The sequence below is a fragment of the Camellia sinensis genome, chromosome 4 (assembly GCF_055761805.1).
Source record: "Camellia sinensis isolate YWXY chromosome 4, ASM5576180v1, whole genome shotgun sequence".
Classification (NCBI taxonomy): domain Eukaryota; kingdom Viridiplantae; phylum Streptophyta; class Magnoliopsida; order Ericales; family Theaceae; genus Camellia; species Camellia sinensis.
The window spans coordinates 53,013,004-53,085,092 of NC_138964.1; the positions used below are offsets into that span (position 1 = coordinate 53,013,004).

The following is a 72,089-nucleotide window of genomic DNA, read 5'->3' on the forward strand; positions in this document are numbered from 1 at the left end:
CTAACCAACAATATTCTCAATTCATTAATTTTGAGTTATTTAATTATCATTAATTCAATTACAATTTTAATGAAATTACTATTTTATGATTTCTAAAATTTCTTTTATGTGATTGCAATTACCAATATAATAATAATAACTCTGGACGAACATGAATATTTATATATCAAAAACATGTAATATAACAATCATGAATATCTCATATAATGGTCAATAAAAATTACACCTAATATGAATTAACCATTTTAATATTTAATATTCAATGTCATAAAATTATATCATGATATCAATTTTAAATTATGAAAATATATAAATATTTAACAATAAGTGCATATAATCAGATGAGGTAAAATCATAATTCTTTAATAGACCGAATGATTCAACAAATTATAAAATTGCTTTTGATCTATGCACTTTATCATAACGGCAAGCAATACACGCAATTTAATATCATATTATGATGATTATAAAAATTATTATCACTAAAATTGATAATAAATCAAAACATGCATATGAACAACATATAGAATTACATAAAAGCCTGCACCTAACAAATCACAAAACAAAGTGAGTGGACTGTGCTCTTATTTAGGTTAGGACCTAACAGATCATCATGTTGTCTTGTGAGTGAGGGAATCCATAATGTGCATACTCAGTGGAGTGCACATCACATGCCGACAGAGTTCAAACCTTATAAACAAAAGTATGTTTTTATGAATAATCATAATTATAATTATAATATAATAACAATATTCATAAATATATTATTATTCCAAGGTGTATTGATTCACAAACTGAAGCTCTGATACCACATGTAAGTGTTAATAATACATGTAATCATAATAATAATGCGGAATTAAACTTTACAGGATCTTGAATTCAATACAACTCAAGAATAAAACGAATATACCTTTGTCAGTCATTGAATTAGAGAAGTTGAGAAAATACCCATTTAGAGTTGAACCTTTAATTTTGGCTCACCTTCTTCTCTCTGTCTCTCTTAATTAGGATGACTATAAAACTTAAAGTGATGGAAAAATATTCATGATATGAAAGGGGAGTCACCCATCCTTATATAGAGGAGAGAAGAGGGCCAGATAAACTTTATCAGAAGAATTCCTAATCCATCAAGGTTTCCTTCTTATCTTAGAAGAGTGATTATATTAAAATTCTATTTACTGAACTTGATCTCAAATATTGGCTTTATCTATTTGTGGAGTCCAAATAAATTAAAACATGTAGAAAATATGTAGGCTATTGAGCCATACTAGAAAATAAATCCAACACGATTCCCATGGAGTCCAAGGATTGAGAGAGAGAGAGAGAAAATTTTACTTGAATTATGTTGAAAAGTAAAAACTAAAAATAACAAATGAAAATATTAAAAATACATGAATAAAATGTGTAGGACTTAACAACGTAAGTCGAATAAAAAATGTGTAACTCAATTTAATTCGATTGGTAAGCTTTGGGTTTATGGGTGAGATGTGTTTTAGTTTTTTAAATAGAACCGACCCGACTCGTACTAGTCCGTAAATTGGTCAAAATTCAAAAAATCCAGTTAATATATGAGATTTTGACAAGTAATCACGGATTAGATAAACCCAATCTATCCTATTGATGACCCTTACACAAGTAACATAACTAAGGTTCATGCTTCTTCGATGACAAGTTACTCAAAAATCTAAACGAAGAGGTCATTACTACAAGGAAAAGGTAGGTTGACCACTCTCGTAGCCTATGAACTCTATTGAATGCCAATCTCATCTCTTCTGTACAAGTAACTGACTAAACCATTGAATTAAGTGCCTTCCAACCTTCTAATCACTGGTCAAGTAATACTAACGATATGTGAGTTTTTGCAGGAGATACAAGGTTTGTGAAAGCTCTTTTACAATCTTAAATCTTTTTTGTCTTTAGAAATATTTTTATAAAATTATGTCAAAAATTTTATTTTTCATGTCCATCTTGTGTAGAAAAATCTAAAATTTAATTTTAAAAAAAATATAAAAAAATGTCATTAAAGATAAGAAAATAAAAATAAAAATAAAAAGACAAAAAGACAAAAAAGCATTTGATTTTTATTTTTATCCTTTTTGAACTATTTTTCAAAATAAAAAAAAAAAATTTGTTTGTCTAGTTGAATATCTTCTACTATTAGAAAAGTGTGAAGAGCATGTCAAGTTTTTTACTTTTTTTTAAACTCAATTTTACCCTATCAAATTTACTATATTTTTTAAAAGTCATGAACAGTTCTATATAAACCAACTATTTCTCTATTTTTGGAGTTGAACACTAAAAAATGATATATCTGCTTCTAAGAGTCATATATAAATATAAACAATTAAATAAATAAAAAAGTCGTTTCCCTATTTTTAACATTGATGATGATTGAAGAATAAAAAACAAATACTTTTTCTTATTTCCTGTGTCTGCTTCTATACTAATATTTACAATTGTCCATCATAGATCAAATAATTGTGAATAATTTTAGTTAAATCTTAAAGTTGTATGCATTCGCTTGAATCTAAACAGAGGAAAGCTCATGGGTTTTTAAAATAGAGATTTGTGATGCATCTCAAAAATTTTCAGGTTATCTTTATACACTTTCTTTTTGTTTAAATTACATTTTATGAATTGTAATATTTTACATTATACTTTAATAACTAAGGTATGATGTCAAAATTTCAAATAAGAACCACTTTTGTTGATTTTATTTTTTAAATATGTTTTTTAGTTTTGATTTTCTCAGTTTTAATGATTAAAGATAATGAAATTTGTTCATATTTTATATTTAAATTATACATTTACATGAAAATTTAATATCTAATAATCTAAATAGAATTAAAAAGTAAAATATTGGTTAAAAAATTATAAATTCAAGCATGTACTATTTATTATTATTATATATTTGTTGTTGTTATTATTATTATTTAATATTAACAAAAAAAATTTCTTTCAAAAAGAATACACAACAAGTTATTTTCTAAGTGTATTTAGATTAAGTAAATCTAAATCTAAAAGTAAAATTAAAAAATAAAAAAGTATTAAATTAAGTGAATTTAAAAAGAAAATAAAAGGGTTATTAAAAAAAAATAGTATCAAAGTCAAAAAACATGAAAAGCAAAAAATTCAAAACAAAAGTTTGAAAAAATAAATCAAACCAAACGCTATAAACTTATCTTTTTAAAAATATTTCTTCACTAATCTATAATTTTACATAAATTATTCACAAATTCCTTTCAATTTTTATATGAATTTAATAATCTAATTAAAAAATAGTGCATACACACAAAAATATAACACTAAACATGACCAACTAATTAATTATGAATAATTAAATTCTCATTGTTACCTATATTATATTGTTACAAAAGATTTCATTTATTACTTTTGTGATATCTTATATATGTCAATGTCTACATATATAAATATATAAAAAAATATAAATATAAATTTAATATGTTATTATATTAATACATTGTCAATCTATAATGCTATATTACTATCGGATACTTTAATTTTCTAACATTTATCAGTTTAGTAATATAGTTATATTTGCTAGGAAAAATTATGGAATTGGGTAATATTCTCTTAGTAACTTATGTTCAATACATATATACATACATGTTATACAAATAAGTGTTCATAACAAACTCTTTCAATAACAAATTAAGACTTTACAAAACACTTTCATCACGACAATAATTATACTTTTTTTCCCCATAGAAAAAATCACATTATTGAGAGAAAATAGATTTTGAAATTCATAACAATATGATATTGCCTCAAATTCTTACTCATCAAAATATTTTTATTATAATCAGTTATAATGGTGAATAATAAAAAAACAAGAAGATAGTAAAATAAACACTATAGAAGATCTATTGCAATATATCCTTCAAGCAAAGTTAGATGAGTTGAAGTAAGAATTGTCTTATCTGTTGTGAAGTTCAAGAAAAATAATATACTTCATGCACACATTTTAGTCAAATTAAAAGGAAAAAAAATCAAATAATACGCAAATATTATCGCAACAACTTAATGATGTATATCAAATGAAAAGTTTCAATCAATTTTTGTCATATGTTGATTGCTTATAGATGATATAAAAAATTATGTAATTTGACAGTTTCATGAAAGTAACTATACAAACACTTATAAGTATGGATAAACATCGTGAAAACAATTTATATCGATCAAAATATTAAGTTACAATATCATTCAATTTTCTTAAAACAAACTATTACACATTTTCTACATAAATGAAAATATATTAATGACTAATGTTATATTTTTCATATTACATATTGATATTAATGTATTCTTACACCAATAATTTGCAAATAATATGTAATAGTGGGTTCAATGAATTTATTTTATAAGATGAACTATTAAACAAAATTGTGTAATTGTACAATTAATTTCATACCTTCAATTGTATTACAAGTATGGATTATGAAAATTTGAAGTGGAAAGCTTATAGAAAAATATTTGTGTAATACTATATATGTTGGAAATGGTTATAAAATTCTGGATAAAACCAGAATTTTTTCCTAAGTTCGGTCTATTTTTTAGGTGGGCCCCGAGTGTCGATTTACTCGGGTCAAAGTGGTAACGTGTTCTATGCCGCGTTGTGATTCACGTGGTATATTTGGTTGCTCAAAACCATTACCGAGTGAATGGGAAATTGAAACCAAAGTGTGCTCCATGGAAATGGAGTTTTGGTGGAAATTCCTTAAGGTTGTAAATTGGCTTGTCCCACATTGATTTGATGGGAAGTTTTGAAAGGGTTTATAAGGCTTAGGGTGAGATACTTGGGGTGTGCCCCAAGGGGTACCCAAGTGTTTTAGAGGGAGAGGTTATGGGCAAAATGGGCTAGACCCATTGGACCCAAAAATCACCACACACGCGCGCGCCGCCGCCGCCGGTCGGGCGGGCTGGGCTGGGCCTGGGCTTGGGCTTGGGCGCGGGTGCGTGGTGTGTGGTTGGGTTGGGCTTCTAATCCAAACAGGGCCCTTCCCGTTTCTATCTGTTTGAATAAACAGAAGCGGGTGCGTGGTGTGTGGTTGGGTTGGGCTTCTAATCCAAACAGGGCCCTTCCCGTTTCTATCTGTTTAAATTTGAATCTAACAGGTTTCATACCTGTTCAATTCAAAACCAAAAGCCACCTTCACATCTATAAATAGACTAGCCTCCCATTTGGATTAATTCGAATTTTCGTACTCCATCCTCTGCAGATTATATTCTTCATCTTGCTGCATTTTATTTCTGAAAGAAAGAGTGTAAACACTTAGTGTGTTCGTAAGGCAAACAATTTGTAGTGCTGCTATTGTTTGTGGTAAGATCATTTCATCCTGGGAGATAGACGTCCAAATTCTGAAAGCACCGTGGAGAGGACGAATCTGTCTTAAGGACACAGTGTCAAACACTGGACTTGATCAGAAAATAATTCGAAAAAATTAAATCAAGTAAGTTATTTAATTTATTTTCAGTGTTGTTTTTATTTATTAAATCAGATTTAAATTTTGTTTTTGTAACAAAATAAAATCTGTTATTTATTTATTTATTTATTATTTCGAGTTTGATTTTTGTAATCAAACAAATTCTCTCCTTTTTCTCTATTTCTTTAAATTCTAATTGTTGTTGTGTACACAATAGAATTAAATCTTTTAAATACAGTGAAGATTGTCCTACAATCTTAAGACAGACCCCTTTTTGGGTATCTTCATTGTATTTAATTTTCTGTGTTTTCAAATTAATATTCTGGTTGGAAAAACAAATAGTGATTTATGCTATTTGACAGATAGTAGTAATATACTGTCTCTTTTCTTTGACAACAACTAGTAGTACGATACTGGTGTCATTAACAATTCAGAATATTATTTGGTATTACAGAAAATTCTTGTGATATTTTATTTTTCTAGTTTTAGTAACAAGGAAAATAAAATTATTTTGTTGTTATAATTATTTTCTGGTTTTAGTAACTAGAAAATTAATTTGTGTTTTAATATTTTCTGATTTTTGTAATCAGAGATTATGGCTACTACAACTGAAACTGCATCTGGCAGTGGTACTCCTATTGTTACACCTACATCGGTCCCTATCCAGAACCATGTTCATGTACCAATCAATCATGGAGAAAAACCGGAAAAATTTAATGGTACCGAGTTTAAGAGATGGCAGCAGAAGATGCTGTTCTATCTTACAACTCTTAATTTGGCCCGGTTTCTCCATGAAGAGGCTCCAGCACTTAAAGAGGGTGACGTGATCGGCAAGTTGTTGCCGCTGTAGATGCTTGGAAACATTCAGATTTCCTGTGCAGAAACTACATCCTAAATGGCCTTGACAATATGTTGTATAATGTATACAGTCCTCTGAAAACAGCAAAAGAATTGTGGGATTCTTTGGAGAAGAAATACAAGACAGAAGATGCCGGCACGAAGAAATTTGTCGTCGGTAAATTTCTGGACTTTGTAATGGTAGACTCCCAAACGGTAATATCTCAAGTTCAAAGTTTTCAAATAATTTTGCATGATATTCATTCAGAATGTATGTCTCTTAGCGAGTCATTCCAAGTCGCTGCTTTAGTGGAAAAGTTACCACCGGCTTGGAAAGATTTCAAAAATTATTTAAAACATAAACGCAAAGAGATGACTATGGATGAATTGATTGTAAGATTAAGAATTGAAGAAGATAACCGAAAGGCTGAAAAGAGGAATGGGAAAAATCCCATTGAGTCCAAGGCTAATGTGGTTGAACAAGTTCATAAACCACATAACAAAAAGAGAAAGTTTACTGGAGATGGTCCTAAACAAGGCGATAGTAGCAAGAAGTTCAAAGGAAAATGCTATAACTGTGGCAAAACTGGACATCGAGCTTCTGACTGCCGCCGCCCTAAAAAGGGTCATGGAAGTACAAGCAAGAAGACCACCAATCAGGCCAATGTAACAGAATTGGATTACATCTCTGACGGAGTGAATGACATCAACCTTTCTGCTGTGGTGTCTGAGGCTAACTTGGTTGGAAATCCCAAAGAGTGGTGGGTTGACACTGGAGCAACTCGTCACATTTGTGCGGACAAGAAGATGTTCACTACCTACAATGAGGCTGCAAATGGTGAACAACTTTTCATGGGAAATTCTTCTACTTCTACTGTGGCTGGACAAGGGAAAGTAATCTTGAAGATGACATCAGGGAAAGAACTGACCCTCAACAACGTACTGCATGTACCTGACATCCGGAAGAATTTAGTTTCTGGGTCTTTGTTAAGTAAAAATGGTTTTAGGCTTGTATTTGAGTCTGATAAATTTGTATTAACAAAGAGTGGTATGTATGTTGGTAAGGGATACATGAGTGATGGTCTCTTTAAGTTGAATGTAATGACAGTTGTACCAAAAGTTGCTATGAATAAGAATAACACATCTTTTGTTTATATTCTTGAGTCAAATTTATGGCATGGTAGATTAGGACATGTGAATTTTGATGCTTTGTGTAGATTAATTGGTTTAGATTATATACCAAAGTTTGAAATTAATCATAATCATAAATGTGAAATTTGTGTAGAAGTGAAACTAACTAAGGCTCCATTTAAATCGGTTGAAAGAAAAACCGAACCTCTAGAATTAATTCATACTGATGTATGTGATTTAAAATTTATTCAAACTAGAGGAGGCAAAAAGTATTTCATAACATTTATCGATGATTGCACAAGATATTGTTATGTTTATTTACTTAGAAGTAAAGATGAAGCCTTAGAAATGTTTAAACTCTACAAAACAGAAGTTGAAAATCAACTTGGTAAAACCATTAAAATGGTTAGAAGTGATAGGGGTGGTGAATATGATGCACCATTAAATGATTTTTGTGCACAACATGGCATTATTCACCAAACTACAGCCCCTTATTCTCCACAGCAAAATGGAATTGCTGAAAGGAAGAATAGAACCCTAAAAGAAATGATGAATGTCATGTTACTAAGTTCAGGCTTACCACAGAACTTGTGGGGGGAAGCAATATTGTCTGCTAATTATGTTCTTAATAGAATACCCCACAAGAAAACCAAAAGCATTCCTTATGAATTGTGGAAAGGTCGACCACCTTCCTACAAATACTTAAAAGTGTGGGGGTGTTTGGCAAAAGTTGAAGTTCCTGTTCCTAAAAAGACTAAGATTGGACCAAAAACAATAGACTGTGTGTTTATTGGTTATGCTCAGAATAGTAGTGCATATCGGTTTCTGACTTATAAATCAGAAATACCTGATATAAATGTGAACACTATTATAGAGTCAAGGAATGCTGTGTTTTTTGAACATGTCTTTTCTTACAAGAAAGGACAGGAATTAAGTTCACAAAAAAGAACTTATGATTGTACACAAAGTCAAGAGACTAATGACAATCAAACACAAGAGACTAGTAATAGTCTCGACCAACAGGATTTAACTAATGATGAACCAAGACGAAGTAAAAGAGCGAGAACATCAAAATCCTTTGGTCCAGATTTTCTGACATACTTGTTAGAAAATGAACCTCAAAGCTTTAAGGCAGCAATGACAGGTCCTGAAGCACCTTTGTGGAAAGAGGCTGTTAATAATGAAATTGAATCCATTATGCAAAATCATACTTGGGAATTGGTGGATCTTCCACCAGGTTCTAAACCTCTTGGATATAAATGGATATTCAAGAGAAAAATGAAAGCAGATGGTTCAATTGACAAGTATAAAGCAAGACTTGTTGTTAAAGGTTACAGACAAAAGGAAGGTCTGGACTATTTTGACACATATTCTCCCGTGACAAGAATAACATCCATTCGCATGCTTATTTCTATAGCAGCGTTGTTTAATTTAGAAATACATCAAATGGATGTTAAGACAGCTTTCTTAAACGGTGATCTAAATGAAGAGATCTATATGGAACAACCCGAAGGGTTTGTAGTATCAGGGCAAGAAAAGAAAGTTTGTCGACTTGTAAAATCCCTTTATGGATTAAAACAAGCACCTAAGCAATGGCATGAAAAATTTGATCATGCAATGCTTACTAATGGGTTTAAGATAAACGAATGTGACAAATGCGTCTATGTTAAAAACATTGACCAAGGATATGTCATAGTTTGTCTTTATGTGGATGACATGCTTATCATTGGAAGTAGTCAAAACATGATCAAATCAACTAAGCAGATGCTTAACAAAAGATTTGATATGAAAGATATGGGGGTCGCAGATGTTATATTAGGAATGAAAATTACTAAAACATCTGACGGATATGCATTATCTCAATCTCATTATATTGAGAAAATTCTTGATAAATTTATCAAGGATGATTTAAATTTAGCTAGAACACCTGTAGACATCAGTCTTTATTTATCGAAAAATAAAGGTGATGCAGTGTCTCAGTTAAAATACTCCCAAATCATTGGAAGCCTAATGTACCTAATGAATTGTACTCGTCCTGATATAGCTTATGCTATTAGTAAATTGAGTAGGTACACTAGTAACCCTGGAGAAGACCATTGGAAAGCGATCATTCGAGTTCTTAGATATCTAAGATTTACTCGTGATCATGGTTTGAACTTTACTCGATATCCAGCAGTACTCGAAGGTTATTGTGATGCCAATTGAATATCGGATACTAAAGATTCAAAATCCACTAGTGGATATGTCTTTACTCTAGGAGGCGCTGCTGTTTCTTGGAAGTCCACGAAACAAACTTGCATCGCACGATCCACAATGGAATCCGAGTTCATTGCTTTAGACAAAGCAGGTGAAGAAGCAGAATGGCTTCGTCACTTCTTAGAAGACATTCCAATGTGGCCAAAACCTGTGCCAGCTATTTGCATTCATTGTGATAGTCAATCTGCAATAGGCAGGGCACAGAATCACATGTATAACGGTAAGTCACGACATATACGTCGTCGGCATAATACCGTAAGGCAATTGTTGTCAAACGGAATAATCTCAATAGATTATATAAAATCTAAAGAGAATATTGCGGATCCGTTAACAAAAGGTTTGACAAAAGAGCTAGTGTATAGTTCATCGAAGGGAATGGGATTAAAGCCTATTACATAAGAGTCGTCATAATGGTAACCCTACTTATATGATTGGAGATCCCAAGAACTAAGTTCAAAGGGACAACTAAGTTATGTATGGCTCACCAGAAATCACCAAGGGATTAAAAATTCCCTACCCATTCCTATGGTGAGAGTGATATCTGCAACATATGTTGTATGCAGGGGTATAAGGATAAGCTTTACTTTTAATGATTACTTATATCTTGATTAAGACATAAAATCAAGATGAGTATAAAGAGATACTCACAATAAGAATCACCTATATGAGTGTTGAACTGGGGCCGGTTCTATGAGAATGAAAAGGCTAAATTTTCTAGAAACACTTATGAAAACCAGGCGCGTTCAAGGCCAAAATGAACACAACAGTGAGAACCACGATGTGTTAGAAGATATTTTGTGTGAAATCTATTGTCTTGGCTTACACAAACGGCTGAACAATTCAAGGCATCGCGTCCATTGGTTAGCCAGTAAGTCCGATAGGTTATCACTAGGGAAGGTTCAAGGCCGAAAACTACCTATCCTGATGCAAGATATTTTCGACTTATACTCTTTCGTTAAAGTCTGCATATTGTTGCATTTCCGTTGTCATCAAATTCCATTCATGTGGGGGATTGTTGGAAATGGTTATAAAATTCTGGATAAAACCATAATTTTTTCCTAAGTTCGGTCTATTTTTTAGGTGGGCCCCAAGTGTCGATTTACTCGGGTCAAAGTGGTAACGCGTTCTATGCCGCGTTGTGATTCACGTGGTATATTTGGTTGCTCAAAACCATTACCGAGTGAATGGGAAATTGAAACCAAAGTGTGCTCCATGGAAATGGAGTTTTGGTGGAAATTCCTTAAGGTTGTAAATTGGCTTGTCCCACATTGATTTGGTGGGAAGTTTTGAAAGGGTTTATAAGGCTTAGGGTGAGATACTTGGGGTGTGCCCCAAGGGGTACCCAAGTGTTTTGGAGGGAGAGGTTATGGGCAAAATGGGCTAGACCCATTGGACCCAAAAATCACCACACACGCGCGCGCGCCGCCGCCGCCGTCCGTCCGGTCGGGCGGGTTCGGGCTTGGGCGCGGGTGCGTGGTTGGGTTGGGCTTCTAATCTTTTTGGGCCAAAAACATTTGAATTTAATTTTATTTTTTTATTAAAATAAAATCCAGAATTCAAAATTAAATTGGTTTGGATTTTTTGTTCATCCAAATAGGGCCCTTCCCGTGTTCAAACAGAATTAAACTATTTTGGATTTTTTGCTCATCCAAACAGAGCCCTTCCCGTTTTCAAACAGAATTAAACTGTTTTGGAATTATTGCTCATCCAAACAGAGCCCTTCCCGTTTCTATCTGTTTGAATAAACAGATTCAAATCTGTTTAAATTTGAATCTAACAGGTTTCATACCTGTTCAATTCAAAACCAAAAGCCACCTTCACATCTATAAATAAACTAGCCTCCCATTTGGATTAATTCGAATTTTCGTACTTCATCCTCTGCAGATTATATTCTTCATCTTGCTGCATTTTATTTCTGAAAGAAAGAGTGTAAACACTTAGTGTGTTCGTAAGGCAAACAATTTGTAGTGCTGCTATTGTTTGTGGTAAGATCATTTCATCCTGGGAGATAGACGTCCAAATTCTGAAAGCACCGTGGAGAGGACGAATCTGTCTTAAGGACACAGTGTCAAACACTAGACTTGATCAGAAAATAATTCGAAGAAATTAAATCAAGTAAGTTATTTAATTTATTTTCAGTGTTGTTTTTATTTATTAAATCAGATTTAAATTTTTTTTTTGTAACAAAATAAAATCTGTTATTTATTTATTTATTTATTATTTCGAGTTTGATTTTTGTAATCAAACAAATTCTCTCATTTTTCTCTATTTCTTTAAATTCTAATTGTTGTTGTGTACACAATAGAATTAAATCTTTTAAATACAGTGAAGATTGTCCTACAATATATTTAAAGGACTTGTTTATTGTTTAAGATAAGATTGTGATATTAACAATCTAGTTATAAATTAATATTTCTATTTATAAAATGTATCATTTATCATTTAAATTCTTTAGTCAAGTATGTATTTATTTATTGCTTAGTTGTATTTTATATACATATCAATTTATCTATACAAGTCTCCATACTTTGTATACATATCACATACTAATTTACGAGATATGCATAATTACAGTACTAACAGTTGATGAAAAATCACATATCACGTGCAACATAGGTGCCCAAAGTGTAAAGTTTTTCAATTTTAATTTTTTTTTTCAAATTTTGTACTTAATAAGAAATAAATAAAAAAATTGAGGGATAAATGATTTTAATTTTGGCTCAGGCATCTCTTATTTTAGGTATCAACAAAAAAAACCTGGAGTGTACTGTTGGGCTCCGTGGGCCCACCACGAAGTTCACATTGATGACTAAAACTGTTTAATATTGAGGTCTCATCCAATATTTTATCCTTGTAAAAAAATTACGTTGATTAGATATCGATATCCATTGACACAAATTTGATCTGATTAAGTGACTATCGATATCCGACTAACATTATTTTTTACAAGAATGAAGTATTCGATGAACTCTACATATTGAACGATTTGAATAATCAATATAGACTCCATGATGGGTCACAAAAGCCTAATAACATGCTCCAATTGAGAAACACAACTAGAACGGAGCTGATTCCTTAATTTTTATTTTATCCATTTTGAGAATGAAAAAATTGCCCCATAACAATGATAGCATTACTCATTTTAGATGATCAATCAAAAGAAGTGGACACAATAATAAGGGTCTTTTCCCAAATTAAGGCAAAATAGCAATTTATTTCTCAAATTAGGCCTAGTTTGGACGAAATTCCCAAATTAGGTTAAAACATGGTTGTGAATCACGCTTTTACCGTTTATTTGACCCTCCCGCTGGAAATTTCTAAAATCGTAAAAGCGTGGTTACGAACCACGCTTTTAATTAAGAAAGCATGGTTACAAATCACGCTTTTAAGTTATTTATTTATTTTTTCATAAAACGTGATTTCAAAACATGCTTTTGAGCAAAATGTGAAAACGTGTTTTCAAAATACGTTTTCAACAAAAAAAACCAATCCTAGCACTCATTCTTCTTTCTCACACGCGCACACACACACTCTCTCTCTCTCTCTGACACACTCACACGCTCACGTCCATATATAATTTTTAATATATATAAATTTTATTTTATAAAATTGAGATCAATATTAAATATATATAATAATAATTTATAATAGCAAATAATAATCAACTATATAATTTTTATCTTTCGAGTGGTTAGAAATAATTTTTTACAAATTAAATTGAAACAATCATACGTATGTATATAATCTGCCTAAAAGTTAAAATGATAATTATTTTTTACCCTTAAATGATAATTATTTTTTATTTTTTATTTTTTAACCAAATTAATTTTTAATTTTTTTTAAAAAAAAATTTAAAAATCAAACCATACATAGCCTAAAAATATTTTGATAAGTCATTTTTTACGTTTGTAATTTATTTCATTATTTGTTAATTTTACGACATTTTTATCATCTGAGGCGTGTTTGGTAACCATTTCGTTTTCAGTTTTCAATTTATATTTATAAAAATTAAAAAAACTATCATAAAAACTTGTTTGATAATTTTTTTGGTTTATAAATGGTTGTCTCAACTTGTAAATTTGAGGAAAAAACGTAAATTCAAAAAATGAATTTACGTTGATTTTTAAACAAAAATTTAAAAATTTTACTAACAATTTTTTTAAATTAATTTTATTTGAAAAAAATTAATTAAAAAAAGTTATTTTTTTTCAAAATTATTTAAAAATTATATAGTTGATTATTATTTGTTATTATAAATTATTATATATATATATATATATATTTAATATTGATCTCAATTTTATAATATAAAATATATATATATTAAAAATTATATATGGACGTGAGTGTGTGAGTGTGTTAGAGAGAGAGTGTGTGCGTCTGAGAAAGAAGAGTGAGTGTTGCGTTTGATTTTTTTTGTTGAAAACGTGTTTTGAAACCACGTTTTCATATTTTGCTCAAAAGCGTGTTTTGAAACCACGTTTTATGGAGAAAAAAAAAAAAAACTTAAAAGCGTAGTTTGTAATCACACTTTCTTAATTAAAAGCGTGATTTTAAAAATTTTCAACGGAAAGGTCAGATAAACGGTAAAAGCGTGGTTCACAATTACGTTTTAACCTAATTTGAGAATTCCGTCCAATTTTAACTTAATTTGAGAATTTTGTCCAAACTAGACCTAATTTAAGAGATAAATTAATAACTATTAGGTCACCCTCATACTACAATCTCTCTCAATATATTTAGTGTATGGTATATATTGGTGAATAACTAATCTGTTTGTGACGTACACTACAATCTCTCTCAATATATATATATATATAATGTATAGTATATATATTATATAGTATATATATTGGTGAATAACTAATCTGTTTGTGTATATATATAATGTATAGTATATATTGGCATGTTTGATTGGAAGGATTAAAGCATAGGATTGAGATTATTAATCCGTGGGCCCAATCATCCTATGTTTGTTTTGACATTTTAGTTTAGGATTATTAATCCAATGGATAATTAATCCAACAAATTTGTAGGATTATTAGTAATGGGGTAGGGGTGGGATAACTAATACCAATAATCGAAAATGGCCATATTGTATAGTATATATATTGGTGAATAACTAATCTGTTTGTGACGTACACGTCGTCGCTGACGTGGCTTTGAAAGTCGGTCATCTGAGCTACTTGTGAGAAACAAAAGAAGTGTTTTGAGCTTCCCTTCACCCAAAAAAAAAAAAAACCTTGGAAATGAAACGTCCAAAACAAATCTGAAACTCCTCATCATCCTCAACCAACACATAATAATCAACACAACAAACACCACCATCACCACCATCACAGTTTGTTTTTTTTAGAGAGAGAGAGAATCTAGAGAGAGAAGCTCCCCAATTTCACCACCTCCTATAACTTCTCCTTCAACCGAAAGCCAACTCTGAGCTCCAAAATACATACATATATATACATATGTCTTTCTTATTTCCAGGTGACAATACTTGTATATGCATACATTGATTTGTTGTGTGGCTTTGAAATGGAAGAAAAAAACCTGACTTTTAAATTCTCTGTTTTGGTGTTCTAGGGTTTCGTAAATTGAGGTGACTGTGTGTGGATCACTAGTTCTATTACATGGCATTGTTTCGCAAGTTGTTCTTTCGGAAGCCCCCCGATGGCCTTCTCGAGATCTCTGAAAGAGTTTACGGTACGTTCGTTTTTTTTTTTTTGGGTTCACTTTTGGTGTGAAATTGTCTAATACCGCAGATTATCTGTGAAATTTATTCATTACTGTCAAATTACTTGTATAATTCTGAATTATACTGTACAAATGATAATGGATTTTTGCCTAAGAATTTTAGTAACATTAATATAATTGGGTGCACTTGTGGTAGTGTTTGGTTCACTTAAATGAAATGAAATGGAATGGAATAGAATAATTATTCTATTAAAATGTTCCTTTATATTTTTGGTTAGACTAAAAAAATAATGACGAATGAATTACAAATGGAATCATCTATCACTATGTTAAGGGAATGATTGTTCCATAGGAAAGCCTAAGAAATTTCCATTCCATCTTATTCCAATGAACCAAATAGAGGATCGCAGATCCGCAGGTGAGTGGGGTTCAAATGGGCCGAATTTGATCTCGTCTCAAGCTTGAGTTGAGCTTGATAAATTCCGAAGCCTGACTCATTTCTATTGCTTTTGTGATTATTATTGTATTTGGATTCATTTAAATGAACTCAGTCTAGGTTTTAGCTCACAATAACAACAGCATTAGCAATTGAAAAATCTTAGTCCCATGATCTTGTCATTATTAATTTAAAAAGTCCAAAACAAGCATGATCAACTATTAAAGAGAAGATAAAGAACAAACACAATACAAATTTTTACGTGGAAAACCTACAGTTGGAATCTATCAATATGTGATAAAAACCATGGGCCCTTAGCCACAAGAATAATCCACTATGAAGAAGAGTAGTGCAAGATATTTCTTACAAAGACTAATCCAGGCACACTAGTTTGCTTGAGATCTTCAAGTAGCTCCACCTCTGTCCTTCATCTTGTGGATATCCACCTCCGTTATTGAATCCACAACAACGGTGTTGAGTCCACAGCAATAACCCACTCACAAAATATTTAGATGATTTTACAACTTGATGATAACTTGAAAGATCTAAAGATACAAATGTATCATCAAGTAAATATGAGAGAAGATACAAAATAACCTCACTATAGCATTCTCTCAGAAAAGTCACTCTTTTGAATTAGAATCGCTTGATGACAAAACAGAATAAGCTCGATATATATAGAGAATCCACCATCACGGGTGCAAATGTGTCTTTAGTGGGCTGCAGAGAAAAAGTTCTAGGAGCTCATTTTGGTCGTGGCCTGCTTGCTGCCTTCTCGCGGCTGCCATTCTTGTTCATCGCGGGCACGAGTCGCTGTTTGTGTGCACAGAGACAGATCCTGAGAAGATACTGGGCACATGTTTTGATTGCGGGCGGTATTGCGGCTTATTCGTGAGCACGATGTCTACACATCGCGGGCACAATGGTCACTGTCGCGGGTGCGATGGTGAATACTCCATGGTTATCAGAATTTCGATCCAGATCTTATGATCCTACGATCCATTTCGGCACAATCGATCCGGATCGTGTAAAAAATTCCTTATAGGTAGGATCTTTCGATCTTGGTATTGGGATCTTATAGGATGGTGGAATCTTGATCCGAATCCGATCCTATCCAATCCAATTTACAAGCCTTGTTTTATATTGTATGGCATATTTTATTATAAATTTTATGTTTGTTGTCTAAATACCAATTTATGTGGTCAAAATAAATAATAAAAATTAAGTAGTATTGAATCAAATACACTAAGAAAAACAAACTAGAAAACAAAAATTTAAATATTGCGGTAATTTAAGAAAACTAACTTGTCGGAAAAACAAACTTAGCTTTAACAGAGTCTGAGGAGGGTAAGATGATCGCAACTTTACTCCAATTTTTGGAGAGACTATTTTTGTGACTCGAATTCGCTCCACTGGGGATGCTAAGGACAAACCTTATCATTCAGTTAAACTGCTCTTTTGAGTTCTTAATCTATTTTCATATCCAACTTTGTTAAATATTTTTTCTTCACTTTTTATGCATTATTATAGTTTGTAAAGTGTTTTGTTATAGAATTCTTCTTGTTCACTTTCTGTTTTGATGAAATACAAAACTTTTACTATTGAGTTTTCTATTATATAATATTATATGTACATTTTACATGGAGTATTATATTTTTCACAATATCTTCACTTATTTTTAATAGAATATAGGCTCATTTTTTGTATACTTTTTAAGAAATATTTATTTAAATTAAATTATTACATAATTTGTCTTTTTCGGTTAGATCTTACAATCCTCGATCCGATTCTACAATCTGATCCCGTAAACACCTCCAACGATCCAACATAGGATTCCGATTTTAACAACCTTGGATGACTCAGCTGTTTCTACAGACTTTTGCCCTAAGCGCACAACAATACCGGCCCAATCCGTTAGGGAGAAACTCTAGAGTCCACAAATACCACATCAAGGCTCAACATACATTATTTAGAACTCATACCCACTTAAAAGCTTAAGCCTATAAGTGGAGAGCCCATCTAATGTATATTAAGATTCATTACTTTTACTCTTTATCTGATGTGGGACTCTACTTTCACACATGTTTCAACATTAGGCCTCTCTATGCTCCCCCTCGAGTCTCGATCTATCATGCAAGTTCATTGTAGATCATGACACACTCCCCCTCAATCTTGATCTATAACTCTCCAACATCGAGTCTAGCTTAGGCCACCTGCACATGCTCCATCGTGAGCTACCATACTCCATTAAGAGCCACCTTGTCGCGGTGTAGCCTTGCCATGTGCACCAGGAATTTTCTTTGCTCCATCAAGAGTTGTCACGGATTTTTCTTGTTCTATTGAGAGTCTCCATGCAAACCCAAGGCTAACAACATCAATGCTCTAGGAGAGCCCATCCATAGATTGTCTACCATCGACTCTGATACTAGTTGTTAGGGAATTAGGGAGCCCACAAGCGCACAACAATATCGGCCGAATTAATTAAGGAGAAACTCTAGAGTCCACAAATACCACATCAAGGCCCAACATACATTATTTGAAACTCATACTCACTTAAAAGCTTAAGCCTGTTAGTGGAGAGCCCATCTAATGTATATTAAGACTCATTTCTTTTACTCTTTATCCGATGTGGGACTCTACCTTCACACATGCTTCATCAATGATTTCTTTCATCTCTTCAACCCATGCCCTGCAACAATAATCACACGACAAACAGCCACTTTTAGCCACCTTTCATCCAATCTTGAACCAATACTTTTAGTCAATCTTTCCAAAGACAAACAGCCCCCCTTTTGCATAACTCTGAAAATTCAACTCTGAATTTGCAACACTGAATTTGCAATTTCTGAAAAACAACATCATTTCCACCTAAAAATAAATCTTGTCAAAAGGTTTCTAATAAGATACATCAAATCTCTTGAATCATTTAATCAAAATATGTTAAAATGTATGTATTATTGATTGATGTATTACAAGATTGATTTATTCTGTATATTACACCTCCTATATATAGAGGAGAAGATGGTAGTGGAGTGTGTGATAGTGGAGGTGGTAGGTGTGGAGAAAAATAGTGGAGGTAGTAGGTGAGTGGTATAGTGGAGGTGGTAGGTGTGGAGAAAGATAGTGGAGGTAGTAGGTGAGTGGTAAATTCTAACAGCCCCCCGCAAACTCAAGGAGGATAGAAACTAACCAACTTGAGTTTGGAGAGAGGAGCAAAACAAGAAAATACATAAAAATAAAATTAAAAAAAAAAAAAAAAATAGGAGACACTGTATGGTCGTGTCAGACCGTTGGTGAAGACACTGTATGGGGTGTCATAACGTTGTAGAGGACACTGTATGGTGGTGTCAGACCGATGTAGAAGACAGTTTATGGGGTCATGTCGGACCGTTGTAGAAGACAGTTTATGGGGCATGTCGGACCGTTGTAGAAGACAGTTTATGGGGTCATGTCGGACCGTTGTAGAAGACAGTTTATGGGGTCATGTCGGACCGTTGTAGAAGACAGTTTATGGGGTCATGTCGGACCGTTGTAGAAGACAATGTTGTGACAGTTTACGGAGTCTTGCTGGACCCTTGTAGAAATTAACCGGAATCAATGTCGGGACAGTTTACAGAGTCTTGTCGGACCCTCGTAGAAACTAACCGGAATCTATGTCGGGACAGTTTACAGAGTCTTGTCGGACCCATAAAGGAGCTAACCGGAATCAATGTCGGGACAGTTTACAGAGTCTTGTCGGACCCCTTAAAAAATCGCATCCTCAAAAGGTGCGCCCAATTTTTCAAAAAAGGCGTGCCATCAAAAGGCGTGCCCACTTTATCAAAAGATGTGCCATGAAAAGGCGTGTCAGGTTGTCGGCGTCAAAAGGCGCGCGATGCGCGTGGCTGCCTCTGTGTCATGGTCTTTATAAACCGAAGCGGAGGAGGCAGAAACTGAGACAGAAAAACTGAGAGAAAACGCTGAAAAATTCTTCGTTCTGCTTAGAAAGAGAGGTTTTGCTGAGAAGAAACTCTGTAACACTCTCTAGAACACTCTGTTGCCCAGAAAAAATGGCTTCGTCTTCTTCCCGCGGGCTGCTCACCCTCTTTCCCGACCTCAACGAGTCAACAGGAGAGAGAACTGGTGCGGTGGCCAGTGAACCTCAACCAAACACCGCTGGGTATACTCCGTTGAACTTTCCGATGCGGTCTGTGGAGCAAAGAATGGCAGTGCTCTCGGATGTGGAGGCCAATCAGTATACTTTGAAGGTATGTGTGGAAAGCATGACGGCGGTCACAAACCTGTCGAACCGGCTGCAGAGTAGGACAAATGAGGTGCAGCAGTTAACCTCCCAGCTGGCTCTGCTCCAACGCATGTATAAGGATGCGCGAGCAGAGATAAGCGTGCTAAGGGCAGAAAACAAGGAGCTGAAACGGAAGGCCACCGTGATGTTCCGATTTGGAGGGCCACCAGATGCGGGAGTGGAAGAGCAGAGAGGAGGCAACTGGCTTGGTGGTCGAGGAAGCACGGAGGCAGTACCGTCAAGGGCCGCCCAGGACGGAGGCAAAAAGAAGAGACCGGCGGCAGAGTAGAGAAGAAAAATCCCACCTGTGGATGTGGTTTTTTTTTTTTTTTTTATTTTTTTTTATTTTTTTTGTGTGTGTTTTTTTTTGTTTTTTTTTTTTGTTTGTTTTTTTTTGGTGGAAAATGTGGATCGGGGTTGATCCCGGCATGAAAAAAAAAAAAAAAAATGACAAGTTTCTGGAATGAAAACCGAGGTGGGTGTGAATGGATTTTTTTTTTTTTTTTTTTTTTTTTTTTTTTTTTTTTTTGAAAATAATAATAATAATAATAAATAAAATGAAGTGGTGGATCAGCAAGAGTTGTGAATCAGCAAGAGTTTGGTAGTGGGAAAAAGAATGATAGTCTGTGCAATAAAATAAACATAGATATATATATATATAGAGATATATTAAAATAAGAGAAAGTGGAGTGGGGTGATTAAAAAAAAAATAAATGTTGGCATCAGAAAATACATGTGGGTCTGTCAATCCCGTGAGTGTGTGTATTGGGTGACCTTTTACAGTAGGTGAGTCACATGGGAGAGAGAAAAGCAACACACATATGCATGTGCTCTCTCTGCTGATTGTCATGGAGCAAAATTCATGATTATGAATTACTTTTGCTAGTGGTAGGGCCCACCAGCACAATTCATGGACCATTCTTTTGATTATACAACATGGAGCATCTCTGGGAAAGAAAAAGAGAGAGAGAGAGTAAAAGAAAAGGAAGGTAAGGGAAGCATCAGTGTAGGAGAGAGAAAAAAACAACACACGCAGGTGCTCTCTCAGGATGGGTTCCCCAACAAATCTTTTATTAATCTGTTGAGCCACAAAGTATGGCCAACAAATCAGAGGCACTCCCTCGAACACACTCTCCAGTGGCGAGTTCTGGTCATTACGGTGGCCGACGCAAGAGAGGAGAAGGATGAGAGTGAACATAAGAGGTCGAGGGAATTGGTATTTTGGTAAGACGATTTCGGAAGCAAAAACGGCTACGACTCGGCAAAACTGCAGTGGGATGAGGTTCAAACAGCCATTCAGCAGGTTCAAAACATCATCAATCGGTGTTTGACAATCCATGATAGGCTAGAAGCATCGTTACGTGATCTCTCCAGAACAGGGGATGTACGAGCTTGTAAAGCAACTCGGAAAGCAGCTGACAGTTCATTGAAAGAGCTTTCCAAAGAATTGAAGCCCTTGGTTGCTTTCTTGCATTCCTCTCCGCAGGCTGCTCAGATATTGCCGAAGGTGAAGGAGCTGGTTGTCAAGGAGAGAGAAAATGGGTAGATTTGCAGGGTGTTGGGAAGGAGGTGGCTCTCAGTTGATGAGGGAAGCGAGGCAGTTGAATTGGTTGAGATCCGGCGGGCGGTCAAGGCAAGGTTGCCGCCCACCGGAAGACGAAGAACACCAAGATCTTTAACCTTGCTCTGATACCATGTTAAAATGTATGTATTATTGATTGATGTATTACAAGATTGATTTATTCTGTATATTACACCTCCTATATATAGAGGAGAAGATGGTAGTGGAGTGTGTGATAGTGGAGGTGGTAGGTGTGGAGAAAAATAGTGGAGGTAGTAGGTGAGTGGTATAGTGGAGGTGGTAGGTGTGGAGAAAGATAGTGGAGGTAGTAGGTGAGTGGTAAATTCTAACAAAATAAAAGAACAATTGTTTTGTCAAGAAAGGGATTGCCAAAATATAAACATTTATTAGGATAAAATCCTAACAGAAATGTTAATAAGAGTAATGAAGAGATAGTCATCCCATCCCACAAGTCATCCTGCGCATCATTCAAAACTACTGCCGACTTATGAAACTCACCTGATATATTTGGAAAACCCTATTAGAATCCTAAACAACTATTCTATTTAGTTCAAGACTGAAAAAGTTAATAATAGTTGCATTAAACTAGGGTTTTTGAAAGTCCTATGAATACACTCTAGGTTATACCCAGGGTTTTTTCAAATATTTCTTCAAGGGTAAAATGATGTTTGCAAACTAACATAGAGCATTTTACGCATAAAATAGGAGTATTAATAGTTATATTGTGAACTCAACCACTTAGGCATTTTGATGGGTGCATGTCCAATTAAGTATGCCCGAGACACATATTCCATACCTTTGCTCAAATATTGAGTGTCCGATATGGGTACTAAATAAATTTTAAAAAGTCCATGTAAAATAGTTTATTATTATAGGTTGATTGGACATCGACACATTATTAGGTGTATTATTGGGCACTAGATGATTCTACTTGTATGCTAATTAAATTCAGATTGATTTTTCTGCAAGGAAATATTGTGTTGAATTGCAGGCCTTGCATTTCTTTTAGTCAACAAGTACAAAAGATTTTTTTGATTTTGACTAACAGTTTCATCTTGTGTGTGCTCTAGTATTTGATAGTTGTTTCACAACTGATGCTTGGGGAGAAGAAGATTATAAAGTCTATGTTGGAGCCATTATTGGTCAACTTCGAGAAAACTATCCCGATGCTTCAATCCTGGTGTTCAATTTCCGCAAGAGCGGGACCGATAGCCTGATTGCTAATGTTTTATCTGAGTATGATATAACCATAATGGACTACCCTCGACACTATGAGGGTTGCCCATTGCTCACAATGGAGGTGATCCACCATTTTCTTAGGTCAAGTGAAAGTTGGCTTTCCCTTGGGCAGCAAAATATACTTCTAATGCACTGTGAACGAGGTGGTTGGCCAGTTTTGGTTCATGTTAGCTTCTCTCTTGATTTATAGGAAGCAGTATACAGGGGAGCAGAGGACCTTGGACATGATTTATAAGCAGGCCCCACGTGAGCTTTTGCATTTGCTGTCACCTTCGAATCCACTCCCTTCTCAAATAAGGTATTTGCAGTATGTATCAAGGAGAAATGTGGCCTCAGAATGGCCCCCTCTGGATAAGGCTCTCACCTTGGACTGTTATTATTAGACTTATTCCTAACTTTGATGGGGAGGGTGGTTGTCGCCCAATATTTCGAATATATGGACAGGACCCTTTCCTTGTTTCTGATCGAACTCCCAAAGTTCTGTTCTCGACTCCAAAAAGGAGCAAAACCGTCCGGCACTACAAGCAGGTATTTATCCCATAATTCTGAATTCTTTAATTCAAATTTTTTTAAAATTCTTGTTAAATCTGGGGGTGGAGGCATAGTTCTTGTTCACCCCCCTCATATGCATTCTTTGTTTGATATCTTTACACTCCTTACATAAGACCTTCATAGTTCTTCCTAAGTAGAAGAATCATCATTTGTTGTCCTCATATAAGTTTGTTTTTATATTGGAAAATTTTCAACCTATTCACTCTTGGAGTGGTGATGATACTGCATACTGTTTTACTTGGGCTGGTGGACAAGTGTCACACTTATATAAATTAATTGATGTTTCTTATTCATTAACCTTGGCTCTAGAAATATGAGAAAATTAATAAGTGATTAGGGTTTGAAGCTTTCTTTTGTTTAGCTATCTTGTTCCAAAGGTTTTATAGTTCAAGACTTTATACAAACCTCAAGTTATTTTTGTTGTCATCTTGCCTTCACTAATACTCTGCACCTCTAAAATGTTATGATATTTGTTTTTTGTTGCAGAGATCTGTTGTCCATTAATGCTTTGAACCTATTTACTATGTATAGGCCCTTAAAACGTGTTAGTAATTATGCTAGCAATGGAGAGGAAAGGAAAGGATTACATGGTTTGTACTGTTCAATATATACAAATTGTCTCAAAGGGTAGCTGTTCTATTGGAAATTGATTTGAAAAGTTCCATGCTGGGCCATTCTCTCTATATTTTGTAAAAGAAAATTCACTCTTTTTTTTCTTCTTTTAACATATCAAGGAAATATGATCCTTTTGCCAATCAATTGTCATTTTGGAGATCTTTTACTTTGGGCTTCAGCAATAAATGGGGATGGTTGAATTAAAATCGATCTCAGGTGTGGATATGAATCCATATCATGGTTATCAGAATTCCGATCCTGATCTTGTGATCCTATGATCTTACGATCCATTTGGGCACAATCGATTCGGATTGTGTAAAAAATTCCTTGTGGGTAGGATCTTTCGATCTTGGTATTAGATCTTATAAGATGATGGAATCCCCATTCAAATCCGATCTTATCCGATTCAATTTACAAGCCTTGTTTTATATTGTATGACATATTTTATTATACATTTTATGTTTGTTGTCTAAATACCAATTTATGTCGTTAAAATAAATAATAAAAATTAAGTAGTATTGAATCAAATACACCAAGAAAAACAAATTAGGAAACAAACATTTAAATATTGTAGTAATTTAAGAAAACTAAGTAGTCGGAAAAACAAATTTAGCTTTAGTGGAGTCTAAGGAGGGTAAGATGATTGCAACTTTATCCCAAATTTTGGAGAGACTATTTTTGTGACTCGAATCCGCTCCACCAGGGATGCTAACGACATGCCTTATCATTTAGTTAAACCGCTCTCTTGAGTTCTTAATCTATTTTCATATCCAATTTTGTTAAATATTTTTTCTTCACTTTGTATGCATTATTGTAGATTGTAAAGTATTTTGTTATAGAATTCTTCTTGTTCACTTTCTTTTTTGATGAAATACAAAACTTTTACCATTGAGTTTTCTGTTGTATAATATTATATGTATATTTTACATGGAATATTATATTTTTCACAATATCTTCACTTCTTTTTAATAGAATATAGGTTCATTTTGTGTATACTTTTTAGGAAATACTTATTTAAATTAAATTATTGCGTAATTTGTCTTTTTCGGTTGGATCTTACAATCCTTGATCCGATCCTACGATCTGATCCTGTAAACACCTCCAGCGATCCAACGTAGGATCCCGATTTTAACAATCTTGATCCAGATGGACACAAATTAGTATATCATGAACCTGATTTGTTGGTAAATTAACCTCAGGGAAGAAAAAGCAAAACAAAGAGGTATGTGTGGTCGACTCTGTTAAGTTGAAACTGAAACTTGGACTACAAACTGAGGTTGCTCAATTTATTAGTTTGAGTTTTCAGTTTTGTGGCACCACACTTTTGGAAAAATCTAATTCTCTGTTTTTGTTTTTCTTCAATTGTTTTGTTTGTTTTTTTTCTTATGTTCTGTTAGATAAAACACAATTAGTCAATTTCATTTTGGCAACTTCAATATCATGCTGATTGGAGCTCAATACTGTGTTGTTGCAGGCAGAATGTGAACTAGTTAAGATTGATATCAATTGTCATATTCAAGGTGATGTTGTGCTTGAGTGTATCAGTTTACATGATAACGTGGAACGGGAAGAGATGGTGTTCTGAGTAATGTTCAACACAGCTTTCATCAGGTCAAATATTCTAATTATTAGTCGTGATGAAATTGACATGTTATGGGGTGCTAAAGATCAATTTCCAAGAGATTTCAGGGCAGAGGTATGCTTATGTTGTGTTTGAATGACATAACCTTGTGGTAGTATTGTTCCCTCTTACAAGGACCATTTTATTCATTTTTTTTTTTCTTTTTTAAATTATCATTTGGATGAAGGTTCTTGTCTCAGACACGGATGCTGCCGATTCTAGAGTTCCCATAGATTTGTCTTGTTTTGAGGAGAAGGATGGCCTTCCAGTGGAGGCATTTGCTAAAGTTCAGGAGATCTTTAGCAGTGTTGACTGGTTAGTTCCGAAGACAGATGCTGCAGTAAATGTTCTCCACCAAATAGCTGCATCAAATGCTGTCCAAGAAAAGTTAGACACACTCAGAGCATTTGAAAGTGACACCAAGAGCTCCACAAACTGGGTCTTAGGTGATCAGTCTGTGCCCTTGCCTGAACCTTCTCCACATGAAGATGGGGCTAGACAGAAGGCTGAGCCTGAACCTGTGTCAATTTCACCCTCAACACCACCTCCATTGCGACCTTTTGCTAGGGAACCAGTTGCTTCTCCTCTATCTCCAACGCCACTGCCACTTCATCTTTCAACCTCTTAACCTATGCATGATTCACATGGCAAACAGTCTGAGACCTTTCCAGAAGCAGGGCATTCGTCTTTGGTTCCTCAACCTGCTGTTGAAACTCCACCTTCAGGAACCATTTCCAGTAATTTGTTATCTACTCATTCTCCATCTACAGCCCCTCCAATTGCTTCATCAACTCCACCTCTTCCAGCACTGCCTTTGAAGGAGGATGTAGCTACTGGAACTAAGCCACCTCCACCTCCAACTGCAAACCCTCCTCCAGCTATGCCTTTGAAGGATTCATCTATTGACATTGGGCAGCAACTAGCCCCATGTCCTGCCCCAACTCCACCTCCTCCAAGTCAGCCTTTGAAGGATAAAACTACTGCTAGAACTGGACCCTGTCCACCCCCACCTCCTTCCCCAAATCTGCCACCGCCGCCTCCTCCTTCGGCTATGTCTTTGAGAGGTAACCAATCTGTGAGAATTGGATCTCCTTCACCCCCAACTCCACCTCCTTCTCCAAACCCACCTTTAAAGGACAATTCAACTATCAGAACTGGACCACCTCCACCCCCACCTCCTCCTGCAACCCCACATTTGTAGGAAAATTCAACCATCAGAGCTGGACCTCCTCCGCCTCCTCTTCCTTCTAGGCAAGCTTCAGGACCTGCAATTTCTGCTTCAGTGCCCCCACCGCCACCTCCACCTGCCCCCAGTTCTTCATCCAAGCTTCTTCAAACTGCACCAGAGAGTGCTTCACGCGTCCCATCTGCACCACCCCCTCCTGTTCCTTCTGTTAAGAGAAGTATTGGAGATCAGAGTTTGTCCAAGTCTCCCTCTCCTGCACCTCCAACTCCTGCTCCACCTTTTAGTTCTCCATCTGGTACAAAGGGACAAGGTTTGTCATGTCCTGTAAGTTCAAGAAATAATCAAACAAAGAAGTTGAAGCCATTGCATTGGTTGAAGTTGACAAGAGCAGTGCAAGTCAGTCTGTGGGCTGAGGCACAAAAATCTGGTGAAGCTTCCAAGTGTGTATTGGCATTATTTATTGGTTTAGGGAGGAATATTAAATTTTCTTGCTTTCTAATCCCATTCAGTTTCATGCATTATAGATTGTCATCTGTGCACATTAGGGCACCAGAGATTGATATGTCAGAACTTGAGAGTCTTTTCTCAGCAGCTGTTCCAAATTCAGATCAAGGGGGAGCAGGCCGCAGATCAGGTTCTCGTTCTTCACTTGGGAAGAAGCCTGATAAAGTGCAACTGGTAATCTAGTTTTCACCTCAGGTGGTGTTGTATATGTTGCTAGTTATTTTTTATTTCGTCTTGTCAACTTTTTAAATCTTGACTTAATTTTGTGATATGGTACGTTCAGGCTTATACTTTTATCAATTGAGATGTTTATTATTAGGATAGGTTGTCGGAAGAAATTGTCCAATTCTAGCACCATGTATGTGGAGCAACACATGAGTTTTGTATCGCACTGTCTATTATGGGTGTCATATCTTTTTTTAACTTCATTTTGAACTGAATTTTGTCCTGAAGTCTCGATTCAACTAGTAATATATCAACACAAATTTGACAGTTCACGTAGTTGGTTCTTGTTTCTTTTTTCTTTTTATTTTTTTCTGAGATTAGCAAAATTGAATAAAACACCTACCTACTTGCATTCTACAGAAATTTTAGAAAGCCGGACTATTTCCCATCATTCATAACATAACAATCTTGATTTACATTCACTTCTCAAAAGCAAATTAAGAAATCCTTCTTTGCTTCTAAATAATGATAACTACGATTCTTCCACTATGCATGCATAATTTACCAATATATGTATATTTCTGTAATATGTGGAGTGGGTTTAGGGTTTAGGGTTTATGAAGATTAATCAGATAAAAAAGTGAGAACTCTTCACAAAAATTTGCTTGTAATTTACTGCTATTTGAATATTGCGTAATATTAAGTGTCTAATGAAGTCCATTAACTTTCTAAAAAAATAAAATAAAAAAATATGAAGTCCATTAACTAATTTTCAATGTAACAATCATAAGGGATGTGTTTGGATATAAATGGACAAAAGCAATATTTAGACATCATGGGATCATTGTAGTGATCGTTAATATCAAACTATGCAAAGTGTTAATGCCTCGTAGACAAGATATAATGGACCTACTTTTTAATCATTTTCTGTCTGCAATGGAAGTTTGAAATATTTGTTCATTTAGCACCTCCATATGGACTGATATTCTGTTTATTGAATGGCTTGCTGTTACTGCTGGGTGAAAGAGTCTCATGACCATTAAAACCTGTATTCAGTTTATTCTTTCTTCTTGCAGATTGAACACAGGCGGGCATATAATTGTGAAATTATGCTTTCAAAGGTCAAAGTACCATTGCCCCAGTTGCTGGTAATCTAATAATACTGTCTTCCATTTTCAAATTGTTACGCTGTACTTTCATTCACTTTAAATCTGTTTAGAATTCGACTCAATAAAATCCTTGCCCCAAGCTTGAGTTGGCTGTATAAATCCCATTCCAATATCAACACTCCATATGGGGACATATATTTTATTTAGTCATAGTCAATATGTCCCATATATTGGTCTCACCCTCTGCCCATATGTCATCCTTCATTCTAACAGTATCTTGTAGACATTTTCACTTTCATTGGTGCTTTATCTCGTATCCTATCCTTTCTATTACAACTCCATAAAAAAAATATCTCACTGTGTTTATCTTGCTATAGAAGCATTTCTACTTTGTACATTGTCAATGATTGAACCATGGAATTGAGAATGGATCATCTTTTGGGCATATACTGAACTTATCAACTGAATCTACAATTTTGTCAATTGAATTGAGAAGTAGACCCGTCATTTTATCTGTCTTTCTGTTTATCCAGAATAAAAATTAAACAGCATGCACTGGATGTTACATCCAGATGGAAACCTACGACAAGTAACATACACTAATCTCTCCTACTTATTTTACAATTAGAACCTTAATTTTGTCGACTTCCTGTCTAAAATCCAAGACACTATCTTCAACGGAGTTACGACACAGTTTTAATTGAAAATTTTATTTGACTTCGTTTTAATTGTATAATTCTGAATTATACTATACAAATGATGATGGATTTTTGCCTGAGAATTTCAGCAACATTAATTTAATTGGGTACACTTGTGGTAGTGTTTGGTCCATGTGAATGAAATGAAATGGAATGGAATGGAATGGAATAGAATAATTATTCTATTAAAATGTTCCTTCATATATTTGGTTAGACTAAAAAAATAATGACAAACGAATTACAAATGGAATCATGTGATTAGATCTCTCCTACTATTCAGTTGAAGAGAGATGTTTCACTAATTTTCCCATTATAAAATTAATTTGAATTTTTAAGTGAGGCAGTGTTTGGGAAGCCAACTTTAGGCTTTTTTGGACTAAAATTCACAAAAAGATAAAATAAACTAAAATAGTTAATAAGATAAAATGTTATATCAAATCTACAATCATTTTACTGTTTTTTTTTTTCCACAAATATTACATTTAATTACAAAAAAAAATCTAACTTTTTTTCTAAATATAAATATTTTAATCTATTAAAATAATCAAAAATTAAAATAACTAACTTCCCAAATGATGCATCAATTTGAGAGGAGAATCATCCAATCCAAACATAGAGGATTATGAATTGCTAAAGTGGACCCTATCATACAGCATTGATTTTTAAAAGCTTAGTTATGTCCGGACCAAAGCAAGACCAAGTACAGAGAGAGAGATGGAAACGGCAAAGGAAGAAGAGAGGGAAGGTGAGAGAACAAAAAACAGAGTCATCAATTGTTGTTTTGAAAATTCAACTGCTCCAAACTCTCCAATTCCTTACCAAATCCCTTAAGAATAAAAACCCTTCATCCTTCAATACCCAGATCTCATTTTCCTCTGATTTCTATCAAATTGCCTCAGCATCCGATCCATCTCTCATGCCTTTCCAGTGGTGTTTTTGGCTTTTTTTTTTTTGCAACAACACATCAAATTCTTCATCTGTTTGTATAAAAATATGCTCTTATCAGTCTTGTTGTGGCCCTTAATTCTTCTCTCTTTCTCTCTCACAATTTTATTCTGATTGTTTTAATTATCCCTTTCTTTCTTTAAAGTCTCCCGGTTCACACTGCTGGAAATTAGGATTTTAGCGGCGCTTAAAAAACTCCGCTATAGGTATTAAAAACGTCGCGAATTCTTTTTGTGACGTTTAGTACGTGACCGTCGCTATAACTTTATGACGTTTGGAAAACGTCACTGTATCATAATAAGTGGCGTTTTTAAAAACGCCACCAAATGTCCTACCCTAATGGCACTGTGACGTCACTATGATTTTAGCGACGTTTTTAAAATGCCGTCATAGGTTTTTTATTTTACAAATTCCATCGGTTATAGTAGCGTTTTAAAAACGCCGTCTTATCATTATTTATTTTTTTTGAAATTGTGCTAATTTTATGTGATTGAACTAAAGCAACACTAATATGAAATAATAACTCCCAATCAGAGGAAAAAAGGAAAAAAGAAGAGAAATAAAAATCCAAAGGATTTTAACACAAAAAATAAGAAGGGAACCAAAACACCCAACCCCCATCCATCCTTCACCATCATTCTGAATCGCTCTCCATGCTGCTTCCCATGGCCTTCAATCCTCTGGGTCTCTGCCAATTGTAAAACATAATAATAATAAAAACAAAGCCAATAAAAGATGTGCAGTGAATAAATAGGAGGATTGGCAATAGATAAATTTTAAGTTCAGTAAACATAATAAAGTAACAAAGTTTTGTAAAATGTGTATATAAAAGGAAAAACCTGGATATTGTTGATTATGCTGCTCTTTTGATGAGCTAGAACCAGATGCATTTGATGACCCAGGACTTACTTTTGAAATGGTTTTCTGAGAAGCAAAAGCAACATGTACAATATGAATATAAAGCTTGAAGTACAGGATAAAACATGTAAACAAAACTATCTATTTAGATAAAATAAATAAAAAAAGTAATCAATTTGTACTATTAATTTCATATCTCAAATGAACAGAGTACATACACTTATCAGCATGACATCAAAATATTGAAAAGCACAATATAATGGTTTAGGAATTTTGAATTCATCTCTCTCTCTCTCTCACCCAGTTTCAACACTTGAGGTTTCTATTTTGAACACCCTCCACAAATTCGATTCTCTCAAGTATTCCTTGAAGATTTTCTACACAATACTTGGCCAATTAAAAATCTGAATGGCATATAACAAAATTTTTGTGTGTGTGTGTGTGTGTGTGTGTGTGTGTGTGTGAGAGAGAGAGAGAGAGAGAGAGAGAGAGAGAGAAATTTTATACAAATTTTCAAAAGGAGAAAGAACTTACCCCCAATTGTACAATCCATGGGGTGACATTTATGTATGTTCTTGGATCCACCATGCAATCAATAAAACTCATCATAGTCATATTTTTGAAAAGAAAAATAATAATATAATAATAATGGAAAGAAGAAGCCAAAAAATAAAAATAAAAAAATTCTTTAAGGTGCATATATAAGCTATTGGGCCATAAAGGTTCATCAATGTTAGAAGAGATAAAAGAAATAGGGGTACCTCCAATGTGATCAATAAGAGAAACAGGGGTACCTATAAGGTTCATCTAAGATGCACCTGCCAACAAACCTTGAAATAGAACACTATTTCATTAATGTAACACTATTTCAACCTTGAAACAGGGGTACCTCCAATGTAACACTATTTCTTTTTCTACACATAATGTAACACTATTTCATTAACCACTGTAAGGAAACCTTAAATGATTCAAAGGCCTTGTGCAGATCATATTCAGAAAATGGAATGCTGTAGGGAATAAGAGTTACATCAAAATTATATATGAAAGGTGAAATCAACACAATCTACTACTTACCAGATAACAAAGATGCTCAAGTGGAAAACCTTTCTAAATCCAGTAGCAACAACAGAGAATCTGTAGACAGAAGAGGTAGAGCACTGTAGAGGCAACAACATCTAGTCATAGTTGGACGGATTATCCTCAAAGTAGTGGATGCCAAGTACTAGAACTCAGAGATCGAGCCTGTAAAACACAAGGATCAACGCAAACTAAGATAAAATAGTTCAGAATATGCATGCATACAAAACTAACTTACAGGGCATGCAAGATACTTAAAACAATGTGTATCTCTCAATACTTAACACTCTCACAAACCTAACATATAGATCTTACATCACTCAACCCACCATCCCTAATAACAAAGACCAGCCAACCTACATAGACAAACAGTTAGGCAAAAAAACCGTACGGCTACATCACTCAACCCTCCAAGCTTACCACACTCAATTCTATTTAGGATCTCACATCACTCAACTGTCTTCCCTACAGTACAACCAGCCCACCTGCAATAAACTAAACTACAATAAACGGTTAGTTATGAACTGGAAGCTTACCTCACTCAACCCACAATCTCACATCACTCACTCAAATGCTAGTAGTGTTATCCGCTGGCTGTGAAGCAGCAGCATGTTTCTGGGGAGGCCCATTATTTGATCCCTGCCCCTGGCTCTGCACAGGACGAGGATTGTTGGTAGTCTCTCCGCCCCCAAACAAGTATCCCAATGAACTCTGCCCCCTACCAGTGCTGACTCCACGACCCATTTTCTCTGATTTTAGTTCTATTTCTTTATCCAGAAGATCAAGGCACTGGACATTATTCAGATGCAATGGCAACAACAAAGTTTTGTAATATATTGTGGAGAGAGTCAAAATTCCATATAAGAAACTCTAATTCCTCAAAGAAAATGTCAAGAAATACAAGAAAGTAATGAATGCACATGGTGTGGATCCAGGGAAGCCAATTTTTATCCCATATGTGGGAGCCGGATAATTGGAATAATCAGAAGCGTGCGCTACAAGACTTACATTACACGGCTTTATCTTGACGATAAGGATGCCGGATATAATAGATGGGCCGAAGAGATACTGAACTATGGAGCCGAGTAAATGAGAGGATAGTGAGTGACAAGTGGGTCTGGCCATGAGGCTCAGGAAACAAGTATAAATAAAGGAACAACTGACTGAAAAAGGTATGTGAGAATTGTAGTGCTTAACTTAGAATAAAAACATTCCTGAGTGTGGTTACTGACTTGTCCGTCGGAGTGCTAATTCCAGCACCCCCGACCGGAGTGTTTATTCCTTTTTAGGTGACCAGAAGAGGATCACGAGCGTTCCCCAAGATCAGAAGAGTATTTCCGAACCACTTCTCCACAATTGGCGCCGTCTGTGGGAATACTCAAGCACATCCATGGCGAGTGTGACGGAAGATCCTCCAACAGTCACTGTCGACCCTATACCACAAGAGGAAACCACTCCAACAAACTTGCTTGGAACAGAGACTATCGCCGCAAGACGTGCCCTGAATTTCGCCTCACCCTCGACTTCGGAGCACGAGACAATGCAGGCGATCATGGAACAAGTAAAGCAAAATGAACAGAGGTTAGAAAACATGATCGCTGAGAACGAACGTCTTCGTGAAGATTTGGCCTTGGAAATGGAGAAGTCCAAGCAAGCTGTGCGCCTAAATCCAGAACGACCTCCGAAGGCAGATGGTCGACAACTTTGAGCTCGACAAGACACTGATAGCGACTCCGACTCATTATCCCCAGAGCCCAGGAAGAAGGGACGACACGAAACCACTAGTTCTTCCGAAGGAAGTCCCCGTGCAATGCACAAGCGAAGAAGGAACAGTTCGGATGAAGACCAACACGATCCCTTCATACGACGGATTGCAAAGGCTGCGCTACCCAAGAAGTTCAAAGCACCGTCGTTCACCTTGTATGACGGAAAATCAGACCCCACCGACCACATCCGCCACTACAAGCAGGCCATGACATTGCATGCAGACGACGAGGCCCTCATGTGCCGAATATTTCCCAGCAGTTTCGGATCATTGGCAGTCAGGTGGTATTATAAACTGGAGTCGGCTTTGATCAAAACCTTCCACTAACTACAGAAATCCTTCAGGGCCAGATTCATCACCAATGAAGTCCATCCAAAGCAAGCTGAATCTCTCTGGGCAATGCAAATCCTGCCAGGTGAAACACTAAGAACATATTCAGCGCAATATTGGGAATGCTTTAATCTTGTTGATGATGCTTGCAACGACTCCATGGCCATCACCGCCTTCAAAATGGGATTACACCCAGATAGTGCCCTCCACAGTTCCTTAACTAGAAGACCCCCCAAAACAGTTTGGGGATTGATGAAGAACGTCAAGGAATACTACAAAGTGGAAGATGACGCCTTGCGGGTTAAAGCCGAACATGTGGCCAACAAAATGGCCCCTCCCGATGCCGTTCAGCCAATAAGTTCCGCACCACCTCAGAGCCCTAAACCACAACAACGGGCTAAACGAGACAAGAGACGGGACTCTTGCCGATCCAATGATCGATGCTTGCACCAAGCAAATGAGCAACTGCAGGTCGATAGCCAGCGCACAAAGCGCGCCGACAAGAAATATACGGAGCTGTCAGAGCCAATCAGCTTGATTATGACCAAAATCCAACATCTTCTATTCTTCAAATGGCCGTCCAAGATGGTGGGACCTCCTGACACGAGAAGGCGGGACAGGCTTTGTGAATATCACAATGATCGTGGTCATGATACAGACAGTTGCTATGACTTGAAAGACCACCTCGAGGAATTGGTGCAAGATGGTCGGCTCTAGCAACACGTCCGGAAGAGTACAATCAAAACTGTTGCCCTTCGGTAGGAGTCACCTCCCTTCGGCGTTATACATATGATATACAACCATCCAACACCATGTACCATACACTCAATTCATTCAGCCCCCCAGAAGCAACGCGCACAAGCGAAACAGCCCCACGAAGCTCTGAGTATCATCTTCGACGAATCTGATCTTATCGACATAACGCTCCTCCATATCGATCCATTGGTCATTGAACTACACGTGAACCGATTTACCATTGAACGTGTCCTCATAGACCAGGGAAGCACTTCGGAGGTCATGTGCTACGAGACCTTTCGCAAACTCGACTTCAACGAATCAGACCTGTCTCCAGATCCTCATCCATTATTTGGCTTCAACACAAATTCGGAGTACCCGTTGGGAAAAATTGCGTTACCCGTCCGGGCGGGCTCCCAAATAGTGGATGTGGAATTCGTGGTCGTCATGCTCCCGTCGCCATATAACCTCATCATGGGGCGAACTTGGCTGCATACTATTCGGGCCATGCCAAGCACCTATCATCAGCTGTTACGCTTCCCGACCGAACACAGCGTTGAGCAAATCCGTGGTTCCTGGCAATCCGCACAAGCATGCTATCTCTTTTCTGGAACGACACCAACACAGACGCAAGTCAACTCCACTGAAGTGTCGAATCGAGACAGTCTTGTTGATGTCGGACGGATCCCTAACGACAAGCCACGGAAGCTTTAGGCGATACCAACAGTAGCTTCCCAAGACGTATGCTCAACGCATCCAGCTGCGCCAGTACACGCCAGGAAAGTTGCTCTTGAAGGCATTTCGAGATGATAGGGGTCCGGTTGAAAGAAAATTAGGCCGCGGCCTTGCTCCCAACACACTTGCTCAAATTCTATCATTAAACCCGACCTGTAGGGAATGATATTAGTTCTGAATGGCTCACCATGTACACTTTTCACTTTTGTAATACAAAGATTCCTATTTACTCACTGTGAAATCTAGCTCAAAAGTATTCCAATAAAGCCTCCGGATTCGGAGCGCCCTTCGTGGATATCATGATTGGCTGATTAAAGTCTCCAGATTCGGAACCCCATTAGCGGATGACGTCTTTGGGCGGACAAAGCCTCCGGATTCGGAGCGCCCTTCGTGGATATCATGATTGGCTGATTAAAGTCTCCAGATTCGGAACCCCATTTGTGGATGACGTCTTTGGGCGGACAAAGCCTCCGGATTCGGAGCGCCCTTCGTGGATGTCACGATTGGCCGATAAAGCCTACAGATTCGGAGCGCCCTTCGTGGATATCACGATTGGCCGATTAAAGTCTCCAAATTAGGAGCCCCATCGGCGTATGACGTCTTTGGGCTGACAAAGCCTCCGGATTCGGAGCGCCTTTCGTGGATGTCACGATTGGCCCGATAAAGCCTCTGGATTTGGAGCGCCCTTCGTGGATATCACGATTGGTCGATTAAAGTCTCCGGATTCAGAGCCCCATCGGCAGATGACGTCTTTGGGCCGACAAAGCCTCCGGATTCAGAGCGCCCTTCGTGGATGTCACGATTGGCCGATAAAGCCTCCGGATTCGGAGCGCCCTTCGTGGATATCACGATTGGCCGATTAAAGTCTCCGAATTCGGAGCCCTATCGGCGTATGACGTCTGTGGGCCGACAAAGCCTCCGGATTTGGAGCGCCCTTCGTGGATGTCACGATTGGCCTGATAAAGCCTCCGGATTCGGAGCGCCCTTCGTGGATATCACGATTGGCCGATTAAAGTCTCCGGATTCAGAGCCCCATCGGCAGATGACGTCTTTGGGCCGACAAAGCCTCCGGATTCAGAGCGCCCTTCGTGGATGTCACGATTGGCCGATAAAGCCTCCGGATTCGGAGCGCCCTTCGTGGATATCACGATTGGCCGATTAAAGTCTCTGAATTCGAAGCCCTATCGGCGTATGACGTCTGTGGGCCGACAAAGCCTCCGGATTTGGAGCGCCCTTCGTGGATGTCACGATTGGCCCAATAAAGCCTCCGGATTTGGAGTGCCCTTCGTGGATATCACGATTGGCCGATTAAAGTCGGCGGATTCGGAGCCCCATCGGCGGATGACGTCTTTGGGCCGACAAAACCTCCGGATTTGGAGCGCCCTTTGTGGATGTCACGATTGGCCCAATAAAGTCTCCGGATTCGGAGTGCCCTTCGTGGATATCACGATTGGTCGATTAAAGTCTCTGGATTCGGAGCCCCATCGGCGCATGACGTCTTTGGGCCGACAAAGCCTCCGGATTCGGAGCGCCCTTCGTGGATGTCACGATTGGCCCAAAAAGCCTCCGGATTCGGAGTACCCTTCGTGGATATCATGATTGGCCGATAAAGCCTCCGGATTCGGAGCCCCATTGGCGCATGACATCTTTAGGCCGATAAAGCCTCCAAATTCGGTTGACCAGTGTCACCGAGCGGCGCTCGAGGGCTGAGTACTATTCCGAATTCGGAGCGCCCTCTTGAGTGAAAACATTTACACATCGAAATAGGGATATGTAGGTTGAACCAGTACAACCGCATGAACAAGACAAAACATTCTAGCATTCAAAATAAGGTGCTTAATTAAGCATGCAAAAATTCAGAATGAGATAAACTTCTAGAATGAAACATTTTATTCGATTAAACAATAATTACAAAAAAACACAACCTGCGTTCGAAGCATTACAATATCTATTCTCATACGGCGTCGCATTGGGACAAGCACCAGCACCGAATCAACGCCCACTGATCAGAGAGCACCCACAACTTGAAATGTTTTGATCTGGCCGCGCTAGAATCCACGATTCACACCAACGAAGCAATCACCCTTGAGGCTGGGACCTTTGACACCATAGACAACGTCAAGGCCAAGATCCAAGACAAGGAAGGAATTCCCCACGAAATCAATAATACCCAACGGTCGTGGCACTACGTCAGTCTCATTTCTCAGTCGCGATTGTGGAGAACTTCGCCATTGCTGTTTCTCCCTTCGGGGTGATCTACTTTGACGACTTAGAGGCCGACGTTTTTCTTGTCTTTTGAACGTCCTACCTCCCGTGCAAGTGGGTTTTCAGCTACGATGCATTGCAACGTCAAGCTCAGCCAAAGTCAGAGCTTCTTCTCTGCTACTGAAGAAAAACGACATTCACACTTATCTAACCCCACGCAACAAACTCGTTTTAAATTGAGTCTAAGCACTGAAAGCGAAGTCACTAAAACGAAAAGTCTGAGGCGATTTATTTCTAAACACCTCACGCTGGCCCCGAGGCGATTTCATTAACACTAAACTCCAAAAGACGGACGCTGAGCGATATTGGCCAGTCACTCCATGCGCCGATTGTCTTCAGATTCGGAGGACCTGGCGCATGACGCCTTTGTGCCGGTTGAGCCTCCGAATTCGGAGCCTTATCGGCACGATTAACCGCGATTTATTAATCTAATCGGCTGAGCATCTTGGCCCCATGCCGATTGAGATGTGCCACAGCCACTTCATGTACTCATTTTTGGCTGGTTAAAACGGTCTAATTATCTAAACGGCCATTATGGGAGAATGCCTTGAAGTCCATGCACTGGTTGGGGCAAGGGCACATTTTATTCAATTAGGCAATAATTACATAGTTATGAATGCGATCTGCGTTCGAACGTTACATTGAGTGTTTTTTACACAACGTCGCCCTCATCTTCACTCTGCTTGACTTCAAAGACGGCAAACGGAAGATGGTTACGTTGGTACAGTGGCAATGCCGAGTCGACGCCCATTGCTCGGAGAGCTTCTTCGGCCTGAAGCGCCTTGATCCAACTGTGCTTAAATCCACGATTTTCGCATCGGCAAACCTCCTCAGCGAGTTTTTCCTTGGTCTTCTATATCCTGACTTTCCGGCCATCGTGGAAGCCTTTTTCATAGGCCTTCTCCTTCGCGGATTCCATTGCGAACATGCTCGTCGTATCTCGATCGGCGAGCGCGGTACTAATAAGCCGCTGGGTGACCCTTTCTTCCACGATTGGGTTGGCCTGTCCGACGGGTTGTCTGTGAACGGCCTTGACCTTCCTTAGCTCATGCTTAGCCTCTTCCGCGCGAGCCTCCCAGCTTCGGATGCGTTCATCCCTCTGCTCTATTTCTCAGCGGGCATCATAGAGACGCATGCCGATTTCGTAGGCGGTGTAGAGCCCCTTCACCACACCATAAATGCCTTCACGAAACACGTCGAAGTCTTGTCGACCTACCATCGACTGCTGGACCTCGGGAGGAAAAATCTGTCAAGCAAATTCGCCTGCCACACTTGAGTGTCGAACGATCGAGTCCGCCTCTGTCATGGGTCTATTCACCACAAAGACTGCAAAGCTCAATGGGCGTGGGTTCGCACCAGGCTCCCTTCCAGAACGAGGTTGCAGGGATTTGCCCTGTGGCTCCTTGTCCCTCTTAGGTGACCTACTTTGACGACGAGGAGATCCGCCTCTCTCGATCCCTCAAAATCCTGCCTCCCGCCCGCGAAGGTTCGTAACTTCGATTCATATCTCCTCCCAGTTTAGCTAGTGTCCCCGCTTCCCCTTTGCTGTTAAAGAAGAGTCTATTCGACATTCACACTTGTTTGTTCTTCATCAAAGACCTGTACTGAGTTGCTCACTGAGCACATAGACAGGACTTTCATTCATTTATTCCCTACGAGGGCAGCGCCACCAAGGCAATCTCATTAATATCGAAACCTTAACAACCCGGTGCCGACCGCGTCGTGCTCCCATCACACTATTATTCGGCAGTTTTACCTTCCGCACGGTCAAATTCGTGAACCAGCTGGGGCAAGGGCAGATTTATCAATCTATCCGGCTTGAGTGCCCCAGCCGCTTCGCAAATCGATTAATCAATACTGTTTGATTCGGCACTTAATGTTCGCGAACCAGCTGGGGCAAGGGCAGATTCATCAATCTATCTGGCTTGAAATCCGGCTGGAGTGCCGCAGCCGCTTCATGAATCGATTTACTAGTCCTATTCGGCACCAAGAATTCGTTTACTTGTTCAGATGAATTAAAGTTTAACTAATATAATTGCCAAGATTACACTGTTATCCAACCATTGGTTAGAAGGCACAACAGACAGTAATAATTTTATCCAAAGTAGTGGAAGGCAAAACTCTTCATTAAATATCAAAAACTTCGTACAATTAACAGTGAAATGGGAAGGAAATTTTCATCAATAAATTAAGCACAGATAGTATCTAATTTATACATGAAAATTACCTTGAACTAACAAGGGTCCACTAAACAAAAACATACATCGAAACTAAAGATACCTAATAAAACTAGAATGTCTCCTAGATCAATCCTCGGGGTCAGACTCAAGTGGCTCAACATCCACTTACTCGTATGGAATTGGCAATGCCAATGTAACTCCAGCGGCAACAAGGGCTTTGAGCCATCGATGTTTGAATCCCCGATTCTTGAATTTGGGGACCTCATCTGCGTATTCCTTTAAGGCGGCGCTCTTCCCAGCTTCTAGCGCCGTAGAGGCTTCAGATTTGGCTTTTTCCTTGGCCGCCTTCAACTCTTCTAACTCGGCCTCTGCTATCAAAAGCGCCTCCTGGGTTAACTTGAGTGACTCCTTGCTCGCGCTGGCCCTATCCTCGGCTTCGGATCTGAGCTGGTCAACAGTCCAAGCCCTCTCCTTTTCTGCTTCGGGTTGAGCACTTTCCATTGCGGTTCTCATCGCCTCGAACTCGGCCCTACTTCTTTCACCCTCAGCTTCAAACTTTAAGCGGCCAATTCTTTCAATGGCATCACGCTGCCAGCGGCCTAGATCGGCTATCCTTCCAACCGTTTGCAAAACCAGTTTGGGTCACCACATCAAGCAACGTCGTATGCAAACCAAACCAAACCAAACGAGCAAAAATGAAAGTATCGTATACATACCAGAAAGGCCAATTGGGCAGCGAATGCTATAGCTATCAAACTCGGCTCTTCTCGAAAGGTGGCCCTGTCAGCCGATAGCGAAATTGAGGTGGCCAAGCTCAACGCCACAGCTGGATCCTTCATGGTAGATGCATCAGAGGAGATTTACATGTCTTTGATCTTTGGCTGCACAACGAAGGGGACAACCACGTTGGACTCCTCTAATCGAGGCCGTTTGTCAGCAGGGCTATCCTCTGAGCCAGCCTCTCCCTCGGCAGAACATTTTTTGCCCCGCTCTTTTGAAACCAGCCGCTCTTCCGTAACCTGCTGTCTAGCTCCCTCCGTCCCGGCCACAACAACGTGAGCCGTTTCTTCCCCAGTAAGCGGTCGGAAAGATTCAACCGGGGCAGGCTCAAAACGAGCAGCCTCGGCTTTCTTTCGGGCGGCCATTTGCTCGGCATTTTTCTTTCTCGCCATCTGCGTGAGATTTTCCCCAGCCATGCCTTCAGAAAAAGTGTCAGGTAGATCTCCCAAGTTTGTAAAAATGTCTCCGAAGGAAAACTCCACCCGACCCAAAGTGGACGAAGAGTTAGGCTCGTTAAGATCGGCTGCTGCAAACGCTGATTTGAGGGCTTCGTCGACTTCTTCGGCCTCCGTAGTGAACACCTTCGTTGATTCGGCAACTACTTCGACCATCGGCTCTAAGCCTTGCTCCGAATCGGAAGCCTCAAGACCAATTTGCCTGAGGGTCTTGAAGCTAGGGAAGACAAGAGCCGTAAGGTGCTGTTCACCGGTTGGGATCAGAATATCGTCCACGGCCGAGAATGTGGTATAAGTAGGCTCGTACCACAGGAGAATATGGGTGGCCCTCCCTTGCTTCTGTACGTTCAGACAACCAAAGTACTTTAGTGCTGTTTTAATTTCCACAAGGACTGCGTCGTCAGCCGAGGTCAAAATCCTCTTCAACTTATGAAAACGCCGCATAAAAGAAAGGTCAACAGACAAAAAGTTATACGGCAACCTGGTTCACCCCTCCGTCTAGGAATAGGGTCTAGGCGATCTTTGCCTTCGCCGAATTCCCAGTTACCTCGGACATTAACCATTACATCGTTGACTCGTTTGCCAGAGCTGGCAAGCATTGTCACCAAGTGATGGTCGGTGTCCTTGGCCCTGAGAAAGTAACGCCTAAGCTGACCGGAGGATTTGGCCAAAGCATAGCAATGCCGAATTGGCGGAATGCCAAGGTTGATCCCGAGACGCAGGTTCAGCTCTACAATTCCCATTATGATTCGAAAAAAGTTTACATTGGGTTGCGAAGGAATCAGACTCCAATAGCGGAGGACGGCCCTGAGAAATGGGTGTAGGGGAAAGTGAACTCCGCCCTCCACAATAGACAGGAGAGGGAAGACGATTGTATTTCGGTCATCCCTCTCCATATCTAGGGTATTGTTCGTTACCAGAGCAAGATGGACATCCTCAGGAATAGAAAAATGTTTTCGGAATCCAGAAATTCGACCCTCGGAAAGGAGGTCTTTCAAATGCTTAGCCATTCTAGCAAGGACTCAAGGATATTCTAAAATCAAAAATAAATACCAAAAATAGGATTGCAAGAAGAAGAAAAGGAAACTTACAAAAGGCAAATGAGACAAGGAGAGAACGGACAAGAGTTACAGAAAACGCGTCGAAGAAGAGATACCGACTGGCAGTCCAGGAGGTTCGAATATTCGAAAAAGCATGTTTTTGAAGGGACTTAAGTTTCAAATCATAATAAATGCGAGAGAAGCACGAATGGGGCGGGAAAGCGTTGCAACGACCCAAAAGCACGCACGCATTCTGACATGCATCGGGAAAAGGATTAACCGCCGAAGTTTTGACTTCTAGTCAAACACGCCGACTAACTGACGCTAGCGATGTGTTTGGGGAGCAATTGTGGGAGCTGAATAATTGGAATAATCAGAAGCGTGCGCTACAAGACTTACATTACACGGCTTTATCCTGACGATAAGGATGCCGAATATAATAGATGGGCCAAAGAGATACTGAACTATGGAGCCGAGTAAATGAGAGGATAGTGAGTGACAAGTGGGCCTGGCCATGAGGCTTAGGAAACAAGTATAAATAAAGGAACAACATACTGAAAAAGGTATGTGAGAATTGTATTGCTTAACTTAGAATGCAAACATTCTTGAGTGTGGTTACTGACTTGTCCGTCGGAGTGCTAATTCCGGCATCCCCAACCGGAGTGTTTATTCCTTTTCAGGTGACCAGAAGAGGGTCATGAGCGTTCCCCAGGATCAGAAGAGTATTTCCAAACCACTTCTCCACACCATAAAACAAATGCAAACATTTGGAATATTCCTAGAGATATATGCTTTCAGTTAATAGACCTTATCCACACAAAATATATGAAAACAAGTGTTAGTGATTCAGGCCCGGTTTGGTCGTAGCATCTTTACATGATCTTTCTTTCGATCTAATAATTCCTGATTTTGGGTTTGTTGGTCTTCTTGACCATCATCTTTTGCAAGCTGTTGTATACCACTAAACCACAATTTATTGACTACATCAGTTTTTTTTCGCTTCTCACTACTAAAAATTCTTGGATATGGGTGCATTTTCACAATAAGAATTCATTACTCTAGTCTCTAGTACATATACTAGCAGTTAGAAACAACAATCATGACATGTCATGAATAGACAAAAATCATTTCGATTGTGCAATTGACAAGGTGATCAAATAAAACACATATTTTGATTAGTTAAAAATGTGATGGAGATCCATCCAACTTGTTTTTTTTAAGATATAATTCTGCTATCAAATTGCAAGAATAATTATTAAATTTTACTTAGTCACACATTATATGATTAACATGTATGCACAAATTAAAAAATATATATATTTAAAACTAAAAAAATAAAAATAAAAAGATCATTCTATAGAAATAGAATCATATGTACCAGAACAATCATGGAGGTTCAATGTCTCCTCACTGAGTGATTTTCAAATAATAAAAAACAGGAAAATGGCACATATCTAGATGCGATCAAGAAACAAGGAATGCACAATGCACAATATCATGATTGTAAAGCTAAAATTAAAATTAGAAACAAAATCATAATATATGTGAATCACAACAGCAACCATTGTGTAAGAAAGAGTTACCATACCTATTGCTTCTCCTTTCTCCTCCGGATCAAATCCTAACCTAAGATCAGTTTTTACTGGACACATAGAGAGAAACTTCTCTATTGAGGTTGGCTGCTGTTGATGAAAAGTCCAACATTACTTACTGCACACCTATTTTCACTGGTAACATAATATGAAGCTGGACCCAGAGTCCCGTTATTCCTCTCGTAAATAATATGATTGTTAGATGTAATCTGTGGACCACCGCACTTAATTGAAATGTTATAATCTGTCAATCAATAGGAAAGAAAAAAATTATCAGATTGAATTCAATTAGGTCATTCAATTAACAAAAAGTAAATATCAGCCATATCTCATTGTTCATATGTGTTTTATGGGTTTAATGCACTTTATGGCTGGGAGTTCTCTCAACAATAGAAAGACAAATTTGAGTCCATTCTGTCCACTACACCAAATTATATAATCTATGTTTCAAAATTGCATATTAAAAATTTATGAGTAAAATTCATACACTGATCTCAAATAGATGTGATCCCATTTATCCTTGTATTATGGATGTACATATTCTACTCTCAGAATCATAGTTTAGGAGATTTCTAAACTGCACTTACAGACAGAAGAATTGTGGTTGCAGGGAAAATTCCTTTGAAGACACCTCACTACTGAAGGCAGAACACTGAAAGCAGAGGAAGAATGCATATTATTGTAATAGTTTCCTTTAGTTGTCGAACAATCATAAAAATCTTTAGTGTTTCTTTAGTTATCAGGCAATCATATCAAATCCAATAGACAAGACCATTATAAAGAATGCAGAAGAGAAATAATGTATACTGAAACACAAAAACATAATTATATACAGTAAATCCCATTCAACTCAATATCTAGACTACATATAAGATCAATGAAATATTCCATATCTTCAGAACTAGAAAGGTGCCATCATCATTATTTCACATATATTTATGAGCACATATCAGCATCATAAAAAGTTCAAAAAACTATTGCATTCAGCAGCACTGTCACGTATGTTTGACTACTCAAGTAGGTGCTGGTAACCAACTCATGTTGTTCAATGCTAAAACAATTTAATGGGAAAGAAACTAACTTTCATTTAGTGTTGTTGTTTCACTGAATGTTCAGAATCGTATGTAATAAAAACAAAAAGCATACAGCAGGGAGAGAATCACTTGTTGTTTGAACTTTCCACTGTGAAGTTATTGGCCACTAAATTACTGCATATTAGACCCTAGAAAATCTCAATGTCAGTTTCAGTTCCAACACTTGGAAATCTTACCTCAGTGTGCTCAATAATGTGACCATTTTCATCTCGCAGCCTGAAATAGATTTATGAATCCATTTAATCAAATTTACATTTACAATTCACAAAAGAAAGAAAACTATATCTATGGGTTCAAAATGCTAAACCTCAAATGCTAAAAAAAAAAGAACCCCAATGCTGGTCCTGATTATCAAAGGTGTTGGGAGGAATAAACTAGATACAGACATAACGTTTAACACTAAAAGTCCATGCTCTTAGACCAAAACAGAAATGCTACTTTCACCCAAATAAATAAATAAATAAATAAATTTGAAAAAACATTTCAAAGTAACCTCTTAGATAATTGATCTTCTGTACTACTATAATCAGGCAACACCTCATCTGGGTAACAAAAAGGGAATGGAAAAAAAAAATGTTACCTACCTCTCACAGTTCATCACAAAATATAGCACACAACAAAACTTACAGTCAAAACAATTATACCAAGAGATTTGGATTGAGGAACATTACACCAAGGAACTTAAGAGGCTATGTTAATGAGCAGAGTGATATGCTTTTTTAGAATAAAGGAAAAGAAAAGTACGAATATAGAAAGTGACAAGATAAGCCTGTCAAAAGACCATTTAATCAGTTCTTGTTTTTCTTAATCAGTTCCAGAATATGATTATTTTGTAGATAACAATAAAAATATATTTTTTGTTCTTTTTCTTTTCTTTTCTTCTTCAGATGGATGGCACATATGAATTCTAAAGAACTATTCTCACACTTTAACTAAACATCAGCTTATAACATGCTCAAATAGGGGACGTTCACTGCTACAATATTTAGCTGTTTATATTCTTACAACTAGGATGATCATATTTATTTTCACCACATTTTGTTTACCATTTGATGTTACACACGTAATACAAATCCAACCATACAACAAATAATAAACAAAAGGTGCAACTCTAATGATAAGCTTAATAAAAGAAGGTACAACAAATTTCATTAACTAAGCTTTTGCTAAATCAAGGGCAGGAAGAAGTGTGAGCCCACATTTTATTTATCTTAACAATGAAATCTAGAGCACAATACAAGCATGCACATAAGAACACAGTTTATTAATTGCCAGAAATCAAAATATGAAATATGAAAACATCGCAATAATTGCTAGTTTTCTAGTTTACCTTCATTAAACACAACAAGAATCAAAATATGAAAAAAGAATTAAAATCAAAAAGTTAAAAACTTTCTAGAAAACGCATAAACACAACAATAATTAAAAAACACTGAAAATATGAAAATAGAATCAAAATCAACTAGTTTACCTTCGTTAGTCTGGGCATTGGTGACGATGAGATCAAAATCACGACGAGTATTTCCGCATTTCTTGGATTTGACTCTACTTTTAAGTAAACCAAATGTTCAAATGATCAGACAAGAATCTACACGATTAGACAAACCATAACATCAGTACTACAGACACAGCTATCAAAGAACACATTTAAGATGCAGAAGCCACGCTACCTTTCATGTTCAGATGCTAAATTTATTCCTCATTCCACTTTATTCTCAAACTGCCTTTCTTTCAATGATTCCTCAAGAATTGCAATTGCTTCCGTGTAAGAAAGACAGACAAAGTCGGTCGAAGCAACCAATCGTAGACGATCAATTGCACTTTTGTCATAACTTTTAACCATAAATTCCATATCATCAGGGCAATTATCAAGCAACCATTGACACATGAACTTCACGTATGCCTCTGCACACTTCATATCATTCTACAAAACATAAAAAATGTTTGGTATCTTCTAGAACAACAGGATTCAACAAAACCACAAAGCTTAAAAACCTTAACAATCAAAAATGAACTGCCTTAGCTATCCTACAAAAGCTCCGTTGGTCTATCACATTTTACATAGTAATTCAATAAAATCTTGTTTACAAGTTTCAAGTGGAGCCCTTTCCAATCTCCATCCATCTGTTCTGCCCCTTTACATGTCATCCACTTGTTTCAAAGGAAGATAGACAAGTGAAATAAGAAATTCAATAGGCCTAATATGAACTCTAGAAAAGCGATTGTTATAAATGCTTCTTTTTTTTTATTATTATTTATATATGATCATGTAGACATTAGATTAACAATAATATAATAGCATATGACACCTGGACACCATATAACTGTTGCAACAATTTATTTCAGCCACTAACATGTGAGAAAATAACACCTACTTTTCTCTTATAAATGAGGAAGTCTCACTTACTTTTCTCTTATAAATGAGGAAGTCTCAACAACCAAATCAACATTGTACTTTAATAATGAAAATGCTAAAAATGAACCAGATTTTTAGAAGAAAATTTGTCTATCACTACGACTAGATATTTCAGGTTTTTTTTTTTTTTTTTCCAAAAACTCCTTCAAAACACTGATTGCAAACCCAAACACAACACTAAAAATATAGAAAATAAATTATTATTTTTAAATATTCTGCGAATAATTACCAATAAATGTAAAAGCGATGATGATCGAGGCTTTAATCAATGCATTGCCAAAGCCCTAATGCTGGAATCAGGAAGAAGAAAGAGTCATCTCTATATCCCTCTCTCTCTCTCTCTCTCTCTCTCTCTCTCTCTAAAACTCTCAACGTCATCAACTTGAAATGCAAGAAACTCACTGATTTTTCTAGATCCGTTTTCCATCAAAATAATTTTCAGGAAAGAAAACACATACAGATCTTTCGTAACCATGGGAGACTTCTCTGTAAGTTCAATCGAAACGTCGAGATCTTTCGCTATCTGACCCAACTCGACAGGAAGGAAGAGCTTAAGAGAGAGAGAGAGAGAGAGAGACGGTGGTGCTCACCTTAGTAGATGATGGTGCTCGCTCCCCTCGCCGGTGCAGATGGTGGAGGCGGTGAAGCTTCGAAATCGAGAGAGAAAGAGAGAGAGAGAACTTCGAAATCAAAATCGAAATCGCCAATCGCTCCGAGATTGGATCTGAGATGAATCACCAATCACTTTGAGATTGGATCAAACGGGGTTGAAGAAGGTTGATTCGATTGGTTGAGAGATATTAGGGCTTAGAGAGGTTGAGAGAGAGAGAGAGAGAGAGAGAGAGAGAGAGAGAGAGCGAGCGAGCGAGTGTTTTGGGTCCTAGGTAGGGATGGGCAACGGTTTATCCGATCCACAAAAACCGCCCAACCTGCCCAATCCACATATAAATGGGCGGTTTCGCAAATATAATGCGGGTGGATGCAATTTGAAATATGTCATCTTTGCGGGTTGCGGGTTTAACCCGCTCTCGCAAAAAACCGCCCGCAGTTTATTTATTTATTTATCTTAACTATTGATTTCATTTCTATATCCCACCTAGATATTTTTGTCCAAAACAAAACACCCTTTATTTTTTGAACGTACTCTAACATTACATTTGCTAATAGTATTATATCAACTGAAACTGAATAAATACTGATCATATTATTATTGTTACATAAATGAACTTGTCCCGGATGAAGTGTGATTTGGAATTTTAAATTCCTTAATGAATATGGAGTTATAGTTTAGGATTTTGAAATATATGCTTGTGTTAGTTTATGATTTGATTTAGGATTATGAATGATTTGTTTGTGTTACGAATTGACTTTGTTGTATTTTTAATTTTATAATTTTTAATTCATTAATTATTAATGTTGGAGCATTTTAGAAAATGGGGAGAAAAGGGCCCAAAATAAATATTTACAAAATGGGAAAAAAATAAGGCTCAAAAATAATTTTTTAAAGAAAAAAGTCCAATCCGCAAATTGCCCGCAACCGCCCGCACATCCGCGAACCCTATCCACACAAACCATAAACCGCACTACGGGCGGTTGTGGGTTGTCTTTTCCCCAAACCGCATAAATGCGGGCGGGTCCAAACCGATCAGCAAACCGTCCAAATCTGAACCGCAAACACCCCTAGTCCTAGGACTCAAAATATACAACATTTGAAAAAAGAGAGAGAGCGCGTGGGATAGTTGGACATTTGGAGGCATTTTAAAACGCCCTCTTGTATAAAAACGGTGTCGTTTTATGTTAAAAAAAATGTGACGTTCATAAAATGTCGTTAAATATTAAAAAAGATGACATTTAAAAAAACGTCGTTAAATAAACGCCATTAATCTCACTTTTCTTGTAGTGTCAATTTCAAATTTTCAAACCCATTTCGTTAAATTCAGCTCCTTTAACAACGCAACTACTTTCCCACACTTTCCAAGAAAAACAAATAATTTTCTCCACAAGTGGACTCTTCCTATTTCTCTTAGCCTTCCAACTTCAAATTCCCATCTTGATCTGCCTGACTAGTTGGCAATTAAGCGATGAGAATTCAAAAAGATAGTCAAATTCAATGTTGGAGGCAAGATCTTTGAAACCACAGCAACAACACTTGCCAATGTCGGCCGAAATTCCCTCTTCGGTGCAATGTTCGACGAAAATTGGAACCTCTAAACCCACAATTTCGATGAATACTTCATCGACCAAAACCCGAATTGCTTTCTAGTCCTCCTAGACCCTCTCAGAATAAGGGAGCTCTATACATCCCTAAAAAGCTCCTCCAAAGAGAAACCCTGTTTTATGGCCTCCTCGACTATGTTCGGACTGTGAAATGGGGCCAATTCGATGGAAATAGGCTCCAATTTTCATAGTTTGTGACGGGCCAAGCACCTGGCGACGACACTGCCATTCGGCTAGGCCCGGATAGCGGATGCTATGTAGTACATGGTAGTATGGTACATGTCTATGATTGGATGCTAGAAGAGCACCCCCCCAGTCAATCTTGACTACCAGAGAGTTAATGATGTCGGTTGGATCGATTCGAAGACTGTCGTGGTCATCACGTGTGAGCGGTTAGGCCACAGCGGTGGCGGGATATGTCTATTTAGTGCATGAACAGTGTAGCTCAGGCATAGATTTCAAGTCACTCATGATGATCAAGTGAAAAGCTACACAGTTGGTGCTTTGAGTTTTAACTCAAATTACAAGATTTAGTAGTTGTAAAGGTAGGAGCAATGAGTATAGGATTGGTGTTTAGGACCAAATCACTATAAAACAGATTGATTTTTACTATGAGCCAATTGGGTGGTCACTTGGTGAGGCTGATAGGCTGCAATTTTTACATAGCACTAACCGTTTGTTAGTTGCAACTCTGTTTCCTAGGAACGACAATTGTTACATTAGTCTATTGGATTTTAGGGATAAAAGTATGGTTTGGTCTTGGTCTGATGTTGGAGCTCCAGCAACCAATGAGAGACGGGTCCGGGACGTCAAAGTAATGGAGGAGACTGGATCAATATGCGTGGTGAATGAGTATGAGGATTTGGGGTTCATGGACTTGAGGAGTTATGGTGGGAGTGTGTGGTGCTGCTCGAGGAGCCGGTTGATGAAAGGAAGATGCCTGAGGAACTGTGTTACCCAAAACTCGCATTGCAGGATGGGCAGCTTTTTTTGTCGATGAATGATAGTATTTCAGTGTTTTGTGGTACAGATTGGGTGTTAACATCGAGGCTTCACCAGAGTTATGGTAGTTCAATTTGTGATTTTTCGGTTGGTGGTGATAGGCTTTTTGCTCTTCATAATGAGGAGAATGTGTTTGACATATGGGAGACGCCACTAGCGCCAATCACTTAATTGTGTGTTTTTAAATTTTGATCTTAATTGCTTTTCTAGCCTTTTTGTCTTTAAATTTGTAGATGGAGTTGGAGATGATGCTTATCGGTTATAAGTTGAGGGTATATGCTGTATGTAAATGACAAAGTAATGAAACGGATTTCTCAACTACCATAATTTGAAATCTTTGTTTCCCTCCACTAAATGCATTTACAAGTTAAGGATATACTTGCATAGTTGCATTTATTGTCATGTACTTTTCTTTTTTATTTTGCTTTGTTTTGTTTTGTGAAGTACAAGGCACTCTCATTCTCTTGTGGACCTTATTTTCTTTTGACCGCTAGCTTTTTCAAAGTTGATTCCTCTTCTTATTCCCTAGAGAGAGAGAGAGAGAGAGAGAGAGAGAGAGAGAGAGGTATATTTGATTTGCATGTGAGTAGTTCAACTGCTTGGGTGGTGAATAGATTTTGAGGTAGCTCACTTGGAAAAAAGTTGTTAGGGTTTGCTTTGCTTTCATTCCAGTTTGATGTGTCAGTTTGTGAACTATATGCAAGATCATATATACATTGAATCTTTAATCTCTTGAGCATTTGGGGCACCAAATCTGCATATGATCACAACCACATCAACAAATCATGACTACTTTCTTTTTAATGTCTTTACCATTCAAGCAGTCATCCTTTGTTCGAGGGTCCCTTTGCTTTTGTCAATTTTTTATGACACTAAACTAAGAGGACTATCACTTAGGGTTGGCCTAGTGGATAAAACTCTCCCTTATCATCTGTGATGCTGAGATTGGAGCTTGATTACATCGCTAAGGGTTGACCTAATAGATGAAGTGCTCTCTTATCAAGTGTGATGTCCAAATTCGAGTCTAACTATTACGTAAACTACTTAATGCACGAGACTTATACTATAGTGAGATTTGAGAAAGATAATATGTACACAATGTTACTTCTAATTTTGGAGAAACTGTGTTGTTTCTGTGACTCAAACCCACGTTATGAGTGACGTTAACGACAAGTCTTACTGTTATGACAAGCCTTACTATTGAGCCAAGCTGTCCTTTTGTTATATTTAAAAAAAAAATTAAAAAAAAAAAATTAAAACTAGTAGGGCTCCCTCTATCCTTGTGCAACTTTGAAATATTCATCAAATTGTAGTAGATTAAATTATGTTCAAGCTCCTACAAAAGGAACAAATTCCAATTTAATCAGAGCCCCATAGAGAAATATAAAACTCATTTCGTATTGACTCTCTCAAAGGCCAACAGTTTTTTTAACTAAACAACAGAAAAACAAGCCAACTCTAGTGAATTTTAAAAAATTTCTATCATTAATGTTGATAATAAATTATGCTAAAATATGATTGCCTTAGTTCAAGTTAAAAGATTTGTTAGCATCGCACCTATATACAAGTCAATAGCATGAATATTTTAATCAAAAAAATAACTCTGGAAGGAGAAATCATTGTCTCACAGCAAATGGATCCAAACAATGTATCTTACTTTTGTACATATATAATTCATAAGCTGAGAGTTCTGACACCAGATCAATCTCTGCAGAAAACAATATTAAAATCCAACATTTATCGATAATGTCGCAAGAAAGTTTTGTTAATCCAACGAATAATCCACGCTCAACGTGCAAAATTCAGAAGTTGTGCCTGAATCACAACACGAAGCTTTCTACAATGCTTTTTTTTGTTGTTGTTAAAGCATGCAATTAATTTGAACTAGAACGAAGAAGAATAGCAAATAAGAAAGAATGAATGGACAACATGAGGCACATCAACGAATCAAGCATAATTCGGCATTGTATTTTTGCTCAAAGGCAAGTTCATTGAAAGGCGATGTAATTTGCTCCTTGTTGTAAGCATGGCATATCGTCAATATGGTCTTCATTAGACGCCAATTCCAAGTAGCCTTGCTCAGATACAGTTGGTGACAAGAGAGACCAGATAGATGAAAAGAACAAGTTTGTTAGCATCATTAGGGAACTTATGGACACCATAAAGTAATCACAACTTGTGATTATTTGTAATTATTTATTTTTTGTGCGTGCACGCATTCGTGTACGAAGGAGGAAGCGCTTCATGATTCATTCAAAGGATGGAATGTGCTTTTTAATGTAAACAAAAATAAAAAGGAGTAAGTTCAAACTTGAAATAAAGAAATGGAAATGTAACATAATATGCACCAATTCTAGCATAGTGCTATATTTTGAGAAAGAATTTCAAGAGATTCATTTTTGTTGAAATATCAAACAAATAAAAAAATTTGACAAATTTAAAATTGACATTGTTAGAAATTGGGTTGGGTATTGAACCCAGGTTTGGGCGCCCATGTGGCATGACCCATGGCCTAGTCAAATTACCCATGTAATTTGAATTTGATTTCCTGACTATCCTATTTGTTAGGATAACCCACTATCTATCTATATCTATCATATCCTTAGGAGATAGGATAGATGGTCAGTCTATATATCAAATACGATATATGGGATGATGGGATGAATAAAATGACGAATAATTTTTTTCCGTATTCTCTGTCTAACTCTCTCCCATTAGAATAATGATCCAGCCTTTGCATTGTGAATAGAATGGGTGATACTCATATTGTGGTATCACTCCATTGCTAGGTGTTTTTAATTCATGGCTGTGAAGCACGTGATTTACCCACAAGGTTCCACGTTTTGGATTCTATCACACAAGGTATGGTTTGAATCCTTTTATCCGCTGCGTTATCTGATTCTTACATTGGTATCAGAGCCATAAATGGGTATTTTTGTGCTTGTTTTTTGTGCATTAAAATATGTATGTAATTATATATATATACATGATATATGCCTGAAAAATTAATATTTTTTCAAATTTTTTCCGATCAACCTAAAATTTACATATGTTGTAGTACATTTCATGTAGAACATATATGCAAAGTTTCATGAAAATCCAACTGTTAGATTTTAAGAAAAATGGAGACCCATTTTGTATTCTTGAAATTTTGTTTGCATGATGGTTTTACATGCTTTAGTTTCAGCCTACAAATGTTACATATTTAGAATCCTTGTTTCAAGACCTTCGAAACCATATATTATTCAGTAGATTTGGACCTACGATTGAATGAAAAATCAAATCCTAATTTGGGTTTGTTTTAAGTTTTTGGTAGCTTAAGGAAGAAGATTAAGTGTAGATGTTTTGCACTTCCACTCTCATTAGAGAGAGAGTGTCATACACCCTATTATTTGTGTTTGTTAAATGTGATTTTTGAGACAACCATTGTTTTTATTTTGGAAAATGGAGTCCAGCAGTACCAAAATTGGACCAGAAAACACCCCGGAAGGCGGCGTGTGAGCTGCATGCGCCAGATGACGCCGTCAGCGTCGCCCATGCGTCATTGCCAGCCCACACGCTATAGGCATGCTTTCTGCGCGCGTGTTGTCCGCACTTCCCGAGCACGCTCCTTGTATCCTGCCCACACGCGCACCGAGCCGCGTTAGCCGAGCCGTGCTGAGCCACCCTGCACTGTTTTTCGTGCCAGCTTAACTGGCTTGGTTGTTGGATGTAAGGCTTTGTGTGTTTGTTTTAAAAATCCAGAATTGCTTTAAATGGTCGTAAATAATTAATTATAGCTTTGTTTTAAGCATGGTTGGTACTGTTAGACTTAGAATTAAATTTTTTTTATCTACTGTAAAATTTTCAAAATTTTATGAAAATAAAAAATATTTTTCCTAAAATAATAATTCAATATTTTTGCTTTAAAATGCTTCTGATGTTGCATGACTAAGTTTCTGGGGCTGGAATTTTTACTGTAGACTACTGTAATGGTTTACTATTTACTGGTATGATTGTTGCATTTTTTTAGATTCTAGAATATTTATTTCTGATTTTATGTGTATTTATTAATTATTTAAAATTCTAGAAAATACTAGAAAATTTCAAAAAAAAATCGGAAGTGATATACTTTCTGTTATGGCATAATCTGAATATTAAACACAACATATTGTTAATTTTTGCCTAGATTTTCTAATATGTTGTGATTAGAATAGCATGATTAATTATTTTTTTTATTATTTAAATTCCATTATTAAATGTTACATATCATGAGTTGATTGTGAATCTACATTAAGATGCTATTGTATGGAATTAGAATATTTTATGATACTTTAGACATGCCATAGTCAGTGGAAGGTTGTTCAGTTGAGAGAAATATTTGTAGATTTACTCTCGAAAACTAATATTTTGCGCATGAATTAAATTAAATTTTGGATAACTGTCACTTGTGGCGCAAGTAGGGTTGCAAACGAACCGAGCCGAGCCGAGCCGAGCTTTGTTGAGCTCGAGCTTGGCTCGTTTACTTATCGAGCTCGTTTATGGAGCTCGAGCTCGGCTCGATAAGGAATTGGGCTCAAGCTCGGCTCAACTCGATAATGTTTTTTTAATATTATTTAAATATAAATATTTAAATAAAAAATATTATTTATATTATTTAATATATAAAAAATGTATTTATATTATTATATATATATATTTATATATTTTTAATATATAAATAATGTATTTATATATATTTATATATTGTTTAATATATAAATAATATATTTATTATATAATTTAAATAAAGATAAACGAGCCGAGCTTAACGAGTCGAGCTTATGCGAGCTCGAGCTCGAGCTTATGCGAGCTCAAGCTCGAGCTCGGTTCGTTTACTAAACGAGCCTAATATTCGAGCTCGAGCTCGTTCATGAACAGCTCGGTTCATTTGCAGCCCAAGGCGCAAGAGATGATTACGAGCATAGCGAATTTTTGATCTTGCGACTTGTGTAATATCGTCACTATTTAATTTAGATTTTTGCAGCAAAATTATATTATGCTAATCAAATTAATCCCAATGCGAATTTCCCTCTAAATTGACTTAGCTTATGAAAGTTAATTTGGTTGACCTAGACTTAGTAGAGATGTTCAAATGTGAACAATGTAATCCTATTCTTTAGATGAGCAGAAAGTCTTAGAGACTTTAGATCAGATCTTAATTGAGCCAAAGTAAGGAAACATGACTCAAAGTTGCCGTAGTTTTGTTGCCTTGATTGTCGCAATAAAAACTGATGTGTGCGCTATGGTTAGCGGCATGTTAAGTAGTTTTGATTGGCGAGTTTGGAGTTGTGAAATGAGTAAACCCTCAATAGATCTAGATATGATCTTGACTATTGAGCTGCGCGAATTGACTATGTAATTTGACTTGTAATAATGTTGCATCATTGGATGAAGCAACATTCAAGAGTCACGTCATCTAAGAAATGCGAGCTTAAATGAGTTAGTCATTAAGTGTAAGATGAGTAGCTAGTATGAGCAGTATTTTGCTCTCTACCCAACTGTTGGGAGTGTATGGAGCAAAATTTCACGCACTATAATAGTGTGCATTGAAGTATCACTTGAAGTTAAAAGATTAGCGCTTAGTAGCAGCAAAATCTATCAACACTAAGTGAAAAGATTAGTGCCAAGTGATTGCAAAATCTATTAGCATTACCAACCTATCTAAGTCTGGACACTTACTATTTCCACACTTGAGTGTGAGACATGAGTAGGTGCTTCTTTGTATGATTCCTTAGCTAGGCTGACACTTTTGAATGACGTTTACCACTCAGCGCAAACGTTGCAGCATAGTAATGAAAAGGTCAAGGCCGACAAGGTTGTTATGACTCTAGGAATTTGACGCATCGCTCGTGAGAGCATTGTGTTGAATTAGACTCTTTAGCCTAATTCGTGCTTAAGTTACTTTAGGAGCTATCATAAATTGATAGCTTATTCTCTCTTTCTTGTGGATAGTAGAATTAATTGCAACTAACTATGAAGCGAGAAACAGAGATGGCAAGAGAAGTATCGTCATGTTTCAACTAGATGCATTAAAGTGTATGGAGAATAAAATTGACTTCAAAGTGCAGGGGATTAGCACTTACTAGTTAAATTTGCGACTTAAGCACACTTGATATCTCCATGACATCCTTTTATGATCTAGTGAACATGAATTAGTCGTGAGTCATTGCCTAGTTAGGCTTAAACCTCTAAACTTGTCTTCGAGAATTCACACATTAGGATGATTGGAATTAGTTTATGACATTGGTCATGAACCGGTGGCTTATTATACTTAATCACATTAATGAGAAGATGACATGGATGGTTTGAGTAGGCCCTCTCGGGCCTACTCGCTTGTGACATCCTACTCTCATGTGAATGTGTAACTTTGTTCGCAATGGTTGCGCACAAGTAAGTAGGAAAGCCATAGAAGGGCATCTGTATTGGCGCATTTAGTCCACTATGATATTTGTGATTGGATATGTGCAAGGGTATGATAGCTAGCCCCAATCTCGACACATTTATAGATTACGATACGCATCTTAGTCAAGACTATTTGATCTCCCATAAGTCAAAAGTTTTGAGATGATTTTTGACATTGCACATATGAGGTCGAGATCAATTAGATAAGAGCTTTCGTGCTTTTAGTTTTGACCAAGGTGGCGAGTATTTATTTGAGTTGTTTTTTAGAAAGCACTGTGAAGAGAAATGGATGTTTAGAAAATTGATTATTCCTAGTACTCAGCAACACAATGGTGTAGTGTAGACACCCCATTTTTGACCGACCTTAAGACTCAGATGTCATCGTTTGTGCCCGCGATGATTGTGCATGTTTGCGCTCGTTTTGAGTGTCCGAAGTTCTCGGCCGAGTGTCTTGTCTTTGAGCCTCTTAACACTCTGTGTTTTGGCTTTGTTTTTGGGCCAAACCTTGATGCCTCTTGGCTGGAGGGGAGAAACGCCTTACCGGCCACTTGTGGCACTTGCCAGCCACTTTCCTCCCTTGTAGGCCACTTGAAGTGGTCGGCCAGCTAGGGGAAGTGGCCGGCCGCCAATTTTCTCATTTTTTAGATATTTTCAGATCTTTTGAGCTAGCTATTGCTCACTGAGGCTCATCTCCATGCACGTGTATGGAGGGATGAAGCAAGATTTTTGCTTGCTTGCTCTATAAAAGGGGAGGTCTCTCCCCCTTTAGAGGGGTTCTAAAATTTGAGAAGCAAAATTTCACTTTCTCTCTCTCTTTCTCTCTCTCTATATATATATATATATATTGTGCTTAAAAGTGAGTTTTCTTCGCATTTTTGCACATAACCCCTTAGCCAAACACTACTACCTTGTTGCTGAGGTGCTTGAAGGTCTTATTTGGGCTGTTGAAGGTTGGTTTTTGGCTCAGAAGTTGCTGTTTGCTGTTGTGCTGTTGTGCTTCAAGGGTAAGGCATTTACCATTTTTAAGCTTGTTTTTGTATACTAGTTTAGGCCACCTTTGCATGCTATTTTGGCCAAGTTGTCAACTGCAAAAACCTCTATTTTTGAGTGTTAAAAATGGTTGCTTGAGGCCCTTTTGGAGTTAGGGGTGATCCACTCTCCTTATAGCTTTATTTGCTAAGCTCTCTGCCCTCCTTTAAAGCTTTTAAAACAATTCTTTTTTGGCCTTTCTACCACTGAAACTCAGAGGTTTTTCAGTGGTAGAAAGCTAGTTTTGAGGACCAAATTAGGGGGGGGGGGGGTTGGTCCCCCCTCCTCACATCTTGTTTGCATGTGTTACTGGCCTGGTAGTTGAGCATGTTTTTCCTACCATCTCATGGCTTGTTCTCAGCATGTTTTTGTGACTTTTTTGACATGCTATAACTCTGTTTTTGGCTGGTTTGGTCAACTCTTGCTTGCTTCTTACACTTGTAGTGTAATCATGCTTGCTAGTCTAGCTTACTTGATGTAGTAGCCTATTATTCTAGCATGTGTTAGCTCCATTCCAACATGTTTTTGGCCTTGCTTTGACATGCTTAAGCTCTATTTTGAGTGGTCTTGATCACATGTGCTTTGCTTTGTATAGCTATAGTGTAAATGGCCCTACTAGCTTTGTGCTTTAAGGCTCTTAGCATGCTTCATTTGAGTTATTTGCATGATATGGCATCATTTAGCATGTGGTTTCAGAGCATATTCCGCTGTCACACGCTCACATGTATTACTCTTTAAATGCTTTTGAGAGTTGCACCTTATGCCTTGCTTGTGAGCCAAGTTGTGAGCATGATTTTCTTCCCTTTTAAGCTTCAATCTCAGCATGATTTAGCCTTTGTTTTGGCATGCTTTAAATCTGTTTTGAGTTGATTTGGCTCTTTGAGGCTTGTGTTGCGAGGTTGTAGTATAGCCCCTTTCATTAGCTTAATGAGTTAAGCCTTTAAATATGCATTACATGAGTTGTTTGCATGATTTTGAGCCACTTAGCATATTATTTTAGTGCTGAAATATATGTCATTGCACTCCATTATTTCAATCTTTCATTCTCTTTGAAAGTAGTCTTGAGCCCCTTGATGGCTTGAATGTGGAATTGAGGTTCGCATGCCTAATGGTTTTAATCCTCCCTTGAGAATTTCTACTAACCAACAGCATGAAACCTCTTTCATGCTCAAGGCACTTGTGGCTTAGACCATCTTTCCAATTAGTGTACTTTTCACATTGAACTTAATCGGTTAATGGACTAATCGGTAATCTAAAATGTGTAAACAAAATGAGAAAGGTAAAACATGACTAAGATAAGCATGTTGTTTGCATTGCATGTGTTTGGATCCGACGTTAATCCAAACACAAGAAATGTGAAACGTTTTATACTTGAAGTGATTAAACGTGTCGCATTTCTTGGTCGTCGTCACCCTTGATCATGCATGATAGGGTGACGACACTTTGAGTCTTGTGTGCGTATTCACTAAGCTTGTACAAGCTTGGTTCTTCGGCCATCATGCATTGAGATGCTTGATTGGTGGCTTGAGAGCCAAGCACCACACTCCTTTGAGCTTGAGACATGATGATGAGGGTGGTGGTACACACATTTCTTGCCAAATACATCGTCTTGGCTCTGTTGCTCTCTGCTGCAGCAAAGGTAGAATTCTAGAAAGAGAAGTGGTCGGCCGGCCACTTGCACTAGCCTACCGACCACTTGCACTGGCCGGCTGGCTAGTTGAGGTAGCCTACTGACTAGTTGAGGTGGTCGGCCGGCCATCTGCAGGAGAAATTGTCCAAAGTGTTCTGGTTTTGGGGCAGATGCAATCTGGAAGTTCACATGATGTTCTGAGATCACCGCGAGTGCAAACAAAGGCAACTCATGGCAAGGCAATGCATTTTCGGGCGAAGCAAACTGAGCATGCATGTCTCCCTCCCCCTCGAGGCCATTTTACTACTTTACTTAGCTTGTTAATTTGCCATTTTTTATAATCAATTAGTTAATGTGCTTAGCTAATTTAATTCATCTCTGTAATATTCTATTTAGCTTAGCATAGCTAGTTTCAAGTTGGTTTGTAATTAATTAACTACGATAGTTAATTAGGTGGTTTGTAATAGTTAGCTTTGCTTAGCATAGCTAGTTAGCTTATTTATTCGGATCCTCCTTCGAGAGGGTGCAATGTTGTAATAAGTGTGCGTGTGTGTGTGCATGTCTTCCAACCCCACTTCTTTCTCCCTTTTACTTAACTGCTTATGATGGTTAGTTTTAGGGCACGTTTTGATTAGCATACCTTATGCTTTGCAGGGTTGCATCATTCATTTTGTCATGCATGCACTAGGCTCAGCTAATCATTCAAACTGCATTGTATTTCGATACTTACTTGAATACATGTATCAAATTGTTGCATTCATATGCCATCTTAGATAGCCTAGCCTATTTAGTTGCATTATTGCATGTGCTGCATTGGGCATCTAACATAGTTAGGATCATGCATGATTTCTAACTAGCTTTTGTTTTGGCTCAGAATACACTGTAAGTTTTACGCTTTAGCATACTTGCACGAGTATGAGTATTACCATGATAGCATACTTGCCATGAGGCTGTTTGCTTAAGTGATTAACTGCATGAATGCCTATGGATGAAGGCTTGGTTGCTTGAATTGAAACAATTCAACAAATGTGAGTTTTAAGCCCGCTTTGCGAAGTGGCAAAATCATGTTTTCAAGCCCACTTGAGGGTGGCAAATCCGCGCTTTAGCCTACTTGCGAGTAGCACTTTCAAATCATTTTCGGAAAACAAACATGAGTTGTTTTGTTCCAATTCTCGTGATTGAGTCTATACTTGTATGTGTGCGCCACATAGTAAAGTTAGATCAGTAATCAGAACAAGAATACATGAGGTTTATAAAACAACATATCATGCTTAGTAGAGGCCAATCCTTTGATCGGGCGAGCGGGGGTGCTCATTTCAGGACCTTCCCCACTCGTACCCAAGTTCCCGAGCCGAGGCAACTTTGGTGATGATAGACACGTGGCCTTTGGCACGAGTCAGGATTTCTTAAATTTCCCAAAATGAAATATTTAGGTGGCGACTTTGTAATCTGGCAAAGCAGTCCATGTTTGACACTTTTTTATTCAAAATTGATTTTCCAAAACCAATTGCCAGATTTGGACTCTTTGGTGTTTATCAGTCTCACATTGCACTTTGTGAGATTAGATTTAGAATCGTGACAGGAGTCCGAACTGTAGTAAGACCAATTCGCGCCCTCTCTGAACGGGGGGCACGCGAAGAAAGTCGGGTCTTCAGTTTCTGGCGACTCTACTGGGGATTTAGAGAACTTGACTCGAACTCATGATATGTTGTTTTATCTACATTTATGTGTTTCTTTGCGTGGCATTTGCATTGGAGCGCCTAGGACACAGTGCTTGCCATATGTTATTCTTGAACAGTTTGCCGAAGGCTTGTTTGGAAAAACGTGCCACAGGCTGATTGGTTGCGGGCTCTACCACGATGGGAACACAAACCTCGGATCGGGATCACCGCCGAGGCACCCTTTTTAACCAATCGACCTAGTTGCATATCGGAAGCCTTAGAGACCATTCCAAACTAGGACAGGTTGCTCACTCGAATGCAGGATTGTATGAAACTGTATATGTGCGTAGTGAAACCCTAGCTCCTGACAAAATAGGACAGGGAAACCCTACCCCACCATAGGGGTGTTTTGGCTCTCACTTGCTTGCTATGTGCTGTTAGGGTGTGTCTCTACAGGGTATGCATGTATCAGTTGCAAGTCTGAGTATCAGTCTGAGGACATCAGTGTTTGAGGGTATCAGTATTGTGGTAGAGAATTCGGGGGCAGAAATAAGTGTTTGAGTACAGTTAGTCCAGCTTATGATTTCAACTGTGTGTTGTCTCTATCTAAGCCGAGATACTGTACGTTTTTCTGATTTTTGTCTTTTGCTTTATTTTCTATTTTGCAAGGTAGTATTTCATCATTGCTTCTGATGAGGCAGTTACCCCTCAAGCACCCTAGACCCGAGTAAGAAGGCTTTATCGATCTAGGGATCTTGTGAGAGGACAACCTGTTTTTGCTTCGCTTCCCCCAATTACAAGACGGAGGAGAGTTCGGTATAATTCACTAGTTCGTCAGTCACCTGTGCTCAGTGAAAATCAATTTTCGGCTTCTACTTCAAAGGGTACACAGAGTCTGATAGATCAGTAGTTTTCAGTCAGTATGGAAGAAATGATGCGTCAGTTCCAGCAGACCATGGAGGCTATGCAGCGAGATACTGCTCGCCAAGCAGAGGTCACCGCTTGTCAGACAGAAGTTGTAGCCTAGAAGGCAGAACTAATTACTAGGCTTCAACAATAGTAGCAACCACAACAAGCCGGAGCATCTGCTTCGCATCCACTCCCACCCCCACCTAGGGTTCCAATACCCGGGGATACAGCTACCGTCCAGGAGAATACAGACGTTCTAACAGGGCCAGTCCTACCACCAGTCTTACCACAGATTTCAAAAGCACCGGCCAACCCGACAGACACGCCATTTGAATTTGAGTCCGATCCTACTGCTTTGAAAGTAAGCAAGCTTGAAAAGCTGTTTAAAAGAGCTTCGGGAGTTAACCCGATCCCGGATATAGAGGATGTCTACACCAATTCGGTGGTGACATTACCGGACAGATTCAAAATGCCCCACATAGACCGTTTCGACAGCTCGGGCGATCATATGGTTCATCTGAGGCTGTTCTTGGATATTCTGCACCCGATGGGCTTAACTAGACTTTAGAAACTATCTCTCTTCGGTCGGACCCTGTCAGGTATTGCGGCCATCTGGTATGCCAAGCTGGAGGATTCGGTGAAACGGAGCTGGGAGGAGATGGCCGAGGTCTTCATCGCCCAATATGCTTACAACACCCAAATCGAGGTCACAACATGTGATCTCGAGGCAACCAGTCAAGAGCCGAAGGAGGGCTTTTCTGACTTTGTCACTTGATGGAGGGCCAAGGCCTCCATAATGACAACTCAACCACTCGAAAAAGATCATATAAGAATGGTTGTGTGCAACCTACAACCCAAGCTGATGCAGAAAATGATTGTCTTACCCCTCTCCACCTTTGCTGACTTGCATGAGATAGGGGTAGAGATTGAAGATGCTATGAGGCAAGGTCTGATTGACCAGGAAAAGGAGCAGCCTGAGAGGTCATTTGCACGTGGTTTGAATACAACTACAAGTAGTAGTGCAGCCGCAAGAACTTCTGATGTCGGCATGGTCACCACCACACCAAAAACAGCTACACCCTTCACCGGTGCATTCGGAACTAGTTCGCAACTAGCAAAAAACCCACCTAGGGGCTAGAGGACCTTCACCCCACTTTAAATGCCCCTATCCAAGGCCTTGGGGGTTCTAATCAGAAAGGGGCATTTGAAATCTCTGGAACCACGCCCGCTACCAAATAACCTCCCTCCAACATATAACCCAGCTAAGTGCTGTGCCTTCCATCAGCAGCTTGGGCATGATACTGACCAATGCTTCAGCTTACGCCATGAGAATCAAGACCTCATTGACAGCAAGGTGATTGCGCCTCCCGAGAAGCCAAATGTCACCACTAACCCTCTCCCACCACATAACAACCCCCCTTCTCCACCCAGGTAAATACATCTGATCCAAACCATGGCCATCCCATACGACCCCACTATATACATCACTCCCTCCCACCTACCTATGCCGATGGTGTTCATTCTGAAATGCACAGACTTGTGCATGATGAGCACCTCATTAACCCTACCTAAGCTAGTGGTGGTGACTGTCGAAAGACAAAACTGGGGTGACCTTGGAGAGAGTGGGAATGTTGGTGTAGAACCTGAAGGATATGCGAGCTTAATTGAGGAAGCATACAACCCGTGCGGTTATATTGTGTCAGCAGACCAGGCTAAGCCGAGGGTGGAGTTACCAATTGGGGTAGAGGTACATGTTGTCCGGGAGGACGGGCCGACTCAGGGGCTCGATGATCTAGCCGACCTTGAGAAGGACATTGCAAATCTGTAGTTCTTTGATGAGCAGGATCTGGGGGACATGAGCGTCAATTGGTTTGATGCGAGCAAAGCAACAGATGTTACATGGTGGCTCAATGACAAGCCAGATATTGATGAGGAGTCTCAGCTGAAACAGGGTCAGTCAGAAACAGGAACATCTACAGTGTCTGGAACGGTCGGGAATTAGGAGGAGTTGTCGGACAGCATCGGTACGAAGAATTTTGCTCGGGACTTAGGCAGTTTGTGTACAGAGAACATAGAACAAGAGGACACACTGAGGCGTTTTGAACAAGAGAGAATCGACAATGATGACAAGACTAGAAAAGCCAAGGCCCCTGCGGGGACAAAATGTGCTGTGTGCATGGAAGCAACTACAGTGAAACCGGACAGTTGTCTGTCGGTTGCTGAGGGCATGTGGTGGGAAGACGACGATTTATGTCTGGCCCACACTGATGAAGACTGGGGATAGAATCTCCCAGATGACACCTGGTACATCAAAGAAGTGGACCATATGACCCGGAGTGGGCGGTACTTCAGGCCCCCACATTTGGACTAGCCGGAGGCGTCTGGGAAAGATAGAGAAGCTGAGAAACAGAAGGACACACTGTTAGAGGAGGAAGCTGTGTTGAAGCAGCTAAAAAAGATTCAAGCAGATATCTCTATCTGGGGACTGCTTATGGCCTCCAGGGTGCATAGACAAGCCGTCCTTTCAACCTTGGACAAGGCTAAGCTTTCGATTGATACAACGCCCGAACAGTTAGTGGGATTGGTGTTCCCGGGTGGGGCTTCACCGACCTTGACATTAACAGACAAAGAACTACCGCCTGAGGGCTCTGAGCACAACAAACCGTTATATATCTCTGTGGAGTGGAAGGATAAATGGATACCAGTTGTCCTGGTTGATACAGGATCTACCATCAATGTATGTCCATCGCGAACGGTGTATGCTATCGGATTGAAGCCCGCAAATTTTGCACCAATAGCCCAGGTGATATGGGCTTACGACAACACCAGCCGGGAGGTGATGGAGACGGTGCGGATTAAAACTCAGGTAGGCCCGGGCCAACAAGACATCGAATTTCATGTTCTGGATGTTCTAGCCACCTTCAACTTACTTCTTGGACGGCCGTGACTGCACCAAGTAAAGGTTGTCTCCTCCACTTTACACCAGATGCTGAAATACCCCCACGGGAAAGGGCTGGCAGTTGTTTTTGGGAAATCTTCAATACATCCACCGCCGGAGGTCTCTATGCCAATCTTAGAGATTGAACATGGCGAGGAACATGTCTTCCTGTCTGGGTTCACCTTGGCTGAGGCTCGGGTGGTGCAAGATCTTCTAGTTGTTGATGGGGGGCTGTATGTCAGTGCACAATCTCTTTACCTCATGAACAAGCTTCAACATGTGCCCGGGATGGGATTAGGAAGAAGTGGCCGCAAGGGTGTCGCTAAATTGGCCGAAGTGCCATACAATCCCCATACCTTTGGTCTAGGTTATACACCTACCAAAGAGGATTAGGTAAGAAAAGGAAAAGACATGGCTGGAAGAGCCAAAGTTAAACAAGCCGGGAAGCACTATGAGTTAGTGCATAGACCTATCCAAGGGACCCTGAACGGACGCTTTGTTCGAGAGGGGGAAGATTTCCCATTTTGTGGCTTTCTAGAGACATGGCTGAATTCAGAGAGATGGCGCTTGCTGGGTTTTGAGATCTTTTTTAACTTGCAATTACTAGGGGAATGAAGTTGCCGAAGAGCAGACAGACCCAATAGCTGTGGCTGAGCAGTGCAATGAGGATGAGTCCAGTGGCACATATTTTGAGATGGGAGTAGCACTGGCCTGTCTTCTATCGAATCCTCAGATCTTACCAGAGTGCTCAGGGGATGATTTCTCAGTTTCCATGATTGGAGATAGTTCGGCTGTGGGCCCTTCTTCCAGCATTCTGGATGCATCCATCGCACATTCCCTTGTTTGGCAATATAAGAAAGACTTTTTATCTAGCAGTTTCTGGGTCAGGTAGTGAACCGGAATATGATTCCACAGAGTCTGTGGAGTCGAAATTAGATTCCAGTTCTTCTGAGTTAGAGTCAGGTATTCTTGGGGGTGATAACCCGGATGCCGTTGTGTTGTCCAGGTCGTCATTTTTATTTTCTTTTAAGTCGGTTGTAACCGAAGAATCAGACGATCTGGAAGTTAATGAGAATGGTACTGCTGTGGCTTTTGAGTACTTTTCTGTGCCTTTAGTTTATTGCATTAATTAGGATTTTCAAAATTTTGATGAAAACGACAAAGAAGAAATTCCTCCGATTTTGAAACACTTGATTGATCGAGAGTAAGAGAGGTTTGTTAAACCTTTGGTTGATGAAATCACTTCAATTAATGTTGGTACTGAGGAGGATCCGCAGTTGGTACTGAGGAGGATCCGCGGTTGGTACTGAGGAGGATCCGCGGTTGGTCCAGATCGGGTCCACGTTGTCTTCGGAGGAACGTGAGGGCTTAGTCGCTTTATTAAAAGATTTCAAAGATGTTTTCACATGGTCTTATGAAGACATGCCTGGAATCGATCCTGAGATTGTACAACACTGGATCCCTCTTGACCCAGAGGCCGGACCTGTTAAGCAGAAGCTTCGAAGGATCCGCCCGTACTGGGCTCTGAAAATCAAAGAAGAGGTCACCAAGCAGATTGATGCAGGGTTCCTGTTACTATCTAAATACCCTACTTGGTTGGCCAATATAGTTCCGGTGCCGAAGAAGGATGGCATAATTCGAGTATGTGTGGACTTCAGAGACTTGAACAAAGCCAGTCCGAAGGACGACTTTCCTCTGTCGCATATCGATGAATTGGTGGACTTCACTGCGGGGCATGCATTGCTCTCATTCATGGATTGGTTTTCGGGCTATAACCAAATCTTGATGGCCCCTGAAGATAGGGAGAAGAATACTTTCACTACCCCGTGGAGAACCTACTGCTATAGGGTGATGCCGTTCGGTTTGAAGAATGCTGGGGCTACGTATCAACGGGCTACGACCACGATCTTGCATGATATGATCCATAAAGAGGTTGAGGTGTACGTGGATGATATGATTGTCAAGTCCAAGGAAAGAGAGGGCCACTACACCACCTTGAAGAAATTTTTCCAACGAATTAGAGAATATCGATTGCGACTGAATCCTCATAAATGTATTTTTGGTGTTACAGCAGGGAAAATACTGGGGTTCTTAATTACACAAAGGGGCATCAAAGTCGACCCTTCCAAAATCAGGGCCATCTTAGAAATGCCACCACGAAGGACTGAAAAAGAGGTGCGAGGCTTTCTGGGTAAAGTGCAATTCATAAGACGATTTATTGCAAAATTAACCTTGACTTGTGAACCACTGTTTGGTCTCCTGAAGAAAGGGAAGAAGTTCCAATGGGACGACCGATGTCAAGTTGCTTTTGATCAGATTAAGCAATATCTACAGAACCCACCTGTGTTGTCATCACCAGAACCGGGGAAATTGTTGATATTGTATCTATCAGTAACCAACACGACAATGGGCTGCATGCTTGCACAGGAGTTTGAGGATAAAGTGGAGAAGGCTATCTACGACCTGAGTAAGAAGATGTTGGAATATGAGACCCGTTACACTCCGCTTGAAAAGGCTTGTCTAGCCTTGGTATGGGCTACTAGGAAGTTGAGACACTACCTGTTAGCTCACTCTGTAATACTGATTTCGAGATTAGATCCCATCAAATATCTTTTCGAGAAACCAACACTTACGGGTAGGCTAGCCCGTTGGTTGCTTTTCTCTCCGAATTCGATTTGAAGTACATTGCGTGCAAGTCTGTGAAAGGGAGAGCGGTAGTAGAATTTCTAGCCGATCACCCAGTAGGGGAAGATGAAGCAGTAGAATATCTGTTCCTAGATGAGGCCATTTTGCAGCTTGAAGAAGAAATTTGGACTATGTACTTTGACGGAGTGTCAAACTAGTATGGGTATGGGATAGGGGCGCTGCTGATAGCACTCGACAATTCCCACATACCTTTAGCTTTTAAACTCCGGTTCAAGGTATCAAACAACGAAGCAGAATATGAGGCATGTATTGTTGGCTTGGATGCCGCCCTGGAACTAGGGGCAAAAAGATTGGACGTCATTGGGGACTCTAACCTTGTTGTGTCTCAAGCGAAAGGAGACTGGAAGGCTAAGGAAGAAAGGATGAAAATCTATCACCAAACCCTGGACGTTCTAATTTCCAGGTTTGAGAAGTTAACCTTCACCCATCTGTTAAGAGAGAGCAACAGGTTCACAGACACCTTATCAACTCTATCTTCTGTGATAGACATCCCTTTGGGAGTCTGGATGCGTCCATTCATCATTGAACGGAGGTATGTGCCGGTCTACGAGCTGATTGTCGCCGTAGATGAAGTACAAGATCAGAACCCCTGGTATTATGACATCTGGAACTTCTTGGAAAAGGAGGCTTATCCACTAGGGGCAAATGCCAAGGACAAGAGGGCAATACGAAGAATGGCTGCTCAGTTCATCATCTGCAGGGGTAAATTGTACAAACGGGGCCATCTTGGGATGCATAAACTATGTGTTGATGCTGAGGAAACTAAGCACCTGATGGAGGCCATCCATGGAGGAGAGTGCAGAGCGCACATGAGCGGGGTGATGCTACCTCAAAAAATTCTCAGACAGGGTTACTACTAGTCAACCATGGAGGAGGATTGTATTGGCTTTGTTCGGTGATGCCACAAATCTCAGATCCATGCAAATCACATGAACATTCCGCCGTCGAAGCTGTATAACGTGACTTCGCCATGGCCATTTTCAGTCTGGGGGATTGAGGTGATTGGGGCAGTCACTCCAAAGGGGTTGAACGGGCATGAGTATATCCTGGTGGCGATAGACTACTTCACAAAGTGGGTCGAGGCCCAATCCTATGCAGTGCTGAAGGCGTTGCATGTAGCTAAGTTCATCAGGAATAACATTATCTATCGATATGGGGTCCCGAATCAGATTATTTCGGATAATGGCTCCTACTTCAAGAAGGAAGTGATTGACTTGTTGGAGAAATACAACGTGATTTTTCATAAGTCATCCACATATAGGCCGCAAACCAATGGAGCAGTTGAGGCCACCAACAGATAAGCTGCGATTTGCTCTTTCGGGCTACAGAACATCAATTCGAACTTTTACTGGGGTAACTCCGTATTCCTTGGTTTATGGAATGGAGGCTATTCTGCCAATCGAAGTTGAGGTTTCGTCACTGTGAGTAATGGCTGAGTGCTAGATAGCTGAGGTAGATTGGCAACAGAGCAGATTTGAAGAACTCATGCTGTTCAATGAAAGAAGGCTGAAATCACTGTACCACATTCAAGGTTATCAACGCAGGATTGCCAGGGCTTTCAACAAGAAAGTTAAGTCCAAGAATCTGAAAGAAGGGGATTTGGTGCTCAAAGACAACCGAGCTCCCATCCACGAACCTAGGGGCAAGTTCAGACCTAATTGGACTAGTCCTTACATCATATGGTCTATCTAGTCAGGTGGAGCTGTTGTTCTAATGGATTTAGATGGCCTAGAGTTCTCCTAACCTATCAACATGGACAAATTGAAGAAATACTATCCCTGAGTGGCTCGCTAGGCCGAAAACCTGAAAGGGTGACCTAGGCAAAAATTAGAGCACAAAAAATTTGAAAAGAGAAAAACTGAGCTCGCAAGGTTAAAAACCCAGAAAGGGCGGCCTTGGCAAAAGTTAGAGCGCAAAAGGAGAGTGTTAATACACGAGTGAACCTGAACCAAACTACGTAAGGCCTGATTTGCATCTTTAGGATACATAGGCAACTTCATTCTGAAGTCCAGCCACAAGCACTTCCAAATCGACTGTGTCCATGTGATTGTTTTTGGCCATCTTTGTCTTTTTTGCATCCAAGAGTTCGGTTGTGATCTCTAGTACAATGCTATTTAGACAAGGGACAACTTTCTAGTTGTTGGATCCGGGGTTGTACATCTCAGTGATAGATCTTGGGCGTGTCCAGTTGTGATTCATATCGAAAATGGTTTTAAGAAGTTTTAATAAAAGTTGATTTTGCTCAAATTAATCTTTTACAACTTAGACCATTTTTGGACCAAAACGGAAAATTTTCAGTTCCCACAACCTTCAATTTCATTGGTTTCATTACAGAGCTCTCTGACTCCCGATGCAAATTGAAGTTACTTTCTTATTACATTCAAAAAGAAAACTTGAAAGTACAGATTAAAGCAATAAACTTAGGGCATGGCTAAGTCAGGTGTTCCTGCGCCCCCTCCCAGAGCTTGTGGAAGTCTCATATGCCAAGGTAGGCCCAGTCTGTGCCTTATCTCCAAGCCAAGTTATGCATTTGTCAGAAAGGGCGCAACTGAAATTGGGAGCGGAGGCCAGAAGTTCTCTCATCCTCCATGCGGTGGCATACTGAGCTAAATGTGAGCCTTTGATCAAATATGAAGTTAGGTATTCCACTTCCTCTTCTGGGCAAGTCTGGTCATGGCCAAACTGACGCCTGAACTGAAATGAAAAGTAGAAGAAGCAGTGCGTCAGGCCAATCAGCTGAATGCCAGGCTGCCGGGACATGCTGTAGCCCATCTCCGGCAGATCAAGCCAGGGACAACGCTAGACGATGTCAATAGCAGATCGGCTGCACATCCGTTCGCACCATCATCCTTTATCTGGGGTATCAATTAGCCGTTGGCGAAAGAAATAGCAGCATGCTGAACATGCTGGGCAAAAGTCCACTACTTTCAATTTATCCACGAGTTATATCTGGGGAGGGATGAAAAATAAGAGAGATTAAAGAATAAAGAGGTGTACGTGGAGAGAAAAGTGAAAAAGGGGTTTTGAGAGAAAAACAGAGCCTGAGGGTCGAGTGATGTGAGAAACACATGTGAGAAGGATGGGAAACATTACCTGTAAGAGTAGTGGACTTCCTGCGAACCTGGTTGTCTCCCGGCGACGGAAAGCATCCAAACCCATCAGAGTCTCGGCTAATGTCATGCTGATGCAGCTCTTGCCCTCTTTTAAGCCTTGGGTAACCTCAATCAAACGAATGCTAGACCCTCTAAAGCCAGGGGCAAGTAGAAAATAGGACAGCATGCACAAACAGAGGGCATGTCGATGAAAACTTTGCCAAAGATAATCGCCGCGGTTACCGACGTCAGAAAAGCGATGAATTAGGCTGGGAATGTCCAACTCCTCGTTGCGAAACAAAGACCGAGCGTCGTGCAATGTAAGCCCACACGCCCATCTTAAAGCTTGGACGTGGCAAAAACGGAACTGAGGTAAGATTTCCTTATCGCGTCGGGACTCCATTAAAGCTTGGAATTCTTCAAAAGTAGGGCACATCGCTTGACCCCCGAAGCTGAAAACATGAGTTACTGGATTCCAACACTTAGCCGCGACATGGAGGAACGCAAAACACAGCGGGGTGCGACTCAGCGTGAATAGTGCGTTTATTCTGAAATCCTAGAAATTTAACTTTGCCGAGCCATCTAAAGTCGCAATCCAATTGGAGAGTTTTTCGGTGAAGAATGGTTCCATTTGGGGCAAACATGGAGTTGAAATGAAGAAACCATGAAGCTGGAGCTTTTGTAGAAGATAGAGCATTGAATGGAAGACATGTGGCAGCAATCCGGAGGCTCCCACCAAAACTGGCTGACGGACCAGTTGGAGTAGCCGACCGGCCACCTTAATTGGTCGGCCGGCCACTTTAAGGGGCCGACAATGTTCATAAGTGGCCAACAATAGCAATAAGTGGCCAACAGCCTCTGTTTGTC

General features: G+C 38.7%; 1 long non-coding RNA gene and 2 pseudogenes across 3 annotated transcripts; 2 read left to right on the forward strand and 1 right to left on the reverse strand.

Moving 5' to 3' along the window:
- Nucleotides 1-14,909: 14,909 nt before the first annotated feature.
- On the forward strand, nt 14,910-29,267 carry LOC114281550 (uncharacterized; annotated as a pseudogene). The gene is made up of 7 exons (XR_014366480.1): nt 14,910-15,368; nt 22,730-23,426; nt 25,540-25,761; nt 25,874-27,312; nt 27,397-27,550; nt 28,618-28,689; nt 29,184-29,267. The product of XR_014366480.1 is annotated as an uncharacterized LOC114281550 (transcript).
- A 13,943-nt stretch (nt 29,268-43,210) lies between these two features.
- On the forward strand, nt 43,211-51,005 carry LOC114259636 (BTB/POZ domain-containing protein At2g24240-like; annotated as a pseudogene).
- On the reverse strand, nt 44,370-47,143 carry LOC114259637 (uncharacterized). Of its 2 annotated transcripts, none has more exons than XR_003628362.2 (3): nt 46,870-47,143; nt 46,671-46,787; nt 44,370-45,415 (listed from the first exon to the last, which is right to left on the reverse strand). It is a non-coding gene; the product is annotated as an uncharacterized LOC114259637 (long non-coding RNA). The 2 variants fall into 2 exon arrangements; XR_003628361.2 differs by having other exon boundaries at nt 46,671-46,744; nt 46,870-47,141.
- Nucleotides 51,006-72,089: the final 21,084 nt, after the last annotated feature.